The 72,089-nt window shown below is 40.5% G+C and overlaps 2 long non-coding RNA genes across 2 annotated transcripts in view; both read right to left on the bottom strand.

Annotated features, from left to right (window-relative positions):
• Positions 1-40,007: 40,007 nt before the first annotated feature.
• LOC148112703 (uncharacterized) lies at positions 40,008-48,391 on the bottom strand. Its single transcript, XR_015729170.1, has 4 exons — positions 47,359-48,391; positions 45,948-46,050; positions 44,018-44,084; positions 40,008-43,896 (listed from the first exon to the last, which is right to left on the bottom strand). It is a non-coding gene; the product is annotated as an uncharacterized LOC148112703 (long non-coding RNA).
• A 19,905-nt stretch (positions 48,392-68,296) lies between these two features.
• The window catches only part of LOC117662160 (uncharacterized), a 7,063-nt gene continuing 3,270 nt past the window's right edge, over positions 68,297-72,089 (bottom strand). Inside the window, exon 3 of the long non-coding RNA XR_004590298.3 lies at positions 68,297-68,975. This is a non-coding gene — a long non-coding RNA (uncharacterized LOC117662160). The remainder of the gene's footprint in view (positions 68,976-72,089) is intronic.

Genomic DNA, 72,089 nt, shown 5'->3' with positions numbered 1-72,089 from the left:
TGAAAGCTTCCAGTGATGAAGCTCCCACAACTATTGAAGGCAAGCTGTTCCATTGGTTGATTGCTCTCACTGTCAGAAAATGTATCTTATTTCCAGGTTGAATATCTCCTTGATCACTTTCCATCCATTATTCCTTGTCTGGCCTTCAGGTGCTTTGGAAAATAGTTTGACCCCTTCCTCTCTGTGGCAGCCCCTCAAATATTGGAACACTGCTATCATGTCTCCCTTGGTCCTTCTCTTCACTAGACTAGCTGTGCCCAGTTCTTGCAACCGTTCATCATACGTTTTAGCCTCCAGTCCCCTAATCTTTGTTTCTCTTCTCTGCACTCTTTCTAGACCCTCAACATCTTTTTTATAGTGTGGTGACCAAAACTGGATGCAGTATTCTAGGTGTGGTCTTATTAAAGCTTTATAGAGTGGTATTAGTACCTCATGTGATCTTCATTGAATCCCTCTGTTAATGCAATTTAGGATGGCATTGGCTTTTTTGACTGCCACTGCACACTGTTGGCTCATATTTAATTGGTTGTCCACTAAGATTCCAAGATTCCTCTCACAGTTACTGCTATTAAGCCTTGTTTTTAGTTGCAAAGTCGTATCCAACCCATTGCGATCCCATGGACAACATTCCTCCCGGCCTTCCTGTCCTCTAACCATCCTTTGGAGTCCATTTAAGCTCACACCTACTGCTTCAGTGACTCCATCCAGCCACCCCATTCTCTGTCATCCCCTTCTTCTTTTTCCCTCAGTCTTTCCCAGCATTAGGCTCTTCTTCAGTGAGTCCTTCCTTCTCATTAGGTGGCCAAAGTATTTGAGTTTCATCTTCAGGATCTGGCCTTCTAAAGAGCGATCAGGGTTGATCTCCTCGTACTGTTGGGTTTTCTTGAGTAAGTGTAAGACTCTATTTTCAATTAATTTCAGTTCCCAGAATTTTTCGCCATTGGTTATACTGGTTGGAAAACAATAAGGCTTGTAATATGGAGGAAACCAGTTTGCACACATCCATGTTAGGGAAGCTGATATTTCCACTTTCTCACAAAATTTTTGGTTCACATTCTGTTCTCAAGCTGTCCTCCGCCATAGTTCACTTTTCCAACATAACATGCAGCTGATTATATAGATATAAAATGGCTAAGCATTCTGTAATTCAGGCATGTATTCTTGCAAACATAGAGATGCTTATATAATATTTTGTCTTCACCGAGACTGAAGTACACCGAGGAGTCTTTGAATAAGCACAAATACACATACTGGTAAGTGAGATAAACAGAGGGAAAATTTAAAGTAATTAAAAACACATTGGTAATGCACTTTTTAAAAAGAAAAGTCTTATTCTTTAATCCACCCTTCACTCATATTTCCAGGATGTTTATAGGAAAGAATAGAACAATTAAAATAAAGGAGAAAAATATATAAAAAGGCCACTAAAGTAGCAGCACAAAATGTAGAATAATACTAACATTTACTTTTTGAAGCATGCAAAAAATAAAGGTGTTTAAAAAAAAAAAAAGTTTTAGCGGAAAAAAGGTCATATTATGTGGGGACCAGTGATGGGTTCCTCCCGGTTTGGTCCTGTTCCACCAAGCCGGTAGCAGTGACGATATGACATCACTGAACCAGTTCTGCGCCCCCCCGTGTTATTCTTACCTTTTATTTGGCCCCACCCCCAATCTATTGCTGCCTCTTGAGTCCCAGCTGATCTACTAGAAGGAAAAAAGCTGTTTAAACTCTTGCTGCGGGGCTTCAAAGGGCTGCCCTACAGCTGATCAATGTTAAAAGACAGTGTGCTGGTAGACCGGTGCCTCCAAAAACAAATGAGTAGACCGGTACAGCTCTGCAAGCAGTTAAAAGCCTGGTAGACCAGTAACTCTGCTAAATCCTAAAGAATAAATGAGTAGACCAGCGCCTGCAAAAACAAATGAGTAGACTGGTACAGCTCTGCAAGCAGTTAAAAGCCTGGTAGACCAGTACCTCTGCTAAATCCTAAAGAATAAATGAGTAGACCAGTGCCTGAAAAAATAAATGAGTAGACCAGTGCCTGGAAAAATAAATGAGTAGACCGGTACAGCTCTGCAAGCAGTTAAAAGCCTGGTAGACCAGTACCTCTGCTAAATCCTAAAGAATTGTCACATGACCATCAAGCCATGCCCACAAAATAAGCCACACCCACAGAACTGGTAGTAAAAAAAAATTTAGAACCACCCCTGGTGGGGACCAATTAAAAAATTTGCAGGAACGCCCCCATTAAGGTTTTTTCTCTTTTACCACATTAGATTGCAAATAAAACATGTAGGACAGGGGTAGGTTACCTTTACTGCCGGTTTGCAATGGGATCGCACAGATCACTGATGACGACATCCGTGATGGTGGGCGGGGCCTCCTGCCAGTTTTACTACCGGTTCTTGTGAACCGGTCCGAATCGGGGGCAACCCACCACTGATGTAGGAGGTCTTTTACAATATTTAACTCTAATGTACATTATGTGCATATAGATACAAGGTACCTCAAATACATTATTTATTGGGAAAAGAGTTACTCTATTAGCCCAGCAAACATCCTGAATTTATTTAAAACTAAAATGTAGTGAAATCCTCATGTAAAGCCCTGCAGAAATATGGTATATAACTTTTACAATTAAGCAGACCAACCAAGTACTGGAAGATGGATGAGCTGGACTCTCTAACCCATTAGAGATCACGTAACTCCCACTTAAGAATCATCCCCGTTACCCCTCTTACCTAAATGAGGAAAGTAAATAATAAATGTTTTGTTTTTGCAAAGCTTGGCTAAGAAGATAAAGCTCCTTTGTTGAATCAGTAATAAAGGCTCCTTTAGACAGCTACCGCTAAGAAGGACAATATGTTTTGCAAGCATGGTATGTACTTCAGCTGGACATAAAATGTCTTCAAAGAAAATCAATGTATATGACCCAATATCATTGTGTTCCCATTACAAACACGCCTGTCTCTCAATTACCAAGTGTCCTATAGGGACCAAATTAGAATTCCTTAAGAGTAAAGATAACGGTTCCCCTCACACATATGTGCTAGTCGTTCCCGACTCTAGGGGGCGGTGCTCATCTCCGTTTCAAAGCCTAAGAGCCAGCGCTGTCCGAAGACATCTCCGTGGGGATGTGGCCGGCATGACTAAATGCCAAAGGCACACGGAATGCTGTTACCTTCCCACCAAAGGTGATCTCTATTTTTCTAGTTGCATTTTTTTACCTGCTTTCGAACTGCTAGGTTGGCAGAAGCTGGGACAAGTAACAGGAGCTCATCCTGTTATGCGGCATTAGGGATTTGAACAGCTGAACTGCCTACCTTTCGATCGACAAGCTCAGTGTCTTAGCCACTGAGCCACCACGTCCCTTCCTTAAGAGTACCTTTATTTATTAAGAGATAATTAGATTATTTGTTCAGAAATACTTTGATTGAGAGAAGCATTTAAATTAAAAAGTACATCTTAGAAATATTTCTGCTGGGTCTTAGAGTTTTGACCATTGCAAATGCAGTCGTCAACATTTTCTAAACTAGAGTATGAGGAAAATAATAATTTGTGATTATGGTATAATCTTCATGAAATCTCAATGAAAGTTGAATGTCCTTTTATGCCCTTCATATGACCTAAGCAGAATTATTTACATTTGTAGTCAGTTTAGGATCTTGTAAGGAACAAGCAATATGACAAAAATAAAGGATTTAGTTATGAATCCAGCTCTTAGTCCATACAAGAACTGGAACTGGCAAAATTATAGAGATCAAGGCCGTAAATTTAGCCATTCCATGAATCCAAGTGGCTGTCATCTAAACTTAATTTAGGGTCTAGAACACACAAACACATTTTTTCCCAACAGAATATATGTATGCATGTGTTTATGTATTGCTCATTTATTACATTTGTTAAGGCCAACCAACTCAAAAAAAAAAACTGTGTTACAGCATGTCCTACAGTAAGGAAATATGGCAATCTCTTGTTGTTTCTAGGAGTTTACTACCTCATTAATATTTCTAATTTTTATGTGTTCAATATTTCTTAGAAGCAACGCCATCGCTGGCTTTCTTTACAATGTTATGAATGCCTAGAGTCATCTTGGTGATTCTGCAACACTTTCTGTTCATGGATGACAGATTCAGATTGTTAGGATATGGTTTGAGCCTAACAAGTTGTCCAGGCAATATATGTGTTCTGTGACTTTAATATGAATATGTATTGTGTGACTTTAAAGTTTTCCTGCTGATTCATTGTAATGCTAAGTCATGCTGTAATTAGATAATCACTGGTTGTGAACGTATTTAAAAAAGGTACTGTAACATATTCAGTTGATGATAAGCTACCATTGTGTGAGGAGTTGCTATCATTGTGCTATCATCGGTTGGATGGATCTGCTACCATCATGGTTTGTGAACCAGAGTGAGTTTGTTATTCTAACCAACTACTGTTTGTGTGGTAAGAAGCTTTCTGTATCACTGGACTGATTTAACTGGTAAAGACTTGGATTGATTTAAAGACTATGAGATTGTTTTTTCGCTATAAAGTAAACTTTTGATAAACCAGTTTGTACATCTCTTATTCATTGCTCTCAGCAATGTTTCTCTGTGCTCTACACTCTGCTGGTTCGTAACACAACAACAATATCCTTAACACAGATATTTTTTTTTCCAGAATAAATTGACTGGGAAGATGTTTAAAAAATCGGTCATTTCTCTTCTCTTTTGCTCCTCTATATTTTTCCATTTTATTCTCATGCTCTTGATATCCCTGGAATGTTGATTTCTATGTAGGCCAAAAACATTCTATATACTACTAAAACTCTTGGATTTCTTTGATTGCTGGTAACCTTCAGTTAGGTGGAAATGGAAGACATAACGCAACGATCCCTGAACCAAGATAAATGCGCTAACTTATAGAATGCTAGATCCCATGCCACCCACCCACCCCCTTGTGAATAAAATTTGGGAAAGTTGTTGCTCCTTCGGTGCCACCGTGCTGCCACTGTGTTCAACAGTGCTACATTCAACAGACTGTATTGCTGCAATCATGTAACGTTGTTTTCAATGTTCCCTGACAGTTTACCACAAGTTGATAACAAAGGAAGAAGGAACTAATATACAATAGTGGCCAAAATTATGGACATATTTTGGGAAAAGTGTATTTTTGAGGTTTGATGGCTAATAACACCACTTTTTGGGGGGAATTTCAAGGTAATCCTATTCCACTGCTGGAATGGCCTGGGAATAGCCCAGACCTTAATCCAATTGAAAATCTATGGAGCCGACTAAAGAAACTTGTTAGTCAGAAGCAACCAAGCAATAAAACCAAGTTAATAGAAGCAACCATTCAATCTTGGTTTCACATTATAACAGCTGAAGAACTAAAAGACTTGGTTCATTCTATGGGAAGACATCGTAAGGCCGTAATTCATGCTGAAGGTTACCCAACTAAGTATTAACTGACGTGATAATTTTTGTATATCTTGTTTTTTCTATGGTGATAATTTTTGTATATCTCGTTTTTTCTACGTGTTTCACTTTTCTTCTTTCTACTGTAACTGCTATTCTAATAGAAAATCCTTCATAAAAGTTATTGCATTACATTCTTGATTAAATTATCTTTCCATTGATATATAATTTTATGGTACTATTCCAAAAAAAGTGGTGTTATTAGCTAGTTTTATAAAATACACTTTCCCCAAAAGGTTTCCACAATTTTGGCCACTACTGTAATTACCATCTTTGCTGAGGGCAAAGATAAGGGCAAGGCAAAAAGAGGAAGAAATTATAGAGACAATACTTCAGTTAAAGGATCAAACTATATAAATTGGAAGGAATAGTTTCTGGCAAAAAAAAAATATTATTGGCTTTATAAAAATAGCAGATGTCGAGGGAAAGGATGCCAAGATAGCTAACACAATCTCAGTGGGAAGCTATTGGCATGTAAGTTTTAATGACTGACATGACTATATGAAAGAATCATGTTAGCTAGGAATCCAGTAATGTAGATGATACTGCTGAGAGTAATATTCCCAGGAGAAGAAAGAGGGAGAGGAGTATTTAATAAATGTATACAGATTGAGCATTGTGGCATGAAACCTTAAACGGTTCAGCTGAAGAAATTAGAATTTTTAAGTCCTTAAGCAAAATATAAGTTCAGGTGTCCAAACATTTCTACCATAAAATTAAATTAGGAAATGGCATTACATAGGTGAGAAAATATTGGGGTCAGATATGAAGTTCTTTTTCTTTTTTGCTTGTTGCCATTCATTCTACCTTGAAAGGGCAGTAACATATAAAATAGCAATCTAACTGTCTGAAAGTGGTAGCCAGAGGTAGTATTCAGCAAGTTCTGACCAGTTCTGGACAACTGGTAGCGGAAATTTTGAGTAGTTCGGAGAACCGGTAAATACCACCTCTGACTGGCCCCGCCCCCATCTATTCTCTGCCTCCTGAGTCCCAGCTGATCGGGAGGAAATGGGGATTTTGCAGTATCCTTCCCCTGCCACACCCAGCAAGTCACGTCCACCAAGCCATGCCATGCCCACCAAGCCACGCCCACAGAACTGGTAGTAAAAATTTTTAAATCCCACCACTGGGTAGCATTGTGGTGAAATATGATGATTTCATATATGTAAGGTGTTTATGCAGGAAAGAGAAATTTTGAATAATTCAGTGTGTAGAAGCCACGGTGAATAGGAAAAAATAAATCAATAAAAAATAGAAATTACTTTTATTCATACAAGTCTTGAGTTCTGGTTTTTCATCCATCCATTTGCTTACTAGAACTTCCTACTATGTTTTATGGTATTTTGTTCCAAAAGGATCTTTTACTCAGCAGCAGATGTTTAATGGTGATCAGGGGATGAAAATTAAAGATCTTATGCAAAAAACACTTTTTGCTACCTCCATAGTCACCAATTATACCATTTATACACCACGGAATATTATATAGTAATTAATATTATATAGTAATTGATATTATAGTAATATCAATCATTAGGATCCATCAATGAACCTTAAAGGAACACTCTTGTATATTTATTTTAAGACTTTAAACATTTCTTTAAAAATTTCATCTTTATAACTGAAGCCAGTCAATTCTGATACATCTTTTTAACCTTCTTTTAATATACATATTTTAAAATTCACTTTCAAAATATTTTACAAATTTTAGGAATTACTCAACTAATACAGACACACACATATACACACTTTCTCTATATAAAACTAATCATTTTCAAACCCATTTTATAAGCATAAAACTAAATATTGCAACTTTCTTTTAATTGCATGGGTCAAACCAATAAAAAAATCCAGCCTAATTCCAATTAACCTATCAAATTTTACTCACTCCTTCCAGCATTTTCTCATAAAACATCTTTTTCTTCTTCAGAATGTCTATTAACTAAATACGAACTTTTTCTCAGGAGATTTTCTAATAAGATTTTTAAAATAATATGTCAACATTGTCAATTTCCATTTGAATTGTGAAGTGGTAATCCCAAACCTGGTGTCTTGAGAATTGTAGATTTACTTGCAACTCTTCTTTCAATTGCAAAGAAGGACTAGTAATTAAACCATCTTTATAACAGGAACTGTGGTAACAGATTTATATTCCAAAATTACAATTAAGACTTAAGTCCTTTGTTTTGTCAAATGCTTGTGGAGAATCCTCAGTGATTTGGTAATTTTCTGCACTGGGTGGAATCTATGGAATTATTCATCTTTTTTTTTTTAACTGCTTGAGTAATTTGTTCCTCTTGCTCCTATTTTGTGACATCTTTGGAATATAGTTGATCTCTAAAATACATTGTCTTATTTAAATACTCCTCCAAAATAATTCTTACAATCAATGTTTGTGATTAGATGCCATTGCTTCATCTTCTGTTCTTTCGCTCCCTCTTGTGGTCAAAGAACAAATCTTTTTTCAAAGCTTTTATGTAGATCAGCTGGTATCACCTGACCAATCAGAATCCATTAAAACTCTAAGATTTTAACCTCCCATAGAAAACAATCCAAAAGTGCAAATTATAACTCCCAATGTCAAATAAAGATTGCAAATTCATGAAAATGATAAAACGAAACCACATTTTTTTAAATCCTTATGTTTCTTCATCCAATTGAGAAAGAATAATCATCATTTTGGGTCACCTCTGGCCATCCTCCTTTACCTTCTCCTCCTCGTCCAACAACAATGATGTCCCCAAAGTTGCACAGACCTTCAAAAAAGCAAGAGGCATGACTTACTCTCCATTTGAAAACTAAATTCCAAAACAGCTGCTTTTTCAACAACAAAGTAATTGTAGCCCTGCCTCCCAGCTTATGGACATCTCCCCGGGCTAATTCTAAGTGCCAGTTCATAGTCTTCTTGCAAATTACTGATGTATGGAGAGGTAGGATTTACATACTGTAGCAACCTGTTCGCCCAGCACCGGAAATGTGTGCGCACACTATCCGCGCATGCGTGTGGCATGACAAAACATGGCAATTCGCTCACGCGTACCATCCACACATGCAACATCAAACAACACAGCAATTCACTTGCACATGCCGCCCACACATGCGTGTGGCATCAAAAACACAGCGATATAGGAAGGGTTTGCGCCCGGGCGGGTGGGCAGGCTCACCCAGGCCACCCACAGGTCTCCACTACCGGTTTACTAGAACCAGTCCAAACCGGCTGAATACCACCTCTGGCTGTATGGAAGATCTTGAGCAGTGAGTCTGGGACTCTCCCTAATCCAGCATAGTGATATAAACCTAGGGAACTCAGTTCCTTTGTTTGTAAATTTAAAAAAACAATGTCAGCTGGCGGCCCCCAGGGGGAGAGCGTTCTCTGTGGGAGCGCCGACCCTCTGGAACGGTTTGCCCACCACGCTTAGGACAGCCCCCGACCTCCTCTCCTTCCGCCGCGAACTGAAGACGTGGCTTTTTCATCAAATGGACTGACCCGTTGAGGGGGGTTTTTACATTGTAATAATTTTAATTAATTTTAATTGGATTTTAATTTATATTTAATTCATATTGTTGAATTTTTATCTTGTAAGCCGCCCTGAGTCCTTCGGGAGAAGGGCGGCATATAAATTGCAATAAAATAAATAAATAAATAAAATAAATGTACCTACTCCGAAAGAAATCCTATTGAATTCAAGAAAATTCCCTTTTAGATAAGCATGTGTATTAGTTTTGTACTGTATGCTATTGTCCTCATGGCTTGGGGGGAAATTTTTCTGGAAATATCTGGATGTGCAGTGTTGAGAACCAGATGCTGGACTAGATGGACATTTTGGTTTGGCCAAAAAAGTATCTTATTATATTCGTGGAACTGCCAACCTCCATAGCACATCTGGTCAGCGTTAATTCAGTTCAGTTTTCCTTATTTGCATTTTTGTACTTTGAGATGGAATATCACTCAATTATAAGTGAAAGTTTCAACATATCTAGATATTTAACACATCACCTCAAAATGTCTATTGTTTTGGCTCAAAATATTGCTTGTTTTAAAAAGAAAAGCCAAAATGTGACTTTATATCTCCGACTGGCAGCATTCTATATTATAACCATTGCAGTTAATTATTTTCAGTATTTTTTTTTTTTTAAATCTAGGTGTTGCACATGATTTATAATTTCCTGTGGAAGTAGTGATGCCCAAAGGGAGTCTGTAAAAATATGTTATTTGGCCTTTTTGGGATGTAAAAGAAATTGCCAGCATCCCTTTGAAGCCCTGGAAATGAACAAAATGTTCTTGACATTAATCTTGAAAATACGTTATTTTACATGACCAGAGTGTACCACAGGTAGTTCAGGATACATATTTCTTCTGCAGTGAGACAGTTGGCTTTTTTTTTTGCCTATTAACACTATTAGACTGAAAAAAGCAAAAAAAAAAATAGTATAAAATTTTATAGGAAAGGTCATTACAGTATGCAGTAGGGACTGCTAATGCTGGATTTATGGTATTTTTAAAAGTACTATACATTAACCATCCCAGGGAGGTTAATAATTACTTAGCAGAATTGAAACTGCTAGAATTGTGAGCAGAGTGTATTAATTTTTATATAATAATTGAGAGTTTAAATGTTTATAAAATGGAAAAATCACAAAGTCCCTATGGGATCCCAAAGATACTGTAAAGGTTACTTCCAAAGTTTTTATTAATGTGCAACATATTCCAAAATCCTCATGAAGTTCTAGGATTACATTTGTTTTCAATCCAGGCCAGAACCCACAGGAGGTTACTTCTTATAGACCTATTTCATCACTTAACCTAGACTATAAATTATATGTCAAACTATTCCCTGTCTTAAATGAATTATAGGTAATATTATATATGAATTTGGGTTTATTCCAAAAAACAAAAATGGCTAGCACAGTCATAAAATTATTAAATATAAGATATTTTGTAAAAGTAATTATTTTTTCCTATTTATATGCTCTCTCAATATATTATAATCCTTTGATTTATGTGGAGGGGGCTATTTCTGAAAATAATTTTGAAAAATTTAAATTTGACAACAATTTTTGGACAATGATAGATCATACATATGCATATGCATATACATACACATACACATACACATGCATATACACATACACATACACATATACCTATACCTATACATATACATATCTGTGTTCTGACAGACAAGCACAACTCAAAACGCACTGACGATGTCTCCTCAAATGGTGATGAAACATTTGCAACCAAATTGCCAAGCTCAGACCTCAAACCAACAGAGATAGGTAGGTAGGTAGCAGTGGTGCAGAGGTGGGTTTCAGCAGGTTCTGATCAGTTCTGGAGAACCGGTAGCGGAAATTTTGAGTAGTTCGAAGAACCAGTAGTAAAAATTCTGACTGGCCCCGCCCCATCTATTCTCTGCCCCCAAAGTCCCAGCTGATCGGGAGGAAATGGGGATTTTGCAGTAAACTTCCCCTAGATTGGGAAGGGAATGGAGATTTTACAGTATCCTTCCCCTGCCACGCCCACCAAGCCATGCCACGCCCACCAAGCCACGCCCACAGAACTGGTAGTAAAAATTTTTGAAGCCCACCACTTTAGTGGTGGGTTGCCCCCGGTTCAGATCGGTAGTAAAACCGGCGAGAGGCCCCGCCCACCACCCTGGATGTCGTAATCAGTGATCTGTGCATGCGCAGAAGCAAGGCACACTCACTTCGCTCACACACGCACGCTATCCCGTTGCGAACCGGTAGTAAAGGTAAATTAGAACCCATCCCTGGTAGGAAGGTAGGTAGGTATTTAGATGATAGATAGATAGATAGATAGATAGATAGATAGATAGATAGATAGATAGACAGACAGACAGACAGACAGACAGACAGACAGACAGACAGATGATATAGATATAGATATACATATATCCTATAAATATTTGGAATTTCTACTTTTAAGAGTCCTAAACAGAGAAGTCCACTACCTCCCCTTCTATTTAATTTAGTTGCATAAACAATTTAATGTTTACGGATGACCAGATACATCTAAGTGAACATAGAGACCAACTCTACTTATTAAACTTATTTACAGATGAAATGGTTCTCACTCCGTCAAATCCAGTACATTCAGTCTATTTAAGTCTATTTAAAGAATTTGAAAATTTATCTCTGTTATCATACTGATCAATTAATTATCAAAAACCTCAATTTATTTGCACTTATATGTCCCCCCAATACAAATAATATCTACCATTTTATAAATATATACAGTCAAAACCTTTTAACATTTAGGGCTCAAAATTTCACCTTCCAATTGTTTAAAATTAATTATGGGATAGTATGGAAGAAAATTAACAATAATATGATATGCTGGTATAAGGTTTCTTCAGTATCTCAAGCCAAACTCGCTCTGTCTGTATCTCAACTAACAATTGGCAGATAAACATTGAAATGGTGTGTTTTAAATCATCACAATTTAAAATTAATAGAAATATTTTATCGGACAATAGATATACAGGAACTACCGGTATATTATCAATGACCATAATAAGATGATATTTGATTTATTCCGGAAGATTCAGAAAAATGATGAATTTAAATAGAAAATAGTACTATTTGAATAAACATGTAAGCTCCTTTCTCAAAAATATCTGCACTGAATGAAGAAAATAAATGATGCATTTATTAATTTTGTTTAATTAATGAAAAACAATGAAGTAATATTCCAGTGGCTAAAGAACAACATTAGGGGTTTGGATCAGTCATTTTTTCATTAACTTAGCCCAATATTTTTGGAAAAGATTTCTCAAATGAGAGATGGGTATAGAGGGAACAACATCAGATAAGACTCAAAGTAACACCACCTTAATTACATTACATTACTTCATTACTTCATTTATTTCAATTACATTACTACAAGTCAATCATTACTTCATTTATTTCAATTATATTACTACAAGAATTACTTAGCAGACTTTCAAGATCCTATTTCAATACTTCACTAGCCATAAGTATTTTTCCAGAAATCCAAGGAATTCATGTTCTCTGAGTTTGCATGTCTTGAAGGATTTGACAGTTACTGACATTCAACGGAATCTAATGTAGTAAGAATTACTCTATGAATGCGGAAGGATCCTGACAACTACCTACCAAATCTGTGCAGGGTTTTTGTTGTTGTTGTTGCCATTAGTTTCTTCTTCTTATGACAGAAAGAATGAAACTGGCTCAAAGGTAAGACTCAACCTAAGATGACACTAGAACTCCCAGTCTTCCAGTTTCTACCTGGTGCCTTAACCACTACGCCAAACTGGCTCTCAATATAGTATTTACTCGTCAAAAATGTAATGTAGTATTTCAGCTTTAAAGGTGGTTTATAGGAAAAAGAAAAAAAGAAGAGGGAGAAGACATTATTAATTACCTAATTAAATGAGTGTGCATTAAAATATTTTAAGTTTATTTAAATTGAATGAAGATAATGTAAAAAAAAAATCTAAATATATTAACCTGAAACATGTCAATTTTTCAACTTTCAATTTCCAAACATTAGGAGTGGTCAAAAGTTGTGACGTTCCTTGGGGATTGTAAAGATATTTTGGTTATGCTTGGTAAGCGTACTTTTATGATTTTACTACATAAAATCATAATCATTTTTAACATTTTGTTTGTTTCATTTACATTTCTAAACTTACACTTACCACACACTTTTAAACAATCCTAACCTTCCTTTGGAATACAGAACTAGTGGAGATTGCTGGAAAACAAGTTCTCCAGTGTATATTACAGCTATATTCTAGTCACACTTATTAAAGGAGATTAATATTATTGTCACTGTGAGCAAATGACTGGAATGTGAAAACTAAGCCTGGTAGTGGCATATATCTTTATTTCTCTAGACACTGTGGAAGGAGAGAAAGAGAGGATCAATTTTAATTATGGAAAATATGAATATTTTGAATATTCAGCCATCCACTTAGCTTGTAAAGCAAATTTGTTCCTAGTTGTCTGTCATCAACTGAACTCAAGGAAACAAAAAGCAGAAAAAGATAAGCCACAGAAGATAGAAGAGGAAAACAATTCAGCCCAAGATTATTTGTCAGAGCAGTAAATTAAATATTTATATTATCACTGTGTCTTTTAAAAATGTATTTATAAAAGAAAAAAAAATCCTAAAACAATATAAACCCATATAACCAGAGATAGTATTCAGCAGGTTCTGACCAGTTCTGGAGAACCGGTAGCAGAAATTTTGAGTGGTTCAGAGAACCGGTAAATATCACCTCTGACTGGCCCGCCCCCATTTATTCTCTGCCTCCTGAGTCACATCTGATTGGAAGGAAATGGGGATTTTTGCAATAACCTTCCTCTGAAGTGGGGAGGGAATGGAGATTTTGCAGTAACCTTCCTCTGGAATGGGGTGGGAATAGAGATTTTACAGTATCCTTCCCCTGTCACACCCACAAGCCACGCCCACAGAACCAAGCCACGCCCACCAAGCCACGCCCACAGAACCAGTAGTAAAAAAATTTGAATCCCACCACTGCATATAACATAAGTAAAGGTGACTAAACTTGTTTTTGATAGCAAATAAAACTTTCCAGTTCAATTCATTAGAGTTACATAATGTATATTATATTTACTTTCCCCTCTCTAAAATAAATTTTTGCACTTTTTTTTTTTTTTTTTTTTTGCTAAGGGTATCAGGCAGAATAGCTTTAAGACACAATAGAAAGGCAATATCTGTCAATAAAGCAAAACCCAAATGATAACATTTCCAGAGCTGCTAACTGGAAGCAACAATGAAAATTAAATACATAAAATATAATTATATTTTTTATTTTTATATAAATGTATATACATTTTACATAAATATTTTTTAATGTAGATGATCCTCCATTTTTCCAGCAGTTAGAAGCACAGCATAACTGGACAAAAGTAGACAAAGGCAACATCAAGGACATCAAGATGACATAGATGTCAATGTCATAGATTGGGGTTCCCAATCCCTGATCTGAGACCCAGTACCCGGTCAGAACTGGGTCATAGATGTGGTAGGAGAGTGTGCACGTGCATGCACATGCAATGCTGCATTTGTAAAAGCGGCACATGCACACACGCACAAAACCATCTCCTTCTCTCTCCACCCCCCCCCCTGCAGTGCCGTCTTCACCTGTCGGTCCACCGAGCCGGAAAAATTGGAGACCACTGTCATAGATCAGTCAGTCTGCTTCAATCCTTCTGGACACTGAATTAAGGCATTAATGATGCTTTCAGATATTGATTCCCATTCCAGTTTCAAAGAAACTATCAGAACAAAATAAACTAACCAGAAGCTATACCGTTGACTTATCCTAGTCCTGGAGATAAAGACACCCAGCTTTCTAGGGGCTTTTTCCAAATTCCTGATTTTTCAATTTTTTTTCAGAACATGAAGAGAAAATGGATATCTAGACAAGAGATTATGAACAAAACATGGCTGAGCTGCCTAGATTTATATGATAGCCACAGCTCACTTATTTCATTAGAGCACCATATTTCCACTTGCATGAACCAGGTTATGATGACTCACTTCTCCTGTAGGAATATATCATAGTGTAGTGTATCCAGAATGATCCCCAAGATAGCTAAATTGAACATCCAGTTACGAGGACACTGACATACTGCATAGAATCTTTATATATAATTACATGGATCGTGTATAAATGTTTACTTCTATTCTGTCATATTCTTATCATATGCTAAATAATAATAATAGTAATAGTAATAGTAATAATAAGAAGAAGAAGGAGAAGGAGAAGGAGAAGAAGAAGAAGAAGAAGAAGAAGAAGAAGAAGAAGAAGAAGAAGAAGAAGAAGAAGAAGAAGAAGAAGAAGAAGAAGAAGAAGAAGAAATCGTGTGTTGTCCTGATTGTAATTGGAGCCATAGGAGCAATACCCAAAGGGCTACCCCGCTATTTAGAAATTTTAAATTTGCCAGACTTGAACATTTTGACTCTACAAAAAAACCACCTTACTCGGAACAGCTTACATCCTCCGACGATACCTTAACAGTTCCTAGGTCTTGGTTAGGACTCGAGCTGCTGAGCTATTAACCAGCCTCAAAGGCTGTGAATCTCACTAAAGATTAAATAATAATAATAATAATAATAATAATAATAATAATAATAATAATAATAATAATATAAACCATTAGCACCAGTCAATGGCATTTGTGATGTATTTTTGAATGTTCAGTTTGACCGAGTTTCATGTTTAATGAATAAAGTAAATAATAATAATAATATTGTACTAAAAATGCAAAACGAAGAAGAACAAATTTAAATATGGCATGGATAGATTGCAAGAAGGCATTTGACACATTATCCCACAGCTAGATTGATGCCTGTCTGAACAACTTTGGAATCAGCAAAAATATTTATACATTTTTGAAAGCAAATATGCAAAAGTGGAAAACAGTTCTAACAGCAAATGGGGAGAACATTGGTGAAGTCAACATCAGACGAGGAATCTTCCAAGGGGATTCACTTTTGCCACTACTGTTCAACATCGCATTAATTCCACTGACAATAATCCTACGAAACACAAACCTGGGCTACCAAATCTCAAGCCAACACGGCAAGATAAACCATCTACTATACATGGATGACTTAAATCTATGTGAAAAGTACCACTGAACTTGAATCAATACTCAACACAGTTCAACTGTTCAGCAGTGACATCAGAATGAACTTTGGACTTGAAACATGTGCTATACTATCCATGCCATGAGGAAAAATGGATAAAATAGAAGGAATAGAACTGGGAAATAGAAGCATTGTGAAAGCATTAGCAAAGGATGACAGTTACAAATACCTTATTGCTTTATTGTGCCTGGCATATCGTACCTTATTAGTCACTTTTTAAATTTCTTATTTTTAACATGAGGTGTGCGAGGAATTTTAAAAGAATATTATTATAAAACAAGACAGTCTGGAATAATCCTGGATCCGGACCAAATGTTTCAGGAAAAGTGAGCTATCACAAAAAAATGCACATACATTGTTATAATATTTCAGCATTATTACAGTACTAGTACTACAGTACAGTACTACGCAATTTCATTAAGTGAAGTTATCATCAATACGAATTTAACTTCAGATCAAAAGCACACTGAAGAACTATGGAACTTGGTAAATATGAGAGATACCTTTACCATGTGAAAATGAATCCATTGTGTTTAGAGTTTGACACGTACTAATTTCTCATCATACATTCAGGGGTAGGCTGCTGGAGGTTCACAGGGGTTTGGGAGAACTTCTAGCTAAGACTCTGTGCAGTTCAGAGAATCCCCAAACACCACTCCTGGCTGGCCCCACCCTGCCCCTCCCAGGAGTCCCTACATTGCCTATTTTGGATGCAGGTAAGTGCAGGGCATGCACGGAGGCTCCGGGAGGGCAAAAAACAAGTTTGGGAAGGCCAGAAATGGGCCTGTTTCCAGCCTTCAGAGGGCCTTCGGAGCCTGAGGAGGCCATTTTCAGCCTCCTGGAAGATCGAGGAAAGCCTCCGGAGCCTGGGGAGGGCAAAAATGCTCCCCCCCGCCATGGTGCAGGAGGCCGACTAGGCCACACCCACCCAGCAACTGGGCAGCGAACCTCTTGCTACCCACCCCTGCTTACATTGTTTAAGCAATCTCACTAGCATCTCCAGCAAAACCACCCCTGAATACACAAAAAGTAAAGAAAGCAACTCCCTCCAATTGTGCTTTTATAATATTTTAGGAGCCTTAGAACACTTTGGTCTTGATTCCTTGTTCTAATATTAATTGGGATAATTTTAAGTCTCCACGCATCCTTTCCCATTCCTTTAGATGTGTGAAAGTTTAAAGATTATCTTTTGATTTCGAATATTTCACAACTTTCCTTCTCTTTGGTCTAAAAACAATATTGTTAATCAATAAAAACGTTAACAAAACTGAATAAATTTCTCCCCTTTACGATTATTTTAGGTAAGTACTATATAGGTGTGTATGTGTTTAAATAAATTTAATAAAAATATTCCAACAGGTCTGTTAAAGAATCTCCCTCTTGATAGTTCTACCAGATGTTTTATAAAGCTAGACACAAGACCATTTGGCTTTTTCTCCCTCTCCAGAGAAAAGAAAGAAGCTGGCTTGGATTCAGAAGATTTCAGAAGTTTGAGATTACGTAGCCGAGGCATTCTTTAGCATCATGTTCACTCAACAAGAATTGTGGATTCTTCATAAGCAATCCCTTTTCTGTTTTTTGTTCTTTCCCTTTTTAGTCTGATATTCAACACATTGCAAAAATATTTCACTTGATTTATTATTTATTTATTTCAATATATTTATACCCTATCCCCCCCCCCTTTTTTTTTTTTTTTTGCAGAATCTGGATGGGCTACATGGTCAAAGTAAAAAAAGAGAAAAAAATCCAGTATACAAAATTAAAACTGTTATCGTCTTCACAGTATTGAGCAAAGGGTTTTAAGGCTCTTTGTATCCCTATCACAGGCAGTGAAGGCATAACCATTATCAGCATTCATTATATGAGAACTAAAATACGTTTATCAGCTACGTTAAACATTACGCTTTAAAAGATATTCTACAACTGAGTATACATAAAGATTAAAGAGTGATGGTTCAAGGACAAATCTTTGCTAACACCATACTGATTTAATCCATTAGATATCATTGGGGCTATGACTGATCCTCACTTTAGGGTTGCTATAAAGTTTACACTTCAGCAGCAGCTATTGTTTATCAGTGTTGATAGACTGTAGTTTCTTCTACAATAGCTCTATGAAGAAACAACTGAAAACAAATGTAAAGTCTACAAAAGGCACATAAAGTGAATCTTTAGATCCATGAGATGTCACGATATCACTGCTTTTCCTATGATAAATCATCCTCCTGTTCTAAATCCTGCTTGCTCCACTGTAAGGACATCATTGTCTTCAATCCAACCATAACATTTCTCATATAAATATTTAGCTCAGATGTTACTGATTACATTCAGGAGATGGGGCATTAATTAATAGGGATTTTCTTCTGCCTTTTTTAAAACTTTGATGGTCATGCCCCAGTCTTCTGGTTTGTGTGTGTTTGTATGGAACATTTTTTTCATATTTATCGACCAACCTCCTGTTATTCTTTGGGCCCAGCAATCGATACTTTTTAAAATTGTTTAAACTTGTATTATAAGATAAAAATAATACATTAAAAACACAGATATTATCTGGATATGATGATAAACTATAAACTGGAAATTAATAACACTTTGTTGTTAGTTGCAACCCCATGGACAACTTATCTCCAGGCCTTCCTGTCCTCTACCATCCCCCAGAGACCATTTAAGGTTACGCCTACTGCTTCAGTGACTCCATCCAGCCACCTCATTCTCTGTTGTCCCCTTCTTCTTTTGCCCTCAATCTTTCCCAGCATTAGGCTCTTCTCCAGTGAGTCCTTCCTTCTCATTAGGTGGCCAAAGTATTTGAGTTTCATCTTCAGGATCTGGCTTTCTAAAGAGCAGTCAAGGCTTATCTCCTCTAGGACTGATCAGTTTGATTGCCTTGCAGTCCAAGGGACTCGCAGGAGTCTTCTCCAGCATCATAGTTCAAAGGCCTCAGTTCTTTGATGCTCAGCCTTTCTTATGGTCATTAACACTACAATAATTTTAAAACTTTAAAGATAAGGAAAATATCAGTATTAACTATAATTCTAAGGTGTTACGGTGTATTGAACATAAGGTTGCTTGAATTGTACAATTAAACAGAAGTGTGGTATTGATAGACCATTGCAAAATGCATTTAATTATTTTGTAATTCAGTTAGGATTTCTATCTTGAACTTGATTCTTAACATTGAGGTATCCATGTATTATTATTTATTTTTGCTTATGAATATTTGAAAGAGAACAAAAAAAATTACTTTTAAAGACCTCAGTAGGAATAAGAGGCTTTCCTGTCCTACAATTGCTCAATTAGTTGTTTTGATTCTTGGTAGATACAGTGGACCATTGTGGAAGCATTTCAGAAGTTATTGTGTCCTCTAATAAGATGCTTGATTATGTTATTTTGTGGGATATAACAATTGAAAGTAGGTTTCACACATAATTGCTATTACATGGGAATCAATTTTTGTACCTGGGTTTTGTAACGCATGACAGCAAAATGTGCTTGAAGTTTTCAATTTTGCAGCCTCAGTCAATTGGAGCCAACTTTCTCTGATTGCTTCCTTTTTGTTAAAAAAAAAAGATTTCACAATCATATTGATATAAAATGAAATTAATGTTAGAGAAACTCCTTTGTGTAAATATAACTAATAAACCTACTTAGTCTGTACTCCTGGAATAAGTTAACCATAATCCCTGGTGGCACAGTGATTATAATGCAGTACTGCAGGCTAACTCTACCCACAACCTGGAGTTCAGTCCCAATGGGGCTCAAGGTGGACTCAATCTTCCATCTTTCTGAGATCAGTAAAGTGAAGACCCAGATTGTGGGTGGCAATATGTTAACATTGTAAAACACTATGGGGCGGTACAATGGTGGTATTCAGCCAAGGGGTGGGTTCTACTTACCTTTACTTTGCAATGGGGCCGTGCGTATGCACTCGCTTTGCTTGCGCAGAAGCATTCTGATGACGTCGAGGTCAGTAGGTGGAGCCTCCCTCCATTTTTACTACCGGTTCTATAGAATCGGTCTGAACCGGGGGCAACCCACCACTGATTCAGCCGGTCCTATCCGGTTCAGACGAACTGGTAGCAGCAGCTGCCCAGATATAATCACGTCCCATTTAACCATGTTTTTGACACTCTGCACACATGCACGTGCTCACATTTGTGAACCAGTAGCAAAGGTAAGTGAATACCACCCCTGTGGCAATATATAAATCTAAATGCTATTGCTATTGCTATCTAGATCTAATTGGCCTTACTTTGTATTTTACAAAGGGTAACATGCATAACGTTGCACTGCTAAATAACTAGATATACCATACATATTGCTCTTTAATTCAGAAGGAAATACTTCTACCAAAAAACATACAATAGCATATCCTTAACCAAAAAGTGCAGTACATTGTGAATTGTATGCATCTAAGCACTCCCAATATTTGTATCTTATTTCAGATCAAGGAAGAATGGAGAAAAAGCTGCTGGCCAGATGTCCCTGAATATTAACTCCCAAGTATTTGAATTTTAATTACAATATTTCCATACCACTTTAAAAGAATATAATTTGTGTACCATGCAAAGGAAGGGGGGGGAGCCAAGGGATGAACAAGAGATGGGTGTGTGTGCAAAGCCATCAAAGCAACTACAAATTTTCAGTTACTTAGCTCTTAAGAAAAAAGAATCAGTAGATTAGTAGTAATCGACAGTAAGTAACATTAATACCGTGTTTCCCTGAAAATAAGACCCTGCCTTATATTTTTTTGAACCCTGAAATAAGCGCTTAGCCTTATTACCATGCAGTCAAAAGCCTGATTGAGCTTATTATTGGGAGATGTCTTATTTTTGGGAAAACAGGGTAGTAATAGTACCAGCTCTACTTACATGCCAAGCTGATACATCTTGAAAAGGAGCTTGCAAATCAAGATTGAAAAACAAGCTCTGGGTTATTATTCCTCCCTTTTGGGACAAATCAGTTTACCAGCATGACTTTACTAGTCTGTCTCCTTGAGGCCACCATTATTCCCAACAACTCCAACTTTTGTAAAGAAAGGACAGGTTGAGCTTTTCAAGAACAAGAGGAGCAAATTATCAGCCCTAGAAAAGGTGATTAGACTTTCAGAACCCAGACAAATCTCATTTACCTCCTTTCTATCACCTTGTGTTGCTTTCCTAGAATATTGCAGGATGTCCAGCCAAGTCTAGAGACATAGAATTCATTCACTGTTTGACTAATATTTGATTTTAGTTTTGATTTTATTTTATTTCAGGAAACATGGCTGAGAGAGGAGCTAAAGCTAGAGGGACATTATGCAATTTTGTTGGATGCAGTTGCTTCTCCATTTGGAGGTCTCCCAAGGGGAAATTTGGCTATATTAATTTCCATCAAATTGAAAGCACATTGCATTAAGCTCGACACATTTAAGAATGTGGCAGTATCAGTCCTAGTTTGGCTATATTCCTATTCCCTTTTGCCTGATTAAACATATACATACTTCCTTATAAAGACACCACTTCAATATTCAGGTTTAAAAGATAGCATGTATCATTTGGGAACAAACTATCCATAAAAATTGGCTATCAGAAGAGCAGATTTTAACTCAAGATTAGGATCAAATGATCTTTAAAAAAAAATGCCAAAACTATTCTCCAAGAAATCACTCAACGGCATCATTGGATCAACACCAATGTGAAGATGGGAATGCAATTTTGCAGATTTTTGTTTGACACAAGAAATTGTTCAGATAGATGAGAAAACTCACATTTTTGTCAGGTTCCAAATCAAGGATGGATACATCCTCTCTTTTGACTTTTACATTCTCTAAAAGGCCTCAAAGTACCTAATTGGTGCAAAAAAGTCACCAACCCCACCAAAAAACTCTTAATGCATACAAGGTTCTCTTTCAGAAGGAGCATTACAAAATTTTTGTTCATGAACGATAGAAGTGATGTATGAGACTTAATCATGCAAAAGACTCTCCTAAACTTTGGCCTTCAGTTGTGGGATCAGCCACAATCTGGGGAATTATTTTCAAGATTTATATGGAAGGGAGGATTTACAAGATGCTAGGATGGATTTAGGGGAAGAGCATCTGCTGGCCACTCCAGTTTCAGCTCCTGAAGTACATAAACTAATGAATTAAAACTTCAGCAAAGCTCCAGATGTGGATTTAATTTGCCTTGAACTGATATGAACCTACTTTGTGGGCTACAGTTTTTCTCTTACATTTTATAATACAGCCACATTTCTAGACACTATAGCACAGCCATAATTATTCTTAACCTGAAATGAAGGTGGAAAAAAAAAAGATAATCTAGCAATCTAGCCACATACCATCCATTAAGCCTGCTTAATATAATTAATAGGTTCTATGGCTAGACATCTTTATTGGAACTTTGTAGGCAGGCTGGAAAAAGATAATCTCATAGCAAAGGATCAGGAAGTGTTGTGGAAGATCATTCTGTGCAGGATCAAGGACTTGATCTAATTGATTGAAATTGAATTGATTAAAAAATATGCAGTCATTTAAGTTAGAATCTTTTGTCCTATTTGTGAATCTCAGGCAGGCCTCTGTCTCCATTTCTTCTCTCTTTGGAATAAACTCAAAGCATATACAATTGTTATATTATATGTTATATTATAAAAACACAAGTCTGAGAGTGAATGTCACTATAGCTGGGTTAGGGTTAGAATAGAATATAACTTTATTATGGTCATCGACCAGCAATTGACATACAATATATTAAAAATAATTGTTGTGACCCAGGCCCAAGTAGGTAGTAATTGACGCGAACAGTTCCAAAACAAACAGACTTTATTAGAACAGCTGAGAATTATCTCATTCTCAGCATAGCCCAAACTAAATTAAAGCAAACTCTTCATAACACAAATTCTTCAGCCTAATCACTGACCTTGGTATAATTAGGCAAACTGCCAAAGGCTTCTCTTGGCAAAAATTCAAAAGCAGAAGACGCCAAAAGATAAGTGCAGCAAGACTATCAACGTTGTTTTCCAACAAAGAGCCCAAGAGCCTTTGCTGGTCTTTTAAGCCTTATGAGAGGGGCCAATCATCTCTTGGCCCTACTCCCGAGTCATCCTCTTTGCTTTAGCTGCTCCTGCCTTCTGGCAGCTCTTCTCATACGTGCAGTAGGAAGAGGCTCCTCCTGTTCTTCTGCCTCTCTATTGTCAGCCTCTGGAGGCTCCGGAGTCCGCACATTACTCCCCAATGGCCCTGGCCCCATCTCTGCCTCTGACGCAGAGCCCTCATCCAGGCCTTCCCCAGCCTCCAGGACTGGCCCTTGTTCTTCCTCAGCCTCATTGCTGTCCGACTCCTCTGCCAGCTCCGCAGGCTGCTGGCGAACCACAACAATAATACTGACATTAATAATGAATAATAACATCCCTGTTATGAAAATACAAGATCTCAAACTGTTAGGATCACTCCCTAATTTAAGTGAGTGGAGAGTGGATAAGTATGTGAGTAAATGTATGTGAGAAATATAAGAATTATTCCTGTAAAAGCATAACCTGAGTTACGCCATTTTAAAATCATGTTAAGGCCTTATTTTACCTTGTATAACCTGATTATATAATTTAGCTGACATTTAAGAACATGAGAAAGGAACTGTGTAATTCCTGTGTTCTTGAGAATATGTTTATCTTGCAGGAAATATGCTCTTGGGTCAACTTGCCCTCATTAATTAAAGGAAGTACGCAATTGGTGTTTTTGAGGGGTATTTCTGTTGGGAATTGGGGAATTTCCAGGGTGGATCATGTACTACATATGTTATATAAGATGTTATGTAAGATCTGAAACTGATTCCCAAGGGACTTTATTGACGTGTATTCTGATGTTCCTGAAGACTATAAAACTCGTGTAATGTGTTTTATTTCCGTCTTTCCTCTCCTCCAGAGGGGAGGGCCCTTTGCAAAGAATAAACTCTGTCCTCTTATTTTAGTCTCTGTCTCTTTAAAACGGTAATGGGGTTTTCCTGTCGATCGCAATGTATTTTCCAAAAATTGTTATAGATATCTCAAAAAAATTGGCACAAGTTGACAGCTATAATTCTGTAACCAATTTTTTTTCCTGTGGACATTGTAGTGACAGCTGGGTTAGGGTTAGGTTGCCTACAGAAAGAGAATTAAACAAGGATGTATTTTGGCCCCAAATATTTTATTTAATTATTTGTATTATTGCAATAATAGATGCCTTAAGCAAAAAAGAATTCCATCCCTTGAAATTGCCTAATAGATTTATATCTATACTGCTTTATGAAGATTATGCTGTTGCAGACACCAATAAGTATGAGCTATAGGAGCACTTGTTAATTTCTGTAGGGAAAACCTCATTACAGATTAATTATGAGAAGTCAGATGGTAAAAAAATTCTTCAAGACTCTTGAAGAAAATAGAATTCTACAATTACCTTGTTTTAAATGCTGGGTTTTGTTACATTATATGCTATATTATTCAGAAAATGGGATATTCATATTTCTCAGGCTGCTCTAAATACTCAGAGGAGTTCAGCTGCAACTCCCTCTAGCAAAGCAGGTATAGTATGCCATCTGCTTTGAAGATTTTTGATGCCAAGACACATTTGTAAGTGGAGCACAGTGAAATCCAAATGAGTGAGAAACTAGAGACAGTTCAAAAGGGCTTGGCTTCCTAAGGAAGTTATTTCAGGTAGAGTTTGTCATGTACTTATGACCAGTCATTTTGAGACCATTAGAATTATAACAGACTTGAAAAAAGCTAGTTACAACCTCTCCTTGAAGTTACAACAGACAACCTTCTCAGGAAACCTGATTGCATTGAGTGCTTCAGAAACTTGCATTTACAGCCAGCTGCAGTGTCCCAAGATCACTTCACTGTGATTTCTGAGGTTTTAATAAATTGGGGGTTCTCAAGCCAAGTGCTGATGCATCTGGAACAAGATCAAGATTCTTGACATAGAATTACAAATAGAATAAACCAATATGCCATTTAGACTAGTTCAAGTGGGAACAGCAAATTATATTTTAAACAAGCATCATATCTGGTCCGATTTACAAATAATACATTTTGTAGGGCTTTTACACTATTGTGGATCTTACAATGAGCAATGTTAGAGAATAAATACTGCAAAATCCTATACTGAAAGACTTTGTACAAATTGGGAGTATTGACTCATGGGATCACATTTTCCTTGTCTTTAATTTTTACTGAGATACAAAGATTTACTAACATCTTTTCTTAGTTTGTTTCTATGTCTGTCAGAAATCTACAGCTTTTGGGGGTGGGGGCGCAGTTAAAGATCCCAAGATAATTCTTGATGTTGCAATATTTGAATTTGTGGCCTATAGATTTGTGCTGTTAATGAACACAATTCTTATTATGCATGACACACTGTACTTTCCATTACATGCTATTTTCTTTATGAAGTCTGGGTCTTTGATTGACTGTATTTTATTTGTTACTTGAGGCAATAATGCTGGATTCTGCACTATTTTTCAGGACCTTGATTACAGCAAAAAATATCATTTTAATTCAATCACTTATTTCTAGGACCTCTTTTTCTTTCCTGAAAGATTTGCACCAGGTCATTATCTTAATATCAATGGTAATATTTTCCATAAATATTTATTCAATAAGTTTTTATTCAATCTAATATGATCTCTCATCATAATAATTATTGTATTATGATGGAATGACTGGATTATTGTGGATATTAAGTTCTACAATTCCTAGAAAAAAGCTGTTTCCTTAATTACAACGCATACCCAGATGCAATCATTGCTCAGAAGTACATATTTATAGACAAGGAGGAGGCAACAATGGAAATAACAGTGATTGATGAATTAAACCAGAGGGGAAAGTGTATTAAGAGAGTTGGAAGATATGTTTGAAAGGGAGAAAGGGGCCCAGGTAGAAATATTGGAAATTAGACAGGGTAGAGGTGGGAGAAATACCTAGATTGAATAGTCAAGAACCAGTTATAGATAGAGATAAAGATCCTAGAGAGGAACGTGGGAGCCAAATTTTAAAAAGCATAGCAACTAAAGTATTGAAGTGGGCAAGAGATGATGGATAGATTATTTCTTTTCTTTGTCATTGTTCTGATTTGCATTCCTTTTCTCTCTATATTATTTTTCCTATTTTTTAAAGCTAGGTGGCATGATTAGAAGCTAGGTAGGATAGAAAGAAAATGTTTTTCAGTAAAAGGTGACATGATTAAAAGTTAGAATAAGTGATTGAAATAAGAGAAGGGGGAATGTTAGTGTAGACACTGTTATATAATAAAATAAAAGTAACAATAAGAGAAAACATGGAATAATGGAACAATGATAGATTGCAACTTATTATAATTGTGTATCACTATTAGAAATACATAAATTGATCGAATGTAATAACTATGACTAATTTTACTAGTTTTATTTGTATTAGAATGTATGATACTCAGGTGCCACACTGTTCACGCATTGATGTGATATGTTTGTAAAAAAAATAAAAAAAGATAAATAACTTTAAGAAAAAAAGAAGTACAGATTTATTGAGAGAAGTCCCTTCCCCTGTGATGGCTGCATAGTACACACTATGATATATCAATGTTCTCACATCTTTTTTGCATTTTGTGCAAGCTTTTTGATAAGATTTGAATCTCTATTTAAGAAAGAATTAAAGGCAATAATTCTCTAAAAATTTCATTAAGCTTCAGGAATGAGCTTTAAAATTTACCTTATGGTATTTGAATTTTATTGTTGCTGGCATATTTTTAAGATATTCCATTCCAGCTCTCCAGTCCAAACCCTTTCAACACAATAGCTTTACCTCACTAGTGTTGATTAGACAAATACACAGTTTAAGACAGAGAGCGCTATTAATCATCAAGAATAGTGTGAAACATTGTATGATATTCTACAGTAGTGGCCAAAATTGTGGAAACCTTTTGGGAAAAGTGTATTTTTGAGGTTTGATGGCTAATAACACCACTTTTTTTTTGGAGTTTCAAGACAATCATATTCCACTGCTGGATTGGCCTGGGACTAGCCCAGATCTTAACCCAATTGAAAATCTATGGAGCTGACTAAAGAAACTTGTTAGTCAGAAGTGGCCCAGCAATAAAACCCAATTAATAGAAGCAATCATTCAACCTTGGTTTCACATTATAACAGCTGCAGAACTAAAAGACTTGGTTCATTCTATGGGAAAACATTATAAGGCCATAATTGTTGCTAAAGTTTACCCAATTAAGTATTAACTGATGTGATGATAATTTTTGTATATCTCGCTTTTTCTATGGTGATAATTTTTGCATATCTCATTTTTTCTACGTTCCATTTTTCTTCTTTATACTGTAACTGCTATTCTAATAGCAAATCCTTCATAAAAGTTATTGCATTATATTCTTGATTAAATTATCTTTCCATTGATATATAATTTTATTTTTTTATTTTTATTTATATTTATATGCCGCCCTTCTCCGGAGACTCAGGGCGGCTTACAATGTGTTAAGCAATAGCCTTCATACTTTTGTATATTTTATACAAAGTCAGCTTATTGCCCCCACAAACTGGGTCCTCATTTTACCTATCTTAGAAAGGATGGAAGGCTGAGTCAACCTTGAGCCTGGTGAGAATTGAACTCACAGTAATTGCAGGCAGCTGGAAGCTAAATACTACCTTTGAACAGTAGCATTAGTCTGCTGTGCCACTCAGGCTCTTATGGTACTACTGCAAAAAAAAAGTGGTGTTATTAGCTAGTTTTAGAAAATACAATTTTCCCAAAAGGTTTCTACAATTTTGGCCACTACTGTAGATCTCCAAGTGTGTTTCTTCTTCCTTTCTGGATGAGAAAACAATGTGTACATCCAGAAAAAAAGTGCCAGGAAAAAAAAAACCTTCAGCTTCAACCACAATAATACACAACACACAATAGATACAAACTCAAGGTAAACTGCTCCAAACTCGATTGCAGAAAATACGACTTCAGCAACAGAGTGGTCAATGCCTGGAATGCACTACCTGACTCTGTTGTTACATCCCCAAACCCCCATAATTTTAACCTTAGACTGTCTACTGTCGACCTTACCCCGTTCCTAAGAGGTCTGTAAGGGGCGTGCATAAGTGCACCAGCGTGCCTACCGTCCCTGTCCTACTGTCCTCTTTTATTCATAACCATCTCATGTATTCATAATCATGTTTATACTTATATCTGTTATCTCATACATGTCTGACAAACTAACTAACTAAATAAATAAAATAAAATAAAGGATCTTCAGATTTTCCATTTTCTCAAACACAGTATGACTGCTCTTTCTCCTTAGCAAACATGAAATGTCGACTTCAGACAGAAAAGGGGCAAAGTTTTCTACACCTGGTTAGTGTTTTCCATAGAAAAGAAGTTTTCCTGCATGACGTGTTGGTCCCATCTAGAACTACATAGAGTATTCACAATCTTTCTTGTGTATAACCAAATAGAGTTTTTGGAATGTTATTTTATATGCATTGCACATTTGCAAAAGAATCTGTAAAATCCCTGTAGATCTACATTTAAAATTTGGAACATTAATCTCCCTTATGTTAAGAATCTGTTTAAGCCCTTTGCTCTGTTTTACATCCTGCTAATGCCGAGAATCAAGATATCTGAATGGTGATTTAGAGAGTCTGGTAGAATCCTCTTTTGCAGCAATTGGCCTTGTGCAGTGTTGAAGGTTGTTTTTGCCAGTAGGATATGTGCTGCATGCAGCTCTGTATTATGCTAAATTATGATGCTGGATTTACCCATTGAACACATGTTATATTTTTATGTGACTCTCTCTTAATTTGTTCGGCAAACTCTGTTACTCGCAGAAGGAAACTGACTGCCAACAGAACTCACAGGAACAGATGTGCATGTGTCAAGAGAATGGTTTTGTGTTGTTTGAAACCCTACGTCTCAGATAATGACTGTGGAATTGCTGAAATATCTTTTATGGGACAAACGGAGGCCCCACGTAGACCAAATGGAGCCACGGACTATGTAATACTATTCACCTATGTTAACTCATCATGGTATTTTGCACCTCTGGCTGTTTCTGACAGGTGATAAGGAAACATGAAGTATTCTGATATTCTGACATGGGTAATTCCAGAATCTACAGAGGAAAGAATAAGCATATGGCTTCTATTTTCAATAAATCTGAACAATTAATGTTGATTTTAGTTCAGGCATAGCTTAGTCCCCAAACACTTCATAAAAGACCATGAACCTCATGGCTTCAGGGATTACGTAATTTGCGTCTCACCTACATTTACTGTCTTTCTAATGCTTTTTCTTTTCCCATTCTCTTTATCTTCCTGCTTCCAAAGTATATACTGTGTACACACACACACACAGCATATACTGTGGAAGCAGGAAGAGAAATATACCATATTTTTTTGGAATATAAGACGCTCTGGACTATAAGACCTATTGTCGAGCGGCACACTGCACTCGACATCATGCTTCGGACTGCGGATCAGCGGTCCTAATGGGTCGGGTGGCGGTAGGGCACGGGGTGCTGGTGAAGGGGTTAGGTTGCGACTAGGCATCCTTCTACACGGGTGTGCATACCGGGGTCGCGTAGGTGTAGGGAGGGTCTACAAGCAACACCGTGTCCATCGGAGGCCGGGGCGTCTGACGTCATTGCTGCGCGACCGGCATCAGTTTCCGCGGGGATTTAAAACGTCGGATTCTCCCAGCTGCGGATGCTTAGAGCTCAGCGCCAGCCCTATAAAGGGCTCGGATACCGGCTCCTAGTAGCCGCGTCTTTGTTTGTGTCACATTCCGGTTTCCACCGTGTGCTGTAGACAATCATTAAACCAGGAGACTCCAAGCCCTAGCCTGTGTGTTTCTTGAGTCTTGGTGTTCCGGACCAGGGGAGGCCGAGAGGAAGACGCGGCTCCTAATTACCCTATTCCGAACAGTCAGCCGCCATGGCGGAGGGCGCAGAGGCGTTACCCGACGAAGCGCTAACAACGGAGAATGGAGAGAAGGAGGAGGAGGCGGTAGAAGGGGCTGCCGCCACCGAAACGCCAGAGGCCAGCGAGCCGCCGGTGGTGCGGCCAAAGCGACGAGAGCTGCGGAAGGAAGGTATCGACGCGGGTTCGCAGAAGGAAGGCCGAGGGTCGCACGGTTTTGACACGACCACCCAGACGGGTACGGGGTATTGGTGGCATAGCTCCGCTTTGGCTGGGACGCGAGTACAAACGCCACCCCATACAGGCGCTCAGTTCCAGGGCTGGAGGGAGCGCCAATGGATTGAAGACGAAGAAGGGGAACGGAGCTACACCACCGGCCCAGGGGCGAGTACCATGGATATCCTGCGTGATAGGTTCGGGGAGGGCAGCTTCCGGGACGCTCCCTCCTGGCAGCCGTGGGCCCCTAGTGGAGAACCCTCCGAGATGTGGCAGGGCGGCGGAACCATGAGCGGTGGGTCTGGGGCCAGCAGACCCCGTCTAGCTAGTCCTAAACTCAAACTTGAACATCGCATGAGACGGGCGAGTGGGGAGCAACAGCCCCCGGGATGGAGCAGCGCCCTGCCGACTGCTAGGGGGGAAGGCTTTCATGCGCCCACTAGAATCCCCCCACGGCCCAGCAAGGACAGAATGGTGGCTCACTCCGCAGACAGCCAACGTGATCAAGGCGATATAGGACCAAGGCCAGCCCAACCCCGTCAGCCGGACCCGTTGCCAATGTGGGGACCCGGAATGTGGACACCTCAGACCCCCTGGGGGTTACCCCCTGTACAGGCCACATTCGACGGGGCGTCGGAGAAGGTGGCGTTATTTTTAAGCCAGATAATTAGCCACATGGATCTATATGGGGGGCTGTACCCGTCGCAATGGTCTATGGTGGTGGCGGTGACGGCTGTCCTTACGGGGGAAGCGGCTGATTGGGTGGCCGATCTGCATAGCGAACACGCCCACGAACTAACGGATTTAGGACTATTCTTGGAAGCATTGCGAAGCCGTTTTGAGGATGAGACCCGAATACAGGTCATCGAGGGGGCGTTAGTGAATCTCCGACAACGGGGCCGTCCAGCCAAGGACTATGTCAAAGAGTTCCGTAACCTAGCCGGGAAGTTACGGTCTTGGCCGGAACGCCTTCTTGTTCATCAATTCCAGTCAGGTTTGGATAGGGAGATACGTCAAGCCTGTGTATATCGGGGGTTGGGGTCTCGCCTGTCGGAGTGGTATAAGGCGGCGGTCAGCCTGGATGTAGGCCTGAGGGAGTTCAGACCTCGGATCGCCGCCCAAAACCAACCCAGACGTGGCCCGGCTGGACGGCCAGGTGACCGGGGTTTTGCCAGACCGCTCCCGACGCTGGACTCTGCACCCAGTGAGATGAACAGACGGCCATTTCGATGCTTCCGGTGTAATCAGGAGGGGCATCGGGCAGCCAACTGCCCCTTACCCCCATCACGGGTATCCACCCCACGACCACCAGGACCGGCTACAAGTTCGAGGGACCGCTCCCTACGAACACCAGAGCGATCCAGGGCAGCAGCCCACACCTCCTTGTTGGAAACAACAGCACATGTACCGGTGGGAGGTACGCCGGGGACAGCCCGTGTTCCTGAACCCTCAGACCACAGCGAGGGCGATGATGAAGCACAGGATCCAATGGTAAGTGATCCCATCCACCCCTTCCTGATCCCTGTAACCCTACAACACCCCACGTGTTTTCACGAAGTTAGACCTCCGTGAAGCTTACTACCGCGTGCGGATACGCCCAGGGGACGAATGGAAAACCACGTTCAACAGTCCCCTTGGTAGTTACCACTTCCTCGTGATGCCTTTTGGTCTCCAAGGCGCCCCCGCTGTTTTTATGCAGCTGATAAATGGGGTGTTACATGATTATCTGTATCGGGGGGTGCTAGTATACTTAGACGACATCCTTATTTATTCGGAGACAATGGAAGAACACGTCCGGCTCGTTAGGCTAGTACTTACCCGGTTACTGAATGCTCGGTTATTCGTTAAACTCTCAAAGTGCGAATTTCATCGCAAAGAGATTGACTATCTTGGGTTTCGTATCAATGAAACTGGAATACAAATGGATCCGAAAAAGGTGGAGGCGGTACTTGAATGGCAGGCCCCACGAACACGGAAACAGCTGCAGAGCTTTCTCGGTTTTGCGAATTTTTACCGTCGGTTCATCCCATCTTTCGCTACCACAGTATTACCCCTTACGGACCTCTTACGAACAAAGGGGTACGTGAAACCTGGAACAAAGCCCAAACCGGGATACGTTTTACCATGGACCTCCGAATGCCAAAACGCGTTTGAGAAGCTCAAACACTTGTTCGCCAAGGAGCCTGTTCTGAAACACCCAGACACGTCACAGACATTCGTAGTACAAGCAGATGCCAGCGATGTGGCCATTGGAGCTGTTCTTCTACAGAAAGACACTACCGGTGATCTCCGCCCCTGCGCCTACACGTCACGTAAATTCACGACAACAGAAAGAAATTGGGCTATATGGGAAAAAGAAGCCTTTGCGGTCAAGTGGGCACTACAAACCTGGAGGCATTTACTGGAGGGTGGTACACAACCGTTTGAGGTCTGGACAGACCATAAAAATCTGGAGGCGCTTCAAACCCCTCGCAAACTGTCTCCAAAGCAAGTCAGGTGGGCGCAATTCTTTCAACGTTTTCGGTTTACTCTCAAGTACAAACCAGCAGGGAAACTGTTTTTGGCTGATGCTTTATCCCGCATGCCGCAGTATCACAGCAAAAGAGCAGAGGAATTACAATCGTTATTTTCCCCCCTGTCTGTTGGGGCGTGTGTTATGAGGACACGACAGACCGATATTTGGCTGTCGGCACTGAAACAGGCCCTAGCCTCCGATAAATGGCTACAGGAGAACCAGTCACTCGTTACCCACCGTGAGGGACTAGCCTGGTGGGGGGACAGAATATATGTACCCTATACATTAAGACAACAAGTCCTACACCAGTGCCATGACCAAAAGACAGCGGGACATTTTGGATTCCTGAAAACCCTACACTTAGTAAGAAGACAGTTCTGGTGGCCGAAAATACGCAAGGATGTTGATCAGTATGTTAAGACCTGCCACGTTTGTGCAATCTCCAAACCGAGACCCGGGAAACCCCTAGGATCGTTACAAACTGTGGCTGAGCCAAATAAACCATGGGAAGAGATCTCCATGGACTTCATTGTGGAACTGCCTAACAGCAAGGGATATACTGTGATATGGACAGTGCTTGATCTTTTCTCGAAGCAAGCCCACTTTATCCCTTGTAAGGGGCTACCCTCGGCACAACGGTTAGTCCGTTTGTTCATTCAACACATCTACCGCTTACACGGGGTACCCAAACGAATCATATCGGACAGGGGAGTACAATTCACGGCCAAATTCTGGCGGGGTTTCCTTCGTGATATAGGAGCAACACAAGGTTTGAGTTCTGCTTACCACCCGAGTACGAACGGAGCGGCAGAACGGGCCAACGCCATGGTGGAACGGTACCTGCGTTCCTATATATCGTACCAACAAAACGACTGGGTGAACTATCTACCATTCGCCGAGGCAGCCTACAATAACGCTGTACACCGCAGCACCGGGTATACCCCTTTCCAGGTGGTCATGGGACAAGATTTCCCAGCTATCCCCGAACTAGACTTCCAACCTTCGGAACCCACCACTCCAAACGACTGGGCTTGCAACATCCAGAAAGTATGGCCTCTAGTAAAAGAAGCCTTACGAAAAGCAACCGAAGAATATAAAGCCCATACGGACAAAAAACGAGCTAACTGTCCCCCTTTCCAGGTTGGGGACCGCGTATACCTTTCAACTAAATACTTGAAGTTACATTTACCAAGTAAAAAGTTAGGGCCCAAATATATAGGACCCTTTCCTATCCTAAAAGTAATAAATCCAGTTACGTTTAAGCTACAACTACCTCCCTTATTGGGGAAAATACATCCGATATTTCATTCTAGTCTATTGAAACCGGCTGCCGTAACCTCCACGCCCGCACACAAAGCCCCGGGCCCTATAACTGGGTCTCACTATGAGATTAGGGACATTGTTGACGCGAGACATCATAGAGGCCAGCTACAATATCTAGTGAGATGGGCCGGGTACCCAGATATGGACTCCTCGTGGGTCCCAGAAAACGACATAGACGCCCCACGTCTCCTAAGACGATTCCATAGAAACAATCCCCATAAAGTACGCTTAAAAAGAAACCACTAACGAATGTCTACTTTCTTTTCCCTACAGGCAGACACCTGGTAGGGGGAGCCGCCTGTCGAGCGGCACACTGCACTCGACATCATGCTTCGGACTGCGGATCAGCGGTCCTAATGGGCCGGGTGGCGGTAGGGCACGGGGTGCTGGTGAAGGGGTTAGGTTGCGACTAGGCATCCTTCTACACGGGTGTGCATACCGGGGTCGCGTAGGTGTAGGGAGGGTCTACAAGCAACACCGTGTCCATCGGAGGCCGGGGCGTCTGACGTCATTGCTGCGCGACCGGCATCAGTTTCCGCGGGGATTTAAAACGTCGGATTCTCCCAGCTGCGGATGCTTAGAGCTCAGCGCCAGCCCTATAAAGGGCTTGGATACCGGCTCCTAGTAGCCGCGTCTTTGTTTGTGTCACATTCCGGTTTCCACCGTGTGCTGTAGACAATCATTAAACCAGGAGACTCCAAGCCCTAGCCTGTGTGTTTCTTGAGTCTTGGTGTTCCGGACCAGGGGAGGCCGAGACCTATCTTTTTTGATGAGGAAAACAAGCAAAAGAAATCTGCCTCTCCCTCTGCCTCCCAGCAATTTTGCCTTGTTGCAGCAAACAGCAAATAGCCTGCTTTACTTTCATTTTCGTTTTCAGCATAGCTTGATTAGCACAGGAAAAAAAAAATCTGCTCCCAGCAATTTACCTCCTTGCAGCAAGCAGCAGAGGCCACCGCAAAACAGCTGAGAGTTCGGAGGCCGATCCAATCAACTTGTGCTAATTAGATTGTATTGAAGCTGAAATGAGCTGTTTCTTCTTGCTGCTTGCTGCAAGGAGGTAAACTGCTGGGAGGCAGAGGCCAAAGGGTGGGGCCCAGTGGGTGGGCGGGGCTACATTCGGAGTATAAGACACACCTAAATTTTCACCCACTTTTTAGGGGGGGGAAAGATGCATCATATACTCCGAAAAATGCGGTATATAAAGTTCTCCACTGCCAGTGTCCAAGACCTTTCTGCTTCCTGGACATTGATTTCTCCTCTTTTTGCTGGACAGCTTGTGCCTTTTGAGATTTTGGATAAGCTTTAACCCAAAGATCTGTTCTATCACATATGTAACATATGCTGTTTTGGGGGAAAATATTCTTCCCTTCTTTTTTTTTTTTTTATCCCAGCTCAGCCTCCTTAAGAGGTTTTGCTTTCTGAGCCTTGACTTGTTATCTTATGGTTCTTTTTATCTTTCTTGCTCAGAAGTCCTCCATCTTATTGTCTTCTGCTCTCTGGGCCCCTGGATAATCTTCCTTTTTCTCACCTCCTTTCCTGTTTCAGAATGGTCCTGTTGAATCCTGCACCAGAGTAATTCATAATTGGAATGGCAAGCAAGCCTAGCAAAACACACAAATAAAGAAAAAAATAAAGCTTTCCTTTGTGATCCCAGTTAGCCACTTTCACAAGAAAAAAATACATTGAACAGCGCATTGTGGATCTTACACATCATTTATGTTTTGGCCTTAAAAGCATAGCAACAAAGTGCCAATCTTCTGTCATAAAACCAGAAAGCCACTGGAATGTTGGATGTGACCCTGGGACCCGGCATATATAATTGTAATTGAAAATGGTTGTGTTTCCTGGATGAGGCCTAAACCGGTGATAATTTGTGCTCCTGGGTTGGGCTACATACATCAGAGATTGCTTAATATCACTATTTGTGGCCTATTTATGGTTTATGTGTGGTCTGTTAACATTTTGTTTACCTCATTGTTGTTTTTTAGTGACTGCTCCCTTTGTCTTTTAAATGATTTCACAAACATAAGGACAATGATATTAGTAGTTTACCTATAAGATTTAAAAAGTGTGACAAGCTTTCTTTTTCTGTTACAAAGCAGTCACTGTCAGAGGCAATCAGCCCCGTTACTTTCCTGGGGTAATTGCCTGGATCGTGGCATTTTCCTTGTGTATACCTTTGAAAAATAAAACATCTTCTAATTAAACTCATATTTATTGTAAAGAAGAAAATAAAACATCTTACTGATCTAAAATAACTAAATTGTTACATTTTGATAAAGTTCCTACCAGCTACATCTCTGCAGTCGGACTTCTCTTGGCAAGAGAACAAAGAAAAGTGAAGAAGCAAGTGAAACAATATGGACATGCGTAATATCAGTTACCGTTAAGAAATTTTGGCAAGCTACGGAAAGTCTGACAGTCCAGAAATAATGAGCTCAGCTGGTAAATACAAAAACGCAGTGACAGTCACCTTATAGCAGGGCTGTCAAACTCTGGGCCCACGGACTGGATGCATCACATGCTGGCCATGCCCACGCCCGGTTTAGAGAAGGGGGAAAAATTCCAGATACGTCACATGACGCAACTGTGATGACGTGACTTTGACACCCCTGCCTTATAGCCAGGGGTGGGATTCAGCTGGCTCAGACCAGTTCGGGAGAACTGGATGCTAATTTTACATCTGGTTCACCAAACTGGTAGTTGCAAGGACTGGCTGGCCCCATGTTCTAAGGCTGGGTCTAACCAAGGCATTGTAGAATAGAATAGAATAGAATAGAATAGAATAGAATAGAATAGAATAGAATAGAATAGAATAGAATAGAATAGAATAGAATAGAATAGAATAGAATAGAATAGAAGTTGGAAGGGACCTTGGAGGTCTAGTCCAACCACCTGCTCAAGCAGGAGACCCTGTACTGGTGGTATACTATATATTATACTATACATCAGTGATGGTTACCCTTTTTGCTGTTGTGTGCCAAAAGCGGGGAGAGCGCGAGGGGGTTGCGTGCATCCGTGCCCACACCCATAATACAATGCACCCCTCCCCCTGTGCATGCGTCCACGACTCCCCCCCGTGCTCCCCCTGCTTTTGGCACACGATGGCATGGTGGGCATGTTTTTTCATTCTCCCCAGGTTCCAGAGGCTTTCTTGGAGCATGGGGAGGGCGAAAATGGCCTTCCCCACCCCAGAGGCCTTCCGGAGGCTGGAAATGGCCCGTTTCCCATCTTCCGGTGGGCCTGGGATGCCCAGAAATCAGCTGGCCGGAGCTAGTGCAATGCGCACAGATATGGCTCTACGTGCCACCTGTGGCACGCCTTCCATAGGTTCGTCATCATGGCTATATATGGTACATAGTATAATATAGTATATTATATTATGCACCAGAAGGCAGGACGAAGCTCCTCAAGGAGAGAAGCAACCTGGAATTCAGGGGAAACTTCCTAACAATGAGAACAATCAACCAGTGGAACGACTTGCCACCAGAAGTGGTGAGGGCTCCAACAGTGGAGGTTTCTAAAAAGAGACTGGATGTTCACTTGTCTGGTATGGTATAGGATCTCTCTCTTGAGCAGGGGGTTGGACTAGAAGACCTCCAAAGTCCCTTCCGGCTCTATGCTGATTGATTGACTGATTGATAGTGTGGGATGGGCTGGTGGGATAGGACAAGGCTGGTTCCATAGGTAGACCATTCTCTAGCGTATATACCTGGATGGAAAGGCAGGACGGCATCTGGAGAATGTCTTCTCCCTTGGGCTAGGTTGGTCCTCTGAGTCCTTCCCCTCTCGTACAGCCTTGGCAAGGGAGTGGGCTCTTTCATGCCATGCTTGATCTCCACCTGAGGAGCCCCTGAGCCTCTTGCTCCCCAAGATAATGGGGATGGGATACGGAGGGTCCCTTTGACAACTCCATTAGTAAAATTCCTGATATCATAGGGAGCAAAGCCAGGAAGGCCCTATGGAATGAGCCAATGGGATGGTGTCTCTCAACCTGCAAGATCTCCAAAGAACCTAGCCAAGATTAAGGGGGATCAGCTTTATTCTTTGATTGGCCACGTCTCCCACTCAGGCTTGTTTTGTTTTTAGTTTCTTTTGTTTATATTACATTACATTACATTACATTACATTACATTACATTACATTACATTACATTACATTACATTACATGTAGCTCTTGACTTAGTTCATTTAGTGATGGATCAAAGCTACAATGGCACTGAAAAAAACAACTTGTGACTGCATTTCACACTTATGACCGTTGTGGCATCTCGACAGTGATAAGATCAAAATTCAGACGTTTGGCAACTGACTCACATTTATGACGGCTGCAGTGTGCCAGGAGTCACGTGCTCCCCTTTTGCGACCTTCCGACAAGCAAATTCAGTCGGGGAAGCCCGATTCACTTAACCGTGTTACTAATTGAGGAACTGCAGTGATTCCCTTAATGACTGTGGCAACAAAGGTCATAAAATGGGGCAAAACTCACTTAACAAATGTCTCAGTTAGCAATAAAAATTTCGGGCTCAGTTGTGGTCGTAAGTCGAGGACTACCTGTATATATTATATTTTTTTGTCAAATTTCTGCACTGCCCATCATCGCTGGCGGTGCCCGAGCAGTTTAGGTAAAACACTACAATGATATAAAAGCTGCAGTTGAAAACAAAGTTTTTTTGAAAAAAATCAAACAGTTTTTTTAAAAAAAAAAAAAGTGAAAAGGGTCAATTAATTGCAGAATTGAAAGGCAGAGGAAGCTCCTTTGGGCCCCCAACCACCCCCTGGCTTGCAGGGCCCCCTTCGACCCCCAGACCAGCTGGCAGAGTTGAGTCTTCATGCTCTCCTGGAAGGTCAGGAGACTGGGGGCCTGTCTCATCTCTGGGGCTGAGCTCCCTGGACTTCCAACCACAACGGAGCCCAACATTCAGATGCTAAGCAACTGGCATGTACTTATGATGGTTGCACTGTTCCAGGGACACGTGCTTTGGACAATAGATTGACCCCCTCTTCTTTGTGGCAGCTCCTCAGATATTGGAACACTGCTAGCATGTGTCCCCTGGTCGTTCTCTTCACTAGACTTCACTATTATTATTATGTGATTGTCATTTATGTTATATTACATTATCATTAATTTTTATCATTAATGCTGTGAATATTATTTTTAATATTATTTCTCAAAAATAACACTGTACTCAGACAACACACTGTTCATAGAGACATCGAATTTTTAATATCTTTAATATTAAAAAAAATATGAAATTTCTGTAAAAAAAAGAAGTCGTCTTCACTTCACTGCCTGGTACATCTTGGAATCTGCTTTCATACTTTGCCCAAACAGATGCTATCATTCTTTGTCACTTTCAAAGAGTGCAATGGTTCCACCCTTTAAGCCTGGCTGTTAACTCAGTCGATCCTGCATTGTACAATAATATTTATTTTCATGTGTGATATTTTATTTCAGGCCTTGGGAGTTTATGTGGCCCAAAAATGTTGCTTAGAAGCAAAGAAATCTGGAGTCAAGTCCACCCTCAACCAGAGATGTTACAGTATTTGTGGGACTTTGGGCTGGACCTCCTGTTTTTAGGCAAGACCTCCGTCCCATCAGGCCCCCGTAGGTCAATAAGATGATGATGAGAACATCTGGGAATAACAACAACAACAATAATAACAATAACTGTAATAATAATAATAATAGCCTTTATTGTCATTGGCTTAAGATGGGAGCCATCAAGAAAGAAACGGAAGGTTTAATACTGGCTGCTGAAGAACAAGCACTATAAACTAATGCCACGAAAGCGAAGATACAAAAATGCACCGACAATCCAAATTGCCGACTTTGCAACAACAAAGTTGAAACTGTTTCACATTTAATATGTAAATGTAGCAAAACAACAACAACAACCACAACCACAACCACAACCACAACAACAACAACAACAACAACAGCCTTTATTGTCATCAGGTCGGTAAAATGATGATAACACTGGGATTAAGATTTTCTGGTTCAAGAGGCCGCTCTATGTACCAACTCTTCTCTTTTGGGGTGAAGAGGTCTGGGTCTCAGCCACTTTTTAGCCTAATCTAAACAGCTGGAAGGAGTGCTGTGGACATCGCCCTGAGGGAGGGAGGCAGGGAGGCAGGGAGGGAGGAAGTTAAGGAAAGAGGGAGGAAGCAAAGGAGGGAGGGAGGGAGAGGGGGGAGGGAAGGAGGAAGGAAGGAAGGATGGATATGGGAATGAGAAGGAAGGAAGGAAGGGAGGGAGGGAGGAAAAATGAATGAATTATGAATGAAGGAAGGAATGAAGGAAGGAATGAAGGAAGGAAGGAAGGAATGGGAAAAGTATGACATTGCTATAGGTCTATACTATAGGCCACCTAACCAAAGAGCGGAAATGGATGAACTTTTTGCTAGTCAACTAACTAAGGTATAGTAGGAAGCAGATCACAAGAGTAATGGGGGATTTTAACTACCTTGACATCAACTGGGAGACAAACTCTGCACCTAGTGGAAGATCCAACAGGTTCCTAACAAACCTAGCAGATAACTTTTTTTCCCCAAAAAGTAGAGAAGGGAACAAGGGGATCAGCCGTATTGGACTTAATTCTCACTAACAGAGATGAAATGATAGAAGGTGTTGAAGCCAGAGGCACCTTGGAGGCAAGTGATCATGCAGTACTGGAATTCAACATTATGCAAGCACAAGTAGTAGAACAAAGTCAAACTACAGTCTTGGACTTTAAGAGAGCCAATTTCAATAAACTTAGAGAGAGCTTGGGAAGGATTTCATGGATGAAAATCCTCAAGGAGAAAACAACTCAAGAAGCTTGGGAAATTTTGAAAAGTGAGATTATAAAAGGCCAGTCTAGCACAATACCAATGAAGAAGAAAAATAACAGCTCTCAAAAGAAACTAGCATGGCTGCATAAAGAACTCTCTGACAAATTGAAAGACTAAAAGGACAAGTGTAAAAAGTTGAACGAAGGGCAAATAACCAAGGTAGAATATCAGCAAATAGACCGGGCCTGTAAAGATGATGTGAGGAAAGCTAAGGCTCACAATGAACAAAGGCTTGCGACAAAAGTAAAAAATAACCAAAAAAAAAACCTTGTTAAAAACAAGAAAAAAGTCAAGGAAACAGTTGGTCCATTGCTGGGAGAAAGTGGCAAGAAAGTGACAAGCAACAGGGAGAAAGCAGAATACTTAACTCATTTTTTGCATCTGTCTTTACAGAAAGAGAAAAAACAGTCCAACCTATCAAAAACGGCACCACAAAATACAGATTAGGAACACAAGTTAAAATAGGGAAGAAAATGGTAAGTGAACACCTGTCTACCCTAGATGAGTTCAAATCACCAGGACCGGATGGATTACAACCCAAGGTTCTGAAGGAACTGGCAGACGAGATCTCAGAACTACTGAACTATATCTTTCAAAGATCCTAGAGCACCAGGGAACTGGCAGAGGACTGGAAAAGAGCTGATGTAGTTCCCATCGTCAAAAAAGGAAAAAAAATAGATCCAGGAAACTACAGACCTATCAGCCTGACTTCAATACCAGGGAAGATTCTGGAAAAGATAATCAAGCAACAAATGAGCGAACAGCTAGAAGCAAATAAAGTAATAACCAAAAGCCAACATAGGTTTGGCAAAAACAGATCATGCCAGACTAATCTTATTGCATTCTTTGACAAAGTGACAAAAGTAGTGGACCAGAGGAATAATGTCGATATAATTTACTTGGACTTCAGTAAGGTATTTGATAAAGTAGACCATAACCTATCACTAGATAAAGTAGAAAAATGTGGGTTAGACAGCATCACCACCAGATGGATTCATAACTGGCTGACCAACTGCACTCAACATGTAGTCCTCAATGGAACTGCATCTACATGGAGGGAAGTATGCAGTGGAGTACCAAGGCTCTGTTTTAGGCCCAGTGCTCTTTAACATCTTCATCAATGACTTGGACAAGGGGATAGATGGGGATTTCATCAAATTTGCAGATGACACCAAGCTGTCAGGAGTAGCCAACACTCCAGAAGATAGGCTCAAGATACAGAAGGATCTGGACAGACTTGAAAATTGGGCGGTATTGAACAAAATGAAATTCAATGGTGAAAAAAGTAAGGTTCTACATTTAGGCAAGAAAAACAAAATGCACAGGTACAGTATATGTGGTCACTTGCTCAATAGTACTAACTGTGAGAGGAGTCTTGGAGTCCTAGTGGACAACCATTTAAATATGAGCCAGCAATGTGTAGCAGCTGCCAAAAAAGCCAACACAGTTCTGGGCTGCATAAACAGAGGGATAGATCTCGGGAAATGTTAATAGCACTTTATAAGGCCACACTTGGAATACTGCATTCAATTTTGTTGCCACAATGTAAAAAAGATGTGGAGACTCTAGGAAGAGTGCAGAGAAGAGCAAGACAGATGATTAGGAGTGGAGGCTAAAACATATGAAGAAGGATTGCAGGAACTGGGTATGTCTAGTTTAATGAAAAGGAGGTCTAGGGGAGACATGATACAGTGTTCCAATATCTCAGAGGCTGCAACAAAGAAGAAGGAGTTAAGCTATTCTCCAAAGCACCTGAGAGTAGGACAAGAAGCAAAGGGGGAAACTAATCAAGGAGAGAAGCAACTTAGAACTAAGGAGAAATTTCCTGACAGTTAGAAGAATCAGTCCGTGGAAGAACTTGCCTCCAGAAGTTGTGAATGCTCCAACACTGAAAGTTTTTAAGAAGATGTTGGATAACCATTTGTCTGAAGTGGTGTAGGGTTTCCTGCCTAAGCAGGGGGTTGGACTAGAAGACCCCCAAGGTCTTTTCGAACTCTGTTATTCTATTCTATTCTGAAGGATGGATGGATGGATGGGAATGAAAGAAGGAAGGAAGGAAGGAAGGAAGGAAAGATTGATTGATATGGGAATGAGAGAAGGAAGGAAGTTAGGAAGGAAGGATGGATGAATGGATATGGGAATGAGAAAAGGAAGGAAGGAAAGAAGGAAGGAAGGAAAGAAAGATGGATGGATGATATGTGAATGAGAGAAGTAAGCAAGTTAGGAAGGAAGGAAGGATGGATATGGGAATGACAGAAGGAAGAAAGGAAGGAAAGAAGGAAGTTAAGAAGGAAGGAAGGAAGGTGGGAGGGAAGGGAGGTTGGGGAGGGAAGGAGGGAGGAAGGAAGGATTAGGGTTAGGATTAGGGTTAGGGTTAGGGTTAGGGCTAGGGCTAGGGCTAGGGCTAGGGCTAGGGCTAGGGCTAGGGCTAGGGCTAGGGCTAGGGCTAGGGCAGGGGTGAAATCCAAAATTTTTCCCTACCGGTTCTGTGGGCGTGGCTTGGTGGGCATGGCAGGGGAAGGATACTGTAAAATCTCCATTCCCACCCCACTCCAGGGGAAGGATACTGCAAAATCTCCATTCTCTCCTCTCCTGGGGGAAGGAAATTGCAAAATCACCATTCCCACCCCACTCTGGGGCCAGCCAGAGGTGATATTTGCCAGTTTTCCGAACTACTCAAAATTTCCACTACAGGTTCTCCAGAACCTGTTAGAACCTGCTGGATTTCACCCCTGGGCTAGGGTTAGGGTTAGGGTTAGGGTTAGGGTTAGGGTTAGGGTTAGGGTTAGGGTTAGGGTTAGGGTTAGGGAGGGCGATGTCATTCCTTGGTTTCCAAGAATATGCTCTTGATGACTTTGGAGAGCAACTGACTGCTGATAAGGTCTGGGTTGATGCGATGGCCACGCTGCCGAAAGACTTTTTCCATACAGTCAGCTGCACTCCGAGCCACAGAGGCTTCGCAATCACCTTGGAGATCCCGGAGACCTGAAACGAATCCAGAAAACAGACTATTATTTCCGGGAATGCCTTGAGAACCAACCCTTATCAGCTCCAGAGCTTCTGGAGAAGAAGTCCTCGCTTCCAGCGAACAAACTTTTCAACTCACCAAGGTAAACTTCTTCGATCTGTTTCGAAGTGACCACATCTGCTTTCATGTACTGAGTGCAGCCATCCTAGATACATAAAAGGAAAAGTGGATGGAGTTAGCAGAGACAGGCCTTTAATCATCCTGGTTGCCCTTCTTTGCACTTTTTCCAAAGTCTCAACATCTTTTTTGTAATGTGGGGAACCAAAACTGGATACAGCATCCTGGGTGTGGCCTTACTAAGGCTTTATGAAGCGGTGATAATATGTCACCTGATTTTGATTCTATGCCTCTGTTTATGCGTTAGCTTTTTCATTTGTATTTGAGGAGCTACACGAAGAAGAGAGGGGCCAACCTATTCTCCAAAATACCTAAAGGCGGGACAAGAAACCATGGATGGAAACTGTTCAAGGAGAGAAGAAAGCTGGAACTGAGGAGAAATTTCTTGACAGTTAGAAGAATGAATTAGTGGAACGGCTTTCCTTCAGAAGTTGTGGCTGCTCCATCACTGGAGGCTTTCAAGAAGAGACCGGACAACCATTTGTCTGAAATGCTATAGAGCCGTGATGGCGAACCTATGGCGCCTATATCAGTGGGCATGTGAGTGTTGCCCTAGGCCAGCTCTGGGGTACATACATGAGCCAGCCAGAAGTTGGGAAACAGGCTGTTTTCGGCCTCTGGAGTGCCTGTGGGGGTGGGGTGAGGAAGGCCTGTTTTTCATTCTCCCCAGGCTCCAGAGGCTTTCTAGGAGCCTTGGGAGGGTGAAAACGGCCTTCCCTACCTCCCCGGAGGCCCTCCAGAGGCCAAAAGCCTCTGGAGCCTGGGGAGGGCGAAAAACAGGCCTACCGGGCCCACCATGGCAAGGGTGAAATCCAGCAGGTTCTGACAAGTTTTAGAAAACTGGCAGCGGAAATATTGAGTAGTTTGGAGAACCGGCAAATGCCGCCTCGGGCTGGCCCGGGTGGAGTGGGAATGGAGATTTTGCAGTATCCTTCCCCTGCCACGCCCACCAAGCCATGTCCACCAAGCCACACCCACCAAGCCACACCCCCAGAACTGGTAGTAAAAACAATTGGATTTCACGTGACGGCAAAAGGGTAAGCCATCACTGCTATAGGATCTCGGAATAAGACTGGTATAAAGTCGGAAGGGACCTTATAGGTCATCTAGTCCAACCCCCTGCCCAAGCAGCCCCGACACCATTTCTGACAGATGGCTGTCCAATCTCTTCCTGAAAGCTCCCAGTGATGAAGCTCCCACAACCTCCGAAGGCAACTTCTGTTTCATCGGTTGATTGTTCTCCCTGTCAGAAAATTTCTTTCTTTCCAGACTGAATCTCTCCTTGATCAGTTTTCACCCGTTATTCTTTTTTATAGGGTGGTGACCAAAACTGGATGTGGTACTCTAGGTGTGGTCTTACTAAGGCATTACAGAGTGGTATTGGTACCCCACATGATCTTGATTGTATCCCTCCCTTAATGCAATTTAGGATTGCATTGGCTTTTTGGCTGCCGCAGCACACTCCTAATTCATATTCAATGGTTGTCCACTAAGACTCCAAGATCCCTCTCCCAGTTACCGCTATTAAGGAGTCTGGTTTCACCCGGTCTATATGGGCATTTTGGGTTTTTCTTGCCTAAGAGTAAAACTTTACTTTTGTCTACATTGAATTTCCTTTTGTTAGATAGGGCCCAGTGTTCAAGTCTGTCGAGATCCATCTGGATCTTGAGCCTATCTTCTAAGGGGTTGGCTATTCCCGCCAGCTTCGTATCATCTGCAAATCTGGTCAGTTCCCCTTCTATAGCCACACGGTATGAGAGCAGCTTCCCATTTGACGCAGTATTGCTTAATTCTGCCCTTTTTGATTCTAATGGTCAGCATGTATGGCATTAGGCCGCCTGCCTGCCTTGATTTTCCATCCCCTTCTTCCAGAGTTTGTAGTTGTGATTACCAATGAAGAGGGCATCTGCCTCTCGATGGGATGCGTTCCTGCTCTTCAAGAAATCCACCATCTGCACCAGCATTGCAGGAAGGTTTGGCTGGCATTTCTTCATCTGGGGAAAACAAGGCAACAAACAAGCCAATGAACTACATAGCTTCCTTGTTTTTACAAAGGGGCCGCTTTCTTGGTAAAGTTTCTAGTCCTCATGTCCTCAATAACAATGTCTTCAATAACATATTGTATTGTATTGTATTGTATTGTATTGTATTGTATTGTATTGTATTGTATTGTATTGTATTGTATTGTTTAGTTTAGTTTAGTTTAATTGTATTGTACTATACTAAACTATAATATTATTATACTAATACTATACTATACTAAATAACATTATTATTATACTGCACTGTACTATTATACAGTACAATACAATGCAGTACAATATAATATTATTACATTCTATTGTATTGTATTGTATTGTATTGTATTGTATTGTATTGTATTGTATTGTTTAGTTTAGTTTAGTTTAGTTTAGTTTAGTTTAGTTTAGTTTAGTTTAGTTTAGTTTAATTGTATTGTACTATACTAAACTATAATATTATTATACTAATACTATACTATACTAAATAACATTATTATTATACTGCACTGTACTATTATACAGTACAATACAATGCAGTACAATATAATATTATTACATTCTATTGTATTGTATTGTATTGTATTGTATTGTATTGTATTGTATTGTTTAGTTTAGTTTAGTTTAGTTTAGTTTAGTTTAGTTTAGTTTAGTTTAGTTTAGTTTAGTTTAATACAGTATAGTCACACACATTTATGTTATAAAAGACAGTTTTATCTAAGTTAAAACCATAAAGGAAAATAAGGAAAAATAGTAGATAGTGAAAAAAGAAAATAGAAAAAGGGAAAGAAAGAGGATAAAGAAATGACTTCTGAACATATAAATGCATTTATATTTTGCCACGCCATCCCCCCGCTCTCAAGTGATACCATAACTTCCTTTTCCCACAAACTGCCATTTCTAATCCTCAAACCCACCAATCAGCAAGGTTTCTAGTCCTCATGGTGGCATGGAACCTCTGGTGTTCCTGAGAGAGCAAAAACCCAAGAAGAATCCCTCTAGTCAGTTTAGTCTACTGGTTAAGGCATCAGGCCAAAACTGGGAGCTGGTGATTTCTAGTCTCGCCTTTGACATGAAAGCCACCTGGGTGACTTTGGGCCAATCATTAGGAGACAGAGAGTTCCAGTCCTGCCTTAGTCAGGATAGCCAGTCGGGTGAGAGTTGAGAGTTCTAGTCCTGCCTTAGGCTTGAAAGCCGACTGGGTGACATTGGGCCAATCACCAGGAAATTGGGACTTCTATACTCTAATGTGGAACAAAACAAGGCAGCTTGGCTCATACTTACAAGGACGGAGCAGATGTTCGCATACATGCTGGGGAGACTGGGGTATATTTCATGATCAAAGAGGTTGCTCGGGACATCCCCCTAGTTCATGAAGGAGATACAGGATTTGAGGGTGTTCCTGGAGACCTGGGCCAAGGGAGGAAAGATGGAGTCAGATCACCTGCTTCTAATACTGTCCATGTTCTACAGAGAAAACCCAGCCTTCTCCTAACTCAAGAGAGAGGAAAGTTTTAAGCAGAGATCAAACCCTCCCCTCCCACATACTGATGCTGTCATCTAGTTGGGTTATGAAAGGCCTGCAAGAAAAGAACCAAGTTCAGAGAGCACTAAGGACCTCACAACATCAGGATGATCCAGAATCTCTGCATTATCCAGAGTGTCCATATGATAACCTCTATCTCCTCCCCACTCTCCCTCTCTTCATCTATTGCTATACACTGTTTGTAAAACTCCCGGGCCTTGTCTATTGTATCTAATCTAATTTTTTTGTCTTGCTAGGTCACTAGCAAGCCCTCTGGGATAAGCCACCGAAACATGATTTTATATTTGATAAGTTGGGAGGAGAGAAAATGGTAACTCCGTCTTTGCTCCCTTACCCTCCTGGGTATTTGTTTAAGAGTCAGAATCTCTTTCCCCTTATATGTCAATGTTGCATCTCGCGTTGGTATTTGGTGTTCAAAGTTACAATGGCACTGAAAAAGGGACTTATGACCGGTCTTCACACTTCTGACCGTTGCAGCACCCTCATGGTCACGTGATCAAAATTGGAACACTTGGCAAATGACTCCTCCTCTGCTCCTCCTCCTCCACACTGATCTTCTGCACTCCTCCTCCTCCTCCAAACCTCTTCCCCCACCCCGATCTTATACACTCCTCCTCCTCCTCCTCCACGTTGCCTCCTCCCCTCCTCCTCTTCCACTCCGATCTTATACACTCCTCCTCCGCTCTTCCTCCTCCACACCGCTCTCTTCACTCAACTCTCAACGTAACACAACTCAACACTCCTCCAATCTCCTCTCCTGAATTTGCCACAGCTCCTCCCTCCTCCCTTTTGCCTTTATATAGCTTCCCCCAGGGGCCATGACATCACAGCATTATGTTCTCATAGGAGACAGCTCATGTCATGACCCAAGGGGCCTCTTACTCCCCAAGATAATGGGGATGGGATACGGAGGGTCCCCTTGACAACCCCCTTGGTAAAATTCCTGATATCATAGGGAGCAAAGCCGGGGCGGGGGGGCTTGGAATGAGCCAATGGGATGGTGTCTCTCAACCTGCAAGATCTCCAAAGAACCTAGCCAAGATTAAGAGGGATCAACTTTATTCTTTGATTGATCAAGCCTGCCACTCAGGCTTGTTTTGTTTTTAATTTCTTTTATTTACGTTACGTTACGTTACATGGAGCTCTTGGCTTACAACAGTTCGTTTAGTGATGGATCAAAGCTACAATGGCACTGAAAAAAACAACTTGTGACCGCTTTTCACACTTATGACCGTTGTGGCATCTCCACAGTGATACGATCAAAATTCAGACGTTTGGCAACTGACTCACATTTATGACAGCTACAGTGTGCCAGGAGTCACGTGCTCCCCTTTTGCGACCTTCCGACAAGCAAATTCAGTCGGGGAAGCCCGATTCACTTAACCGTGTTACTAATTGAGGAACTGCAGTGATTCCCTTAATGACTGTGGCAACAAAGGTCATAAAATGGGGCAAAACTCACTTAACAAATGTCTCAGTTAGCAATAAAAATTTCGGGCTCAGTTGTGATCGTAAGTCGAGGACTACCTGTATATATTATATTTTTTTGTCAAATTTCTGCACTGCCCATCATCGCTGGCGGTGCCCGAGCAGTTTAGATAAAACACTACAATGATATAAAAGCTGCAGTTGAAAACAAAGTTTTTTTGAAAAAAACCCAAACAGTTTTTTTTTAAAAAAAGTGAACAGGGACAATTAATTGCAGAATTGAAAGGCAGAGGAAGCTCCTTTGGGCCACCAACCACCCCCTGGCTTGCAGGGCCCCCTTGGACCCCCAGACCAGCTGACAGAGTTGAGTCTTCATGCTCTCCTGGAAGGTCAGGAGACTGGGGGCCTGTCTCGTCTCTGGGGCTGAGCTCCCTGGACTTCCAACCACAACGGAGCCCAACATTCAGATGCTAAGCAACTGGCATGTACTTATGATGGTTGCACTGTTCCAGGGACACGTGATCCCATTCTGCGACCTTCTGACCAGCAAAAATGATGGGGAAGCTGGATTCCCTTCACAACCGTGCAGCTAACTTAAGCACTAGAATCGAATCAGGTAGGAGAAGAGAAGAGAAGAAGAGAAGAGAAGAGAAGAGAAGAGAAGAGAAGAGAAGAGAAGAGAAGAGAAGAGAGGACTGGAATGGAAGGGAAGGGAAGGGAAGGGAAGGGAAGGGAAGAGAGGATTGGATTGGATTGGATTGGAATGGAGGGGAAGGGAAGGGAAGGGAAGAGGAGAGGAGAGGAGAGGAGAGGAGAGGAGAGGAGAGGAGAGGAGAGGAGAGGAGAAGAGAGGATTGGAGTGGAAAGGAAGGGAAGGGAAGGGAAGGGAAGAGAGGATTGGAATGGAAGAGAAGGGAAGGGAAGGGAAGGGAAGGGAAGAAAGAAGAGAAGAGAAGATTGGAATGAAAAGGAAGGGAAGGGAAGGGAAGGGAAGAAAGAAGAGAAGAGAAGAGAAGAGAAGAGAAGATTGGAATGAAAGGGAAGGGAAGGGAAGGAAGAGAAGAGAAGAGAAGAGAAGAGAAGAGAAGAGAAGAGAAGAGAAGAGAAGAAGAGAAGAGAAGAGAAGAGAAGAGAAGAGAAGAGAAGAGAAGAGAAGAGAAGAATGGAAGAGAAGAGAAGAATGGAAGAGAATGGAAGGGAAGGGAAGGGAAGAGACGAGACGAGAAGAGAAGAGAAGAGAAGAGAAGAGAAGAGAAGAGAAGAGAAGAGAAGAGAAGATAGGATTAGAATGGAATGGAATGGAAGGGAAGGGAAGGGAAGGGAAGGGAAGGGAAGGGAAGGGAAGGGAAGGGAAGGGTAGGGAAGAGTGAAGAGAAGAGAAGAGAAAAGTTTATACATGAAATAAATAATAATAAGTAAAACAACAATGCGAGATTCTGTTACATTCAGGGTCCCAGCGTTTTTTAGAGATAAACCTTATTAATAATGTCCTTGGATATTTTGAATGCCCTTGCTGAACATAATTATCTGCTGTTACCACCAGTCACAGCTGTTGTCTTAGTCAGATGAAGTTTGCACGGAGTAGAATTCTCCAATTATTTCAGAATAACAGTTGGAAGGGACCTTGGAGGTCTTCTAGTCCAACCCCTAGTTCCAGCAGGTGACCCTATACCATTTCAGACAAATGGTTGTCCAATCTCTTCTTAAAAACTTCCAGTGTTGGAGCATTCAGAACTTCTAGAGGCAACCTGTTGCACTTGTGGGAAACAGTTGTATTGTTTTTACAAAATTGGAAGAAGATGTGTTGGCCTGTGAAGAAAATTTGATGTATATCTTTCTAACCTCATGAGCTAGGCTGAAGCCTGAGAATTGTACGTAGCAGGTAGGAGTAGAGGCCTTTGCTATGCTAGAACCCGGCCATAACCAGAATTTACTAATATGATAGTTACTCTAGAGACAACCCCTAGGAACTAGGACCGTAAAAGGAAATTGGTAAATAAGGGCAGAGGGAGATAGAATTAGAGTAGTGGGAGATGTAATTGGGGGGCAGATAATGTATGCACTTTAGATACTTTGGATAGGTTGTGACATCATAATTACTAAGCCAATGAAGAAGAGGTGAGAGGTGAATTTGTAACAGTACTAGAGAATATAAGGCAAATGTGTTGATGATTTGTGTTAGATGGCGGGGGGGGTCAGAGTGAGGAGGCAGGACGTGGCATGGTGCAGTAAAATAGTTTATTTCTGCAGTTCAAAAAGCCAAAACAGCAGATGCGCCAGCAGCTCCTTTTAAATCCCAGAGCTATCCAGCGTTTCATCCACTCACGTCGGTCCATTTTCCTGCCTTGGATCCTGGACCAATGAGGGGGAAGTCGTACGTCACGACTTCTCCCTCATTAATATTCAACAGTAACCACCAGATTCCTTTTACAGTCATTTTAAATGGAGTTAGACATGAAAGAGGAAGTCACCAGGAAAATTTTAATGAAATTGGGAAAGAAAGAAACAAAAGCCAAATCCAAACAGGAAAATATGAACCTAATATACCACAAGAAAGATGGAATTTCTATTTACTGAGCCTGTCTATATTGTCCATTATTACTAGAGTTTTGTTAGTTGCACAAGTGCGATTTCGTTGTTATAACCGGCAGCCAATCTTGATGTGGGGGCTAAAGTGCTGGATGGCCAGTCAGAAGAGCCAGGTCCTGGTCCTCCTTTAGCGATAGAAACTGGAAGACCTTGGCCCAGTCAGTTCTTCCCGGCCCCAACCAGCCATGAGCCACCTCAGTGCACTATGCACAGCTCTGCCGTAAGAGCGAGGTGAGCACCAGGCAAAAACTCTGTAACTGAGACAAAGGCTAAACAAAACAACCGCCATCATCTTGGGCTAGTTCCCACTTTGCTCTAAGCCATCATCTGGTAAAGGGCAGACAAAAGGTGGCTTCCCAGACCCATTCCTGCATATCGAGGTCACCTCCAAAATCGAAGCCCTCCAATTCAACATCAAAGTCATGAATCCGATGGTGCTGATTTCAGTCGGTGCCTTCTCTGCCTCTAGAACACAGCTCAAACGCTGGGACAGGCGGGAGGGCAGAGGAGGAGAGGAGGAGCACCAGAAGGGTGGATGGACTCAGTTACCACAATGGTGGGTGCAGCATTGGACAACTTAATGGGTCAGGTTGGGGAGGGATCTTCCTGAGGAAGGTCTACCTGTGGGGTCACGAAGAGCTGAGATCCACTAGATTCAATCAACACTCTACCAACAGTGCCTTCAGCCTCTGGTAGGCTTCACACACTTATTTTGAGCAAAAAGTGGGCTGGATCCTTAGGAATTTCTCCCTAATGAGTCATACCCTCTTTCGCTTCTCTTCTTCTAGCAAGTTGGCAAAGCAAAAGAGGGAAAATGTTTAACCAACCACAGTTTCATGTCATGTCCAAATTGGGAACCAGGATTATCTGGAGGGAAAGGTGCACATCAAAAAGCACCTTTTATTTATTCATTCATTCATTTCAACTATTTCTTGCCTGCCTGCTGTTCAGAGGATTTCAGGCCAATCCATAGAAACAATAAACTCAGATTTTAAAAAAATTAACAATGAATTTAAAGCATATAATTTAAAATACAACATAAGACGCTGGCACCGCTTCTTTGGGAAGTGCTTTTAAAAGCCTGGTGGCTCAGCAGACTGATAGCATTGTGATTAACACCAGCTGTCTGCAATTACTGGAAGTTCGAATCTCCCCAGGCTCAAGGTTGACTCAGCCTTCCAACTAAAGTTTGGTTATCTTGTAGAAATCTGTGACAATCAACTATATTAACAGGAAAACAATGTTTTATCTTTTTTTTCCCCAGACATTCTTTTGTTTCAGTAAGGTATTATGGGTAACTTACTGAATTCTGTAATCTTCCAGCTATACAGAGAAGGTAGGTGTGAAAAATTAGTTTTGAATATCCTAATTATTTTCACTGCCTGTGCTTTATTTATTGATTTATTCCTTCATTCATAGCTGCCTCAAATACATGACTTTGGGCAATTTACAGCAAATAAAAACAATATAAAAACAGATTAAACTATTACAAAGTTTTTAAAAAAACATGAAAACCATGTAAGAGAATCTTCAGCATAAAAAGCAGTCAAAAACATCAATATTATTCAGTTTTTGTTTGGATTTATATAGCAATTTATCTCAAATACTAAATTTATTCCATATATTTCTAAAACATATATTCGTGATATACAATACTAAATGTTGAGCTACTGAGCTCTGGTGGCTCAGCAGACTAAAGCACTGTTATTAACATCCACTTACATCTGCTGCCTGCAATTACTGCAAGTTCAAATCTCACCAGGCTCAAGGTTGACTCAGCCTTCCATCCTTTCTAAGGTAGGTAAAATGAGGACCCAGATTATGGGGGCAATAAGATGACTTTGTATAAATATACAAAAGTATGAAGGCTATTGCTTAACACATTGTAAGCCACCCTGAGTCTCCGGAGAAGGGCGACATATAAATCAAATTTTTTTTAAAAAATTCTTGGGTGAAGAATAATTAACCTTGCCACCCAGAAACCTGCCTTTTAAGACATTTTGGCCCAATAAACATATTTTATAGCATTATACTTTTGATAATGTCAGTATCCTGAACCAAATTTTATTGGGGTAGAGATGGCAGCAATTAATTTATGATCTGTCACACCTAGTATTTATGATATAAAACTAGTTTTTTTTTTATTGTGACTCTTGAGAATAATCATTTCATCATCTGCCTTGCATAAGAGTACACAGAGTACACCTTCAGAGATATATAGAGATATTCAGAGATATATAGAATTTAATTCCATTGTAAGAGTTTGTGAGTTATCAGGTTGACTTTGAAATCTATAACTGACCCTTTAGATGAATGATTCTTGTTCATTGCAGTCTTTCATTCCTTCTGACAGATTATCTCCTTCAGGGAGCAGCCTCTCTGGATGAGTTAGTAGGAAGTTTAAGAAGTTTGGCCTGTGACAGGTGTGAAGAGCAGGTACTAAATTGGATGAATGAAATAATGACCTTGTTATTGCTGAAGTCCTGATAGAATCCATGAATAGAAACTTTACTTGGAAAATTCTGAAAAATAGGAGTATAAAAGCCCAGTCCATTGTACATAATGTTAGTGTGATTATCTCTGTTGATTAGTGTAGCATTTGTGGTGTTGTGAGCTTGCCACTGTCCCCTTTGCTGTTCATCTGTCTCTCTCTTTCACTTGATCATTCTGCGTGTGACAATATTGTCTCCTTCCACTCTTCAGGGCTCAGATCAGGCATCATCGATGTCACTTGCAGATCAGAAGCGTGAGCACTTTTACAGAATTCTGCAGAACTATGCAAATTCCTTAAAGGTAAGCGATTATGTTTCACATTGGAAACTTTCACACACACACACACACACATACACACACACAGAGAGAGACTTTCTTCTGTTATTTAAAGTCATCCCAAAAAAAGTGCTGAAGAGTCCTGCGGGGAGGCATTTCTTTCCCTCCACACAGCCTAAAAATAGGTGTTCTAACCTCATGCACAGGTTGGCTTCCTAAAAAGCTGCTCTTTTCAGTTCCTTTTCGGCTGCCAAAACATTTCCGCCCAGCAGTGATTTGGTGCCTACTTCAACTCTCTTCCAATCCCCCGTCCCCTGGGTTGACTGTCCTGAGACAAGGATATTTCTGAATGCATTTTACACAATGTATCTGTGCCATGTTCATGAAGCAGACTTGCTGATTAGTATTGAGGCAACTGAGTTGCTGATTAATAGGGGTTCCCAGAACCTGCCTGTGTACGTTTGTCTGACACCAGGTACCCTATTTTGGATACCCTGTTTTCTCATAAGTGGTGTGCAAAAAATGAATGAGTCTATGGAGATTCTGAGTCATCCAAGTCACGGTTGTCCCAATGAGCTTTTTCAGAAGGCAACTGGACTTCCTTTCTTTTTTCTTGAAGACGTTTCGCTTCTTAATGTAATAATGTTAATGAATTGATGTTCTAGGATCCATCCGTCAACTCTGCCTACATCACAAGCATCATTCTGCTGAGCAAGTCTGCTGATGACATTGTCAATCAACTGCCAATCAGGAAGAAGCTAGAAGCCTTAAGCCATCTAAAGGTACGGACAATAAAGCATGTGAATAAAGCTACCCTGTTTTCCTGAAAATACGACATCCCCTGATAATAAGCCCAATCGGGCTTTTGAGCGCATGGCAATAAGGCCAAGCACTTATTTCGCTTATCCTCCGGGTGCCGTCAGCCAAACAATGCCGACTGGCGGCCCCCAGGGGGAGAGCCTTCTCTGTGGGGGCACCTACTATCTGGAACGAGCTCCCCCCAGAGATACGGAGGATCCCGGATCTGCGCACCTTCCGCCGCGCCTTAAAGACCTTACTATTTCACCAGGCCGGCCTGGCCTAATTTTCCCCCTCTTTTATAAAAGATTTTTAAAATTTTAAATATTTTTTAGTATTTATATATTCAATTTTAAATTGGTTTTAAAAGTTTGGGGTTTTAAATTTGTCGGGGCCAAAATTATTTAATTTGATTTTATTCTATTTTTTAAATTTTGTATTGTATGTGTTTTTATTGTTTGGCTGTGCACCGCCCTGAGTCCTTCGGGAGTAGGGCGGTATAGAAATCTAATAAATAATAATAATAATAATAATAATAATAATAATAATAATAATAATAATAATATATCAAAAAAATATAAGACAGGGTCTTAATTTTGGGGAAACACGGTATCTTTGCACGAAAGAGTATTCTGGAGTGTTGGCTAATTATTTTACTTAATATAAAATGTGAGTCATTAATGAGGTAGCAGTGAGGACTTCTCCCTCATCAGTGATGGATGCTGCGGTCTTCCCACTGAGACCAACGTCAGCCTCTATACAGCATCTGTAGAAAGACGAGCTTCCTCCACCCTGGAAATTAGGCTAAGAGCTGGGCTTGGTTCAAGAGAAGGCAGTTGCAGCCCCCTTGAGAAACTCACCCATATGGAAATCACCAGGTTAAAGGCAATTCTATTAAGGATCTGGAAGTCCAGCAGGAAAGGCTGCATCTGTCAAACCACTGCTTGTGATATATATATATATATATTTAGGTCTTTGGTTATTCGGGTTTTCTCCCACGTAAAATTGGAGGTTTCTTGGCAACGTTTCGACGAAGTCTCATTCGTCATCTTCAGGCTGGTGTTCTCGGCTTCGTGCTTCTAGGAGCAATGTGTGAAGCACGAAGCCGAGAACACCAGCCTGAAGATGACGAATGAGACTTCGTCGAAACGTTGCCAAGAAACCTTCAATTTTACGTGGGAGAAAACCCGAATAACCAAAGACCTACATACAAACACCCGCGAAAACCTCAGAAAACAAATATATATATATATATATATATATATATATATATATATATATATATATATATATATATATATATATATATATATATATATGTATATATATATATATCTTGCTTTTTTCCTGCCCCATGCAACCCTTTGAGAATGAGAAGAGAGAATCTAACAAAGAATTTCCCTTTTCCTTCCACCAATTTATATATACTGTACTTTTTAAATTAATGGGGAATTGTATTCATTGTAGAGATTGCTGTCATGTATATTTAAATCTAGATTCTATTGAATTTGCTTGCTTCTCCTAATTAATCTTTCTCTTATCTAGAACATTCTAAAGGAAACCCCGACCTGCAACTGGGAGATAATAAATTGCCAAAATGCAGTGAAGGCCGTCACCCTTTTGTGGTAGGCATTTCTTTCGTATTTCTCTGCTTTTCGAAAATGTTCCATGATGCTGTACAAATGTTAAAAGTCATCTCTTGAAGCAATATCCAATGAAATCTTATGAAAATTTGAAACATTAAGTGAAAAGTAAGGAACAAGAAGTAGTAGTAAAAGGGATCTACAGGTTCTCAGTACAGTAAATAGAGGTTTGGATATAATCCAGTGAATACAGATTTGAATATAGAATGAGTACAAATAACTTTATATTTGCCATAAGAATAATAGCAACAACTTAGCTTTTTTAAAATGGAAACTAGAAAAAATGTACAGAAGACATAGATGGATAAAAAAGCAGGTATAACAAATTTCACTGAAATCACTACAAATGTTTTTGACCTAATGTCATTAGTTTTGTTTTCTTATTATCACATTATTTGATCTAAATGGTTGTTTTTTTTTAAAAAAAAAATATAATTCATTATTGAATGATGGAGTGTGCCAAATTTCATAATACAGGTAGTGCTCAAGATAAAGTACACCATAACCAATGGTGGGATTCAAGTAATTTAACAGCCGGTTCTCTGCCCTAATGATTTCTTTCAACAACCAATTTGTCAAACTGCTCAGAAAGTTCACAACCAGTTTTCCCGAAGTGGTGCGAACTGGCTGAATCCCACCACTGACCATAACCTTCTACTTGATAAAATAGAAAAATGTGAGTTAAGACAGCATCACCACTAGATGGATTCATAACTGGCTGACCAAGCGCACTCAATGTGTAGACCTCAATGGAATGGCATCTAGATGGAGGGAAGTATGCAATGGGGTACCCTTAGGCTCTGTTTTTGGCCCGGTGCTCTTCAACAACTTCATCAATGATTTGGACGAGGGGATAGTTGGGGAACTCATCAAATTTGCAGATGACACCAAGCTGGCAGGAATCGCCAACTCTCCAGAAGATAGGCTTAAGATACATAAGGAACTTGACAGACTTGAACATTGGGCACTAACTAAAAAAATGAAATTCAATGGTGAAAAAAGTAAGGTTCTACATTTAGGCAAGAAAATCAAAATGCACAGGTACCGTATATATGGTACCTTGCTCAATTGTAGTAACTGTGAGAGGGATCTTGGAGTCCTAGTGGACAATCATGATCATGCGAAGTGTTAATACCATTTTATAATGCCTTGGTAAGGCTAAGGCCACACTTGGAATACTGCATCCAGTTTTGGTCGCCACGATGTAAAAAAAATGTTAAGACTCTAGAAAGAGTGCAGAGAAGAGCAACAAAGATGATTAGGGGACTGGAGGCTAAATCATATAAATTACAGTTGCTAGAACTGGGTATGTTTAGTTTGATGAAAAGAAGGACTGGGGTGACATGATAACAGTTATTTATTTATTTATTTTATTTATTTAATTTGTCAAGAACGTATTTGGTAATAAGTATAAGCATGGATTGGATACATAAAATAGGTACAAATAGAAGAAACATTAGAACAAGGACGGTAGGCACGCTGGTGCTCTTATGCAATATCTTACCCAAATATCTCAGGGATTGCCACATAGAAGAGGATGTCAAGTTATTCTCTAAAGCAGCTGAGGGTAGGACAAGAAGCAATGGTTAGAAACTAATCAAGGAGAGAAGCAACTTAGAACTAAGGAGAAATTTCCTGACAGTTAGAACAATTAATCAGTGGAACAACTTGCCTGCAGAAGTTGTGAATGCTCCAACACTGGAAGTTTTTAAGAAGAGATTGGATAACCATTTGTCTGAAGTGGTGTAGGGTTTCCTGCCTAAGCAGGGGGTTGGACTAGAAGACCTCCAAGGTCCCTTCCAACTCTGTTATTCTATTCTATTCTATTCTATTCTATTCTATTCTATTCTATTCTATTCTATTCTATTCTATTCTATCCTATCCTATCCTATCCTATCCTATCCTATGTCACTTAAAGGCAAGTTGAAGTAACAAAGACACATACCTACACAGAGCCCAAAAGCCATGAACAGAAATCATGCAGAGGGCTAAATAATTCTGCTCAATTCCCAAACTTGGAAGTGCATGAGAGGGGCAAGAGAGGGTGAAATATGCAGGTTGACCCCACAAGCTCCAACATCAGCAGCAAATTGGCCTAGTGATATTGTGATGCTTGTTTTATCATTCTTTATCAAATGCCTTTGTTCCTAAAGGCATATCATTCCAAACTAACAGACAAACTCATTTTGAGGACTTTATTCCACTGAAAAGATTGGCGAACCTGTCAAAGTTTGCCTTGAAGAGCTGCTCCATGTCACCTTGAAGACTCATCCAGTAATCAAGCTTCAAAAGATGCTCAAAGCATCGAGTACAGTTCAGAGCAACCACGTAACTTTTGTCTCTGAACCATGTTTACATTAGATTGCAAAAGAGGTATTTCTGAGTGACTCACCCCTAAAACTGCAGGCATATTTCCTTATCAGTCTGCATGCATTCACGTGGGAATGCATTCACGCTCATATACAGTTCTTTTCACACTGATAACAAATAGATAGTTTGGGGGGGCCTTCTCTGATGGAAAATGACATTCTTATTTGCCTCACTAAGCCTCGAGATTTCCAGTCAGTTTTCTGTTTAATATATTATTTTACTTTTCCCTCACAGATGATTATGAAGTCGCTTCTTTACAAAGATCTGCTATCTTTCGTCCAAGTCATTTTAACAACAACGCTGCGGGATGAAATCTGGTCTGACACTGTGAGGGATGTGTTGAAACTTGTGCTGCTCCATCAAGGCCATTCACTCTACGAATGGGTAAAATATGCTTAAGTTAATAAGCCCATCACAAAAGGGTGAATTTCACCCATATTGGTGAAATTCACCCTATTGGTTTCATATTGGTTGCTTCTTGTTGTTGTAAGATGTGAGAGACAGAGAGGGAGGGAGGGAGGGAGGGAGGGAGGGAGAGGGGGAGAGAGAGAGAGAGAGAGAGAGAGAGAGAGAGAGAGAGAGAGAGAGAGAGAGAGAGAGAGAGAGGGAAGATTGTTAATTCCTTGAGTCTTAGACACAATGCATTTTATTAATAATAGTACTGTACAAATTTGATTGGATGTGAACAATCACTTATTATCAAATGTGTTCAGAATCTTGAGGGGAAAAATAGACTAATATTGAACAACTGGTAAATTATGTGTAGAGTAGGTTGAATATCTTATATATGTTGTATCGAACGTGTCATGCTTTCTAATGAGTTTTCTCTCCAATGTTTTGGCTCTTTAGCTCGAGCGTGTTCTGTTGAGCATGTTCCACATCCTGAGGAGCAGCGATGACGAAGAAGTGAAGAAAGCTGTGAGAGGGTTCATGGCCACATTGGTGTATGTGGAACCCGAAAAAGCGGTTGACACACTCCTGATGTGTGCCTACTATGACAACTGGTAAGGATAATAAATAAATACACTTAATAAATAATAATACACTGTTCTGAAAGCCATGAAATATTTGAATCATTAAGGGCTGGAGTCCCAAGGGGATCAGTGATCTAGTAAAGTGTCTTCATTATAATTAAAGCCCTTTGCATGTTAATTTTTTGTTTTAGCCCTGTTTGATAGAGTTTAATGGTTCAGTAATAATAACATAACTGTTTTACGTATTTTTTAAAAATAGTGACATCCGAACCCTCTGGAGCTGCTTGGCTGCCGATGCCTCCCTCCATCCCAAAGTCCTCCCTTGCCTTCTGAGCAAGGTTCCCCCCATGGAAGAACTGGGAAAGGGCACAGCTTTCCAGCTGCCCAATTCGGTAGGTCGCCTGTCTGAGGAATCTCTCCGCTTCCCATTTCAGGGGTGATTTTGGTAGAAGAGGCAAGAACCCCAACTCTCTTTTTCTCTCTCCCAACAGCTGTGTGCCACCCTTTGGGATTTCATCATCGTCCTGAAAAGGGAGGAACTAATAAAAGGGAAACTGGAAAGTCTTCTTTTTTATTGGTACTTTTACATTCCGGGAGCCAGCAGAGAAGAACTCGCAACTGGGAGACTGGACGGCAACACCACCTGTAGTCCCTGCAGGTAATTCAGAGAAATTCAGCCTCCCTGATCCATCATCTGATGCATGGAACTAGAATTGGCCCATTGACCAACTCTACCATGTCATGTATTTACTTGCAGTGTGGCAGTCGAGGCCTTGAAGACCATCCTGAGAATAGGCAAGGCAGACACCCACATTTTGGAGGCCATCAGCGAAGACCATGGCTAGGAGATGCTGATCGATGCTGAGGAGCAGCATAAAGGATTTGCCTCTCTGGGAAGGTAATGTACAGAATTCTTCTTTAGGCTTTAAAGGATGGTGGTTAACCTGGACAGATGGAAGTAGATCTTCTAGTACTACTACTATGTGCAATTTCTCCTTTTCAGAGCAATGAGGATGTGTGCGATGGATGGATTTCCCCGGAGGCTGATTCCTCATGTATTTCTTTTTCTCTTTTTGGAAAATGAGGCTGCAAGGAAGGACTACGCTGCATTTTTTGCAGAGGTATGTTTTTCACAAATAGATAAATATGGAGAGTATTGAGAGACGATTGACCTGACCAAGAAATGCCCTTATTTCCCTTGAAAATAGAGTAGGGAATTAGGAAGTAACCAGCCTTTGCAGATAGAGGCTTTTTAGTATTCTCAGCTTATTTTGTGGAGGTAAGGAGCTGCTACGTAAGAATTCAAGGAACAGCTTGAAAAGGAGGATAGAGATGGGAGAAGCCGCAGGGGAGAAATTCATACATTTAAGGCTGTATTCTTTTTTCCCTACATTTTGATACCAACTTCGCTTCTTCCAATGGCATCACACAGGGCCAAGGAAAGAGGCATGAAAGCGGAACAACAATTGGGGAGAAACAACTTCACGTTGTCCCTGCCACACAACTGTAATGGAACCTGTCCATTAGATGGTATGACATAACCAGCCATGAAACATGTCGGTCATCTGAACAACCAGATTTTTTATGGAGGTTGTTAAGCATTCATCATCATGATGCAAACCAATAGTTTCCTATGGGCATGGTTTTGCTTTAAAACAAAGGTCAGGGCTGGTTTTTGGCAACAGCATCTTAAAATGCAGTCAGGTGTGGCCAAATGTGCAAAGTTTGGTCATGTGACCATGGAAAAGACCCAACCATCAGAATTTCAAATCCACATTTTAAGTTCTCTTTTCGTGTCAGTCTTAACTTTCATTGGTTGCTTACTTGGAGTACAAGTTATCCTTCTTCATTGTTCTGTTCAGTTTATAGGAAGGCCCTTCCAGAGGAAAGATCGACCGTTTATGGAAAAAGTCTTTTTTGCTCTGAAGGTCCTTCTAAATGACAACAGCAGCGTAATCTGGAATTGCGGCATCAGAGGAATCAGCAATGCAGCCCCGAATCTCCCCCGGAAGGTAAGCTTGGACAGAACAAGTAACTTCTTAAATGAATTTGGTTTAAGGTTTCATACTTTTTTTATGGCCTTATGCCAAGATTTTATTCATTAGAATTGATGAGGCAATAAGGCAACTAATAAAATTGGTTTTCCTCCTTTCAGGTCAAAGAGGAGCTGATTTTGAAGGTTTGCTTGAATATTCTTCTAAGAGATTCACATCCAAACATCTGGCAAGAGCAATGGATGGGATCCTAAACATTTCTCCAGCTCTTCTTCCATGGGAAGTTCCACTGCCATCTGTACATCACGAGGCCAACCTGCAGATTGGAGAAATTAGATGACCAGTCAGTGAATGCATGGCCCAGTCCAGAAGAATGAATGCCCATTCAATTCTACTCTATTCTTATTAAGAGTTTTATTTACTTCATTAAGACAACAAAGTAAAAAAGGAGTAGTGTTATACATAAAAGAAAAACTAAAACCTAAACCAATATTTATACATGAAGATGGAAGGATTTTGATGGTGAAGTAAGAATGAACTTTAAACAAATACTCTTAATAGCTTTATATGTACCAAATGATAAACAGAAAGAATTTTATGGGAAACTACATAAAAAAATAGAATTGGAATATGAAAATATATGTATAATGGGTGATTTCAATGCGGTAACTGATGTGGACTTGGGCTATAAAATGACAAAAGTAAATAAGAAACCCAGGAAAACTCTCCTGAAGACTTTTTTCAAAATGACAGAGGAATTAGTGTACAAGATGTATGGAGAAATAGCCATTTGAAAGAAAAACAATATACTTTTTATTCAAATAGACAATTGTTCATGGTCCAGAATAGATACGATATGGATGTCGACAGACTTAACAGACAATGTACAAGAAATAAATATTGATTCAAATCTTTGGGGGAACCATAATCCGAAAACATGTTTAAAGGTGAAAAAAAACCCGCTCTTATTATGTGAAGCTTATGGCTTCACCACAGGGGACCCTGGCATCCCCCCCTAAACGCCTCACCCCATTTCAGGGTAAGAACAGAGTGGGAAGGGACCCGGGAGGTCATCCAGTCCACCCCCTTGAACAAGCAGGAGGCTCCACTTACATCATTCCAGGCCAATGTCCATCTACGTTTTTCAGCCACGGAGGGTCCTTCTCCCCTCGCAGCCTCTGATCAGGCAGGAAGGCATTCCCCATAGCTTTCTCCCCCGTTCCTCCAGGAGGAAGAAAAACCCACCTGTTGAACAATCGCCTGCCCCAACCAATCGGAGAAGCGACAGGAGCCTGAGAGGGAAGGAGCTGAGGCTACTCCTAGCAACGGAAACCGGGCAGCAGCTGCCAGAAGACCTTTCTTCATCCCCGCCATGGGCCCTGAAGGCTGGGGGAGGCCTCCAGGGGTTGGAGGAGCCCCTCACTTGGCCCCACTGCCGCTGCCTCGCCCTTCACCTGCTCTTCACCTGCCTCTTTCCCCTCAGTGACGAAACAGTAGGAAAAATGAGTGGGAAAAAGAGAGGCGCATGCGCACTCAACCGGCCGGCCTTTAACCGCCTGGTGGTGCCAGTTAGCAATAGGAAGAAGACAAAATGGAAGAAGCGACACTTGCTCTGAGGGGCTCTTTATTAGCGCCTGATAGGTGAAGCCTCACAGAGGGAAGCCTCGCAACCAATTTGACAAAACCTCTATTGATTTACCACACAAAATATCCGAGAACATTCAGGCAGACATACTAATGGCATTATTATTTTCTTTCCTTCCCGCATTTGGCCGCTGGAAGGTCTCGGCTGAGTAAATAAAAGTGGGGATGCTTCCTTTACAAAAGCTAAGTTGGGAATGAATCTTTATCATCCTGGCAACAAAATGGATCTCCAAAGGGTTATTTAGATAGTTTTCTTTCTTTTCTTTTTTTTTTTTTCAGATGATGCCTTTGGCCTGGGGTTTTTATTCATTCCTTCTGGAATCTGTTTCTCCTTCCTTTGCCTAAGTTTCATTAGTCAGTGGCTGTTGAAAGCTATTCCAAGCTTTTGGAGTAAAGAACAAAAATCTTGGTAATCTAATCATTTTAGATTAAACGAAGATCTACTTCAGATCTTTGTTTTTGTAATCGATTTGCCATTTATCACAGGTCTTTTACTTTTACAGATCAAGAACAGGCTCAGTCCTCCTTTTGGAGACAAGGTGCCCTTTTCTCCAGTATTTTCCTTGAAAACAGAATTTTAAGCATGGGAAAAAAGCAGAATTTTATTCACAAAATTAATTACTAGTTCATTATATTTATAATCCACCAATGCAGAGTTCTTTGGTTGTTTAAAGGGATTAATAATAATATCTATCAGTTTAGCAGCATACAATAGGGAAATTCATCCGTGGTATCCAATTTTATAAAAAGTTTTTGTGATAGATGCCATAAGTATTTGGTTTATTTTAATAGCAGTTTCTTGAACAATGTGATCATTATTTAAATTATTTCAATCATTTAATTGATCTTTATTTTGCTGATATAATGATGCTGTTAACACCTGAGCACTATTTAATATCAGAAAGCATAACTTTTCACTGTGGATAGATCCCGTTTATGTTCAAACGTGATGCTGATTAGCATAGATGAATTTTGGCACTATATGCTTTTATGAACAAGTCAGCTCCTCTACCAAGGATTAGGGCATGGTATTTTTCTTCCCTGTTTACAGTAAATGTAATAGGAATATTCCCCAAATCAAAGACATGTTAAACATTAATAAATTACATGCGAAACTCCTATTTTGCAAGCTATGGAACTGGATGTACTGAGGTTGGCTTTTGCATGTGAGTCTTCACTGTGGAGTAAGATCATATGCTGCCCCATTTAGCTGAAAAATATACCACTAACCCCAGAACACCCCTCCAAGCAGTCGTAAAATGGGGCAAAATTCACCTAACAAATATCTTGTTTAACAACAGAAATTTTGGGTTCAATTGAGGATTACCTGTATTTGGTCTTGAATCAGAGGGAATTGTTCTTAAAACTCATAAGCTGTTAAAGGGACAAGCCCCAAAGAATCATAGTTGCAGAACTGAGAAATAGTTTAACAGGTATAACAATGAAGAACTAATTATTGACTTTTATATTCTTAGCCTCTAATAAAACATGTCTACATACTCTGCAGTTTTGCATCAGGATTTTTCAAATCTGTGGAGACGTTTTGTAGGAGTGCACCAAATTTGGGCAGAAGGAATGTTGTGGATCTGTTTTTAAGAAGAGACTGAACGGTCTCATGTCTGAAATGGTATAAAATCTGCTACTTGAACAGGGGGCTGGACTAGAAGACCTCCAAGGTCCCTTCCAACTCTATTCTGATTGTAATGTTTCCTAAAATAGGGCCTTCCTATTGAAGATTCTTTATATCCTTCAATCTACCAACTGCTCTCCTTTTTCTCTTCAAAGATACGCTCTTGCAATTACAGGTGAGTGCTCATGCTATGAAATGCACTTTCTTTAGGGCTTAAAAATCTGAATTCTTGCAGCAAAATTAGGAGACAACGAACCCTTTTCACAATAAAAGTTCTGGTTAGAAAACATTCTCCCCCTTGGACAGAGAATGTCTGTTTTTACAGGAGGACAATTCCTAGTCAGGATTTGTCAAGAAACCTGGGAATGGCAGCAAGGGGGATGCTGGGTTTGACACAAATCTTCTTTCACGTGGCAGGGGTAGCTCTGGAAATGTGTGCTAAGTAGGTCTTTTGGGACGACAACATCTGACTGAGAGGACCTGGAGGAACACACCCTGTCTGGTTTGGTGGGACGGGCGTGTCCCCTCAGAGAGAAGCTGTCTTGCAAATACTCACCTATGATTCTAATTATTTTGTCTGCTTCTCCTAATTTGAAATCTATTGATTTTATACTTTTCAAAACCACCATAATGTTAATTATTGATATCCTAGGTCCTGGGACTCTAATGACTCTAGACAGTCACTTATCTGAAATAGTGTAGGTTCTCCTGCTTAAGAAGGGGGCTGGACTGGAAGACCTTCAGGGTCCCTTCCAACTCACTCATTCTATTCTATTTCACCTAGATTCTCTATTGTGAATCATTTGTTTCTCAGTCAGTTGTTGGCCGTTTCTTTTTTAATTTCTCGAAGGCATTTGAGCTTAGAATTCTTGTTTTATATAAAATCAAATCAGGAGTGTTATATTTTATATTTAGTGCTTCCATGACAAGAGGTGGCATCTCAAAGACAGCTTGTTAGAACCACTTGTGTATTTAGAAGCAGGTATGCCACAAGCAGTGTTGATAAAAGCTATCCCTTCACACATACACACGTGAGCTGACTTCCCTACCAAACTGCGAGATGCCCCTGCAAACGTGTACTGCCAAAAGGGCCTTGTAAGCAAAGCTTCACAACCATCTGAATTGAGCCTGACTGGTCAGAGAGAAAGGAATCGGAGAGGCTCAGCAAACCAAGTTATTTACGTTCATTGACCACACGTCAAATATATTAGAGCTGACCTGATGACCTATTAGATAAAATAAATAAAAGGTGAGCCAGGTTTTGATCACAATGCACAGATGATGTCCAGTTATTAAACCTTAACTGGCACACCAATCCATTACATCTCCTAGAGCAGTGATGGCTAACCTTTTTGCCATCACGTGCCAGGAGAGGGGGGTGGCGGGGGAGGTTTGCACACACGTGCCCACACCCATAATTCTATGCGCCCTGCCCTGCGCATGCGTGTGCAACCCCCCCCCCCCGCTCTTGGCATGCGATGGCCAGGTAGGCCCATTTTTCTTTCTTACCTGGCTCCAGATCCTCTCTAGGCATCTGTGGAGGGCGAAAACAGCCTTTCCCACTCCCTGGGAGGCCTGAAAGGGCCCATTTTCCAACTGCCGGTGGGACAGGAAGTGACGCTTTTTGCTGTCCCCAGCCTCTAGGGGCCTCTCTAGGAGTCTCTGGAGGCTGGGGACAGCACAAAAACATCACTTCCTGTCCCACTGGCAGTTGGAAAATGGGCCCTTTCAGGCCTCCTGAGGGCCTCTGAGGGAGTGGGAAAGGCTGTTTTCGCCCTCCACAGATGCCTAGAGAGGATCTGGAGCCAGGTAAGAAAGAAAAACGGGCCTTCTCCACCAACCCCCCAGGCCCTCCGGAGGTAGGAAACAGCCTGTTTCCCTATTTCTGGTGGGCCCAGAAGGCCCGAAAATCAGTTGGCCAGCGTGCGCATGCGCCTCAGAGCTGAGCTGGCGTGCCCACTGATATGGCTATGCGTTCCACAGGTTCGCCATCACGGTCCTAGGATGTATCCGTGAATTCAGCCTTCCTTGGTATGTGATACTGCTGAGCAAGGCAACTGATACAATAACAGATGATGAATTTCCATGAAGAGCAAATTACAAACCTTGAATTATCTGAAGGTATGTACAATAAAGCATGTGAGGAAAACTATTTTTCTCCTAAAGAGCTATTTGGGAGCGTTGGCTATTTTACTTAATGTAAAATGTAAGTCATTAATGAGATAGCAGTGATTGTTTCTCCCTCATCAGTGCTGAATGCAGTGGTCTTCCCATTGAGGACAGTGTCAGCATCTGTATAGCATCTGTATAAAAAGGACCTTCACACACCCCATTGAGAATGGGAAGGGACAATCTGACAAAGTATTTCCATTTTCCTTCCACCAATTTATGTATACTTTTCATAGGAATTATCTAGAAATTAATGGGGAGTTTTATTCATTGCAGAGATTACTGTCATGTATACTTAAATCTAGATTCTATTGAATTTAATTGCTTTCCTAATTAATCTTTCTCTTATATAGAACATTCTAAGGGAGACACCAACATGTCACCATGAGACAATAAATTGCCAAAATGCAGTGAAGGCTATCGCTCTTTTGTGGTGAGCATTTCTTTCATATTTCTGTGCTTTTCAAAAATGTTTAATGATGTTGTACTAATGTGCTAAGCCTGAAGCAATATCTAATGTGTACTTATGAAAAGAATAAGAACTTGAAACTTTAAGTGGAAAATAAGGAACAATAAGGAAGAAGTAAAAGGGACCCGCAGGTTCTCAGTTCAGTAAATAGAGGTTTGCCTATAACTCAGTGAATACACATTTTAACATGTAATGAATACATATAATACATATTTTTATTTACATAAGAATAATAACAACAGCTTAGCTTTTTTAAAATGGAAACCAGAAGAAATATACAGAAGACTTAGATGGATAAGAAAGCAGGTATAACAAATGTAACTTAAATTAGTGCAAATGTTTTTGACCTAATATTATTAGTTTTGTTTTCTTATATCCACGGTATCTTTGTTTCATCTAAATGATTTTTTGAAAAAACACAATTCACTGTTGAATGATGGAGTGTGCCAAATTTCATAGTACAGGTAGTGTTCAAGGTACGACAGGTCACTTAAAGGCAGGGCGAAGTAACAAAGACACCCCCCACCCCCCAAAAGCCATGAACATAAAGCCTACAGAGGGCTAAATAATTCTGCTCGATTCCCAAACTTGGAAGTGCATGAGAGGGGCAACAGAGGGTGAAATACGCAGGTTGACCCCGCAAATTCCTATGTCAGCAGTAAATTTGCATGACGATACTGTGATGCCTGTTTTATCATTCTTTATCAGATGCCTTTCTTCCTAAATGCATATCATTCCAAACTAACAGACAAACTTGCTTTTTTCTGCTAGGATTTACGAGGGTCTACAAAAGGAAAAGGAACTTGGGATATTGGATTTGTGCATCTCCAGCCTCATAAAGTTTCATCCGTGCAATTCTCTTGAACATCAGGCAAAGTCTGCAGAAAAATTCATAGGACAGGTTGGTAGTAGATATTAAATATTTCTCTTGTTTTAAAGACCACAATTTCAGGGAAAAAATACGTAAAAATACTGCATGATAAAGATTCCTTGCACGTTATATTGGAATATCATCATGGATTTCCAATGGTATGTGCATGGAAAGTGTTTATTTGTTTAATCAATTTATAGGCCTCCCATCTTATATACATGGCTCTAGACATAGATGGATAAAAAACCAGGTATAACAAATTTAACTGAAATTAGTGCAAATGTTTTTGACCTAATGTCATTAATTTTGGTTTCTTATTTCCACAGTATCTTTGTTTGATCTAAATGATTTTTTTTAAAAAAAATATAATTCAATATTGAAAGAGTACAGATAGTCCTCAAGGTACGACAGATCACTTAATGGCAATTCAAAGTTACAAACAAACACCCCCCACACACACAAGCCACATATGACCCTTTTGCAAAGTTACAAATTCTACAGAGCTGACCGTCATTTGTCCTTAGGACCAATTGCAGAGACGCTGCAGCATGCCCACTTATCTATCTTCCCCCCCGCCCCCCCCATACCCAGCCCTACCAGGTGCCTAAAGACCCTGGGCCTGCTTTGCTCCCCACCTGAACGGACTTCTGGGCAAAGCAGACCTCTCCCCTCCCTGCCAGCTTCCCTCTGCCTTTTGAAATCTCAGCTAGCTCTGCTGACAATGGAGAACAGAAACCATGCAGAAAGCTAAATAATTCCGCTCGATTCCCAAACATGGAAGTCCATGAGAGCGGCAAGAGAGGGTGAAATATACAGGTTGACCCTGCAAGCTCCTATGTAAGCAGTAAATTTGCATGATGATACTATGATGCATGTTTTAGTATTCTTTATCAGATGCCTTTGTTCCAAACTAACTAACTTTTTCTGTAGGGTTTCGCTTACAACGCTGGAATTTGCAGAAAGGGCCGTGCAGTAGAGGTCTTTCTACTTCTTGAGAAATATGAACACTGGATCGATCAGCTCCAGACTGAACGGAATTCAGTGGAGGGCAGAGAGGTAAGATCAGCTTAATGTACTGTAAGTCTTGAGGAAAATAGATGCTTATACAGTGCACTCCCCAGCTTTGGAACTCATCTGAACAGACCCTCAATTTTTAATTCTAGAAGCATGATACCTTGCAAGAAGTGGGGGGGGGGGGAGTATTGAGTGCTTGCTTTACAATCTCAATTTCCAAGATCCAGCTGAGAAGCTTGTTGATCCTTGGCTATTATGTTCTGCCTCTTCTTGCTCAATAGAAGGTTATTGCATCATTTTTTGCAAGAATTCATGAAAACTATTCAAATTCTTAAAATTGTGATGACTTTTCAGAGTGGAAACATTAAGACAGACAGAGAGAGAGAGAGAGAGGGAGGGAGGGAGGGAGGGAGGGAGGGAGGGAGGAAGGGAGAGAGAGAGAGATGAGAGATGATATATAGATAGCTAGATTAGCTGGATGGATAGATAAATAGATGGATGGATAGATAGATAGATAGATAGATAGATAGATAGATAGATAGATAGATAGATAGATAGATGGATGATGGGGGATGGGTGGGTGGATGATAGACAGACAGAATTTAGCAATAGCACCTGGACTTATATGCCACTTCACAGTGCTTTTAAAGCCCGCTCTAAGCGGTATACAGAGTCAGCCTCTTCCCCCCCCAACAATCTGGGTCCTTATTTTACTGACCTCGGAAGGAGGGAAGGCTGAGTCAACCTTGAACCTGGTAAAATTCGAACTGCCAAATTGCAGGCAGCCAGTAATCAGCAGAAGTAGCCTGCAGTACCACACACTAACCACTGCGCCACTGTGTGAAACCTAGTCCTAAATCCCATTTTTTAGTGTCCTTGTAACTTTGAGCAGTCATTAAATGAATAGTTGATGACTAGCGGTAAACTACTTTCAATTGGCGGTGATTGGAAGCAGCTTACGACCCGAAGTAAATGAATACCTTATATATCTGGAAATTCCAAAATTACAAACTCAAATTCTGATATATTTTTTTTTATTATTTTTTTTACAGAATTTATCTGAGGGAAGATTTGTAAGATTATGCCACCATCTGCTGGAAGAATTTGGAAAAACTTGGCAGAAAGTGGATAACGAAAACAAAAGGAAACCCAGGCCAGCATGGAGTAAGGTAGTCCTCGACAGTGGAACAGCTTGCCACCAGAAATCATGGGCACTCCATCACTGGAGGCTTTTAAGAAGAGACTAGACTAGTGTTGGCAAATCTTTTCGGCACCGAGTGCCAAAATGGCAAAACCCAGAAAATCTTCCAGCCACCTGATCTGCCAGGTGCAGACGCCCTCTATAAATGGGACAAAACATCATCACCAAACTGTGACTGCGGGCCCCAAAAACAATCTATCTGACATATACAGGTAGTCCTCGACTTACAACAACTGAACCCAAAATTTCTGTTGCTAAGCGAGACAGCCATTCAGTGAATTTTGCTCCACTTTATGATCTTTCTTGCTATGGTTAGTAAGTGAATTGGTGCAGTTGTTAAGTTAGTAACAGAATTGTTAAATGAACTTGGCTTCCACATTGCTTTTGCTTGTCAGAAGGTCGCAAAGAGGGGGGGTGTCACATGATCCCGGGACGCTGTAACCATCATAATATGAACAAGTTGCCAAGCACCTGAATTTTACCACGTGACCATTGGGATGCTTAATATCTTAATATATTTCTGTTTGAAATGGTGCGGAGTGGTGCGGTGGCCTAGAAGTGAAGCTCTTGCCTCAAAATCAGGAGGCTGTGAGTTCGATCCTAGGTAGAGGCAGATATTTCTCTCTCAGGGCACAATGAGAATTAATCTGCTGAATAAAACTCCGCATTGGCGACAAGGAGCGTATCCGGCCATTAAACTCTCTGCTAGCTCCATTCAGTTGCCCAGACTCCACCCCACAAGGGATTGTGGGGTCGTTAAAAGATGATGATGGTGATTTCTGTTTGAAATGGTTGGACTGGGCCTTCCCTGAGCAGAGGGTGAGTTTGGATAGCCTCAAGAGGTCTTCCAAAGCTAGGATTCTATAACCCTGCTTGGCATTTGTTCTTTAATGTCAACTGGAATGG

The sequence above is a fragment of the Pantherophis guttatus genome, chromosome 8 (genome assembly GCF_059756535.1).
Source record: "Pantherophis guttatus breed Tessera chromosome 8, ASM5975653v1, whole genome shotgun sequence".
Lineage (NCBI taxonomy): Eukaryota > Metazoa > Chordata > Lepidosauria > Squamata > Colubridae > Pantherophis > Pantherophis guttatus.
The sequence above is the reverse complement of the archived record's forward strand: the minus strand, read 5'-3'. Positions and strand labels throughout refer to the sequence as shown.